General features: G+C 37.6%; 4 protein-coding genes across 5 annotated transcripts in view; 3 read left to right on the forward strand and 1 right to left on the reverse strand.

Annotated features, from left to right (window-relative positions):
* The window catches only part of LOC117416539 (phenylalanine--tRNA ligase beta subunit-like), a 14,916-nt gene extending 713 nt beyond the window's left edge, over window positions 1-14,203 (reverse strand). The window contains exons 1-16 of the mRNA XM_059034349.1: window positions 13,957-14,203; window positions 13,087-13,142; window positions 12,754-12,908; window positions 12,588-12,660; window positions 12,135-12,250; window positions 11,798-11,948; window positions 11,153-11,261; window positions 10,617-10,687; window positions 10,443-10,504; window positions 10,294-10,345; window positions 9,977-10,038; window positions 9,446-9,653; window positions 9,154-9,234; window positions 8,647-8,739; window positions 8,175-8,292; window positions 7,578-7,730 (exon numbers count right to left, since the gene is read on the reverse strand). Coding sequence (XP_058890332.1) covers window positions 7,578-7,730; window positions 8,175-8,292; window positions 8,647-8,739; window positions 9,154-9,234; window positions 9,446-9,653; window positions 9,977-10,038; window positions 10,294-10,345; window positions 10,443-10,504; window positions 10,617-10,687; window positions 11,153-11,261; window positions 11,798-11,948; window positions 12,135-12,250; window positions 12,588-12,660; window positions 12,754-12,908; window positions 13,087-13,142; window positions 13,957-14,014 — 1,618 coding nt within the window. The 5' untranslated portion in view covers window positions 14,015-14,203. The remainder of the gene's footprint in view (window positions 1-7,577; window positions 7,731-8,174; window positions 8,293-8,646; window positions 8,740-9,153; window positions 9,235-9,445; window positions 9,654-9,976; window positions 10,039-10,293; window positions 10,346-10,442; window positions 10,505-10,616; window positions 10,688-11,152; window positions 11,262-11,797; window positions 11,949-12,134; window positions 12,251-12,587; window positions 12,661-12,753; window positions 12,909-13,086; window positions 13,143-13,956) is intronic.
* A 1,063-nt stretch (window positions 14,204-15,266) lies between these two features.
* On the forward strand, window positions 15,267-22,086 carry LOC117416908 (2-acylglycerol O-acyltransferase 1-like). The gene is made up of 6 exons (XM_059034350.1): window positions 15,267-15,978; window positions 17,054-17,232; window positions 17,882-18,086; window positions 19,528-19,699; window positions 19,852-20,051; window positions 21,359-22,086. Exons 1-6 carry the CDS (start codon window positions 15,882-15,884, stop codon window positions 21,511-21,513), a joined length of 1,008 nt encoding a protein of 335 aa, XP_058890333.1. The 5' UTR covers window positions 15,267-15,881; the 3' UTR covers window positions 21,514-22,086.
* A 2,220-nt stretch (window positions 22,087-24,306) lies between these two features.
* LOC117417147 (fatty acid CoA ligase Acsl3-like) lies at window positions 24,307-49,151 on the forward strand. Of its 2 annotated transcripts, none has more exons than XM_059034351.1 (15): window positions 24,307-24,782; window positions 32,789-33,218; window positions 34,033-34,210; window positions 38,360-38,469; window positions 39,088-39,226; window positions 40,583-40,733; window positions 41,560-41,686; window positions 42,013-42,084; window positions 42,886-43,025; window positions 43,186-43,358; window positions 43,604-43,678; window positions 44,407-44,598; window positions 45,336-45,450; window positions 45,849-46,006; window positions 46,560-49,151. In XM_059034351.1, exons 2-15 carry the CDS (start codon window positions 32,868-32,870, stop codon window positions 46,715-46,717), a joined length of 2,139 nt encoding a protein of 712 aa, XP_058890334.1. In that variant the 5' UTR covers window positions 24,307-24,782; window positions 32,789-32,867; the 3' UTR covers window positions 46,718-49,151. The 2 variants fall into 2 exon arrangements, with proteins under 2 accessions (XP_058890334.1, XP_058890335.1); XM_059034352.1 differs by lacking the exon at window positions 24,307-24,782 and adding an exon at window positions 28,987-29,085.
* Window positions 49,152-50,922: 1,771 nt separating this feature from the next.
* Window positions 50,923-52,466, forward strand: LOC117416456 (potassium voltage-gated channel subfamily E member 4-like). The gene is made up of 2 exons (XM_034027527.3): window positions 50,923-51,158; window positions 51,435-52,466. Exon 2 carries the CDS (start codon window positions 51,458-51,460, stop codon window positions 51,977-51,979), a length of 522 nt encoding a protein of 173 aa, XP_033883418.1. The 5' UTR covers window positions 50,923-51,158; window positions 51,435-51,457; the 3' UTR covers window positions 51,980-52,466.
* Window positions 52,467-61,085: the final 8,619 nt, after the last annotated feature.

A 61,085-nucleotide genomic window follows, 5' to 3' on the forward strand; every position in this document is an offset into this window, starting at 1 on the left:
ATCCAAGTGATTGCATCCTATATACAGTCAACCCTCTTTATACCGCCTGGTAAGGGCCATGGGCATAAACGGGCAATAAGCGAGGATGGCGTTATAGTGAGGGGTTAAAAAAAAACAAAAAAAAAAAAACACCCACAACCTTCTATATTTGCAATAAATTCAAACATTTTATTTTTTTTAAGTTATACAATTACACTATCGCCAGGCCATTTTAATAAAACATTAATCTTTTTTTAAAACTACAGTACTAGTTCTTAACACAACAGTAGGTCTACTAGTGACATTTTATCATCTTTTCCCATCTGTATGAAACATACATGGCTACTTTTGAGGAACAGTTTATACTTAAAAAAATATATAAAAATAATAAACTCATTTTGTGTCAAATCACCCAACCAGTAGTTCCATAAAAAGAAAGCGTACTATATAATATATATACATATATATATACATTTTACTGTTGGTCATTTGAACATTTGTGGCACGACTGTACGCCTGCTGAATACTATCCCCCATGGAACGATGCCTTCTATTTATTTTACAAAGCAATTTAAGCTCAACAGCATTGTAAGCAGTTAAAAAAAAACTTGATTATGCACAGGCAAACACTTTTCTTAAGCATAAAGTAATAATAATAATAATAAAAAAAAAACTATCCTGCTGTTTACATAACTGATGCTTCACTTTAAGTCAGCCTTCATTTGTGCAAAACTTGCACGTAAACAAACCTCTTACCGTATTTTTTTTATTTTTTTTGTACTGTGGTTTTTAAAAGTCACTTATTTCAGACTGCGTCAAGCCTTTTTCAGGTTAAACAAATTGACCCGTTCCATTAAGGTAAACCATTTGTTTTTATCCATTACAATGTCTCCAATTGTCCTTCGATTAACAGTGTATGCCTCTTAGGTGAGAAAACATTTGCAATGTCTTGCTGACTTGCTTCCTTATTTTCAGATGCATACATGCAGATTTTTTTCTTTTGCTCTGCTGTTAAATGTAGGGTCGACTCACCATTTTGTGCTTTCTGTTTTGCTTTGGCAGTGGGAGTGTTGATGACATTGGTATGAACGTTCAGTTAACAACGAATTAGGAAAGCGAGTCAAAGGTTAACTGCATAACTTTGTTGTTTTAATCGGCCATGATTATTTCGCTGGCGCTACAATGAGTGAAACTATAATGTTTATATTTACACTTGCTTGGCTTGGGTAGTTGGCGGATGGCGGACAGTGGGGTGGCGATATAACGGGTAAAACACTTTTCTTAAACGAAACAAATGAAGTTCTGAAATACCAGTGTTGGCTCACAAAAATTAGATAATGCCCACAGTATAACATTTTCGGGTTATTTTTACTAATATACTAAAAAGCCCTGTGTGTTTGTGAAATAAGGAGACATGCCAGTTAAAAACAGACCACTACTAAATACAATAAATAAAGCGGTGGTAATTAAGTATCGTACAAAACTCAATTGTGAATAAAATGAGCTGCATGTTCCTAAAACGATTAAAAAAAACAAACAAACAAAAAAAAAAAAAACGCTACAATTCTTTCTTTATGCTTTAAAAGCATTTGTGTAGAATATCAAATTCAACTAATAAATAATATCTGAAAAGAAACAAAAAAACAACCTAACAATGAAGGCAGACAATAAACTGCACTGACACCAGGTCAGAATCAGACTGCTCGGGTCATACTTCTCATTTGCAATAGACTCCAGGGCTTTAAGTAACTTGCAGTTAAATAATACCTTCCAAAGGGCCTTCCCTGAAAAAGTCACTGTGATGAAGCTGGACTGTCTTTGATGACAACGAAGGAGCTCTTTGTTCAGTAATCCACTTCAGTGACCGCTCTTTAACACATTTTCAGCCCAATTGACTGTCAAAGAGCTAATGTGCTGCCTGGACTCCATAATCACATTCCTTCTTTTTAATTGTTCCTTCCAAAAATACACTCCTTTATAAAACAGTACAAAGTACAATAGATGTGCAATTGTGGAACAGTTCAATAGAGAGGCAGAAAGAAAAAGAAGAAGAAAAAAAAACACACCCTTTAAAAACTTTTTTTTCTTATATATCCCTCCTCAACCAGATGCAGTTTTCACTTTTCCAAGAAACTTCTTAAGTTTTAGTAAAGAAACTGAAAACATCATATTCCCTGGAATACAGGAATTGACCCACTAGAGGTAGTAGTCCTGAGACAATTGCGTACACTGCAGGATTGTCTGATTTTATTGAAATCATTACTTGGACTGAATGTGGCACAATGTTTATAGAACGTTACTCTACACTGACTGATTGAAAAGTTCGATCCAAGAGGCTGCACAATGTCCAGTGCAAGGGGTCTCAGATTTTTAGCAAAATCTCAAACAAAGTAAATCTTATTATTAGTATTATTAAATGTATTTCTGTACATAGATTAAACTATTAAATTGATATTAATGTATATAAAGGCTTACACAATCATTTAAGACATAATGAAAGTGATTCTCTTTTTCATGCTTTTTCTTTTTTTTTTTTTTTTAATACATTTCCATTGCCTGTATGTGTATGGCTGCTCTGAAGAGTTTGTTTTGATATAAATTCTTCTGTTCAAAATTACTATTAAGTTTCCACCAGATTCAGTGAATGTGTGTGGGTTAAATGTGTAACTACATATTACAGTAAATAAGCATGTGTCCATACATTTCACACAAAGCATGACATTTCAACACAGGTGGATATGCTTGCATAGACCTGTGTGAATTAAAAGCAACATTCAACTATAGGCAGCAATACCAGAGCAATGTTCCCTACTTTCACACAAAACGGATCAAACAAATGAAATCCACAGGCTAAACTGCCAGCAGTGTTTAATTACAGTGATCAGGTTTTACTCAAAGTTTTAATCTGGGGTTTTAAGACATTCACCTACAGGCATGCTCGTGCCACTGAAAATATCTTTGGCTTGAGGATTATGTTTAAAATGAGATTAATTCTCAGCAGCAGGTAGCGAAGACATCAAAGGAGCCCAAGCACCCGGGCACAGTGGGAGTCCCAGGGTCACAGCACACCTGCACAGGTAAAGGTCCATGAGGGGCTTTCATTTCAACCCACATGCTACTAACATATACCCAATACACTACTACCATTAGTATGAACTCAACCGCAATCTTACACAGAAGCGTATCACGCTCTCCACAGAGGAGCCCAGAATTCAATGTTCAGCTCAGTTCAGGAGTCAAAGGCGATGAACGAAAGGCAAGGTTGAGTGAGCAATGTATGTTGAACAGTTGGCAAGATTTTCAAACCATTCTTTGTACATTTATTTTGCCTAATCAATATGATAATTAATCTATAAAGAAACAACAATGTATGATTTAAAACACAGACCCCTTTATAACCCCCTCACCAAAAATAAAAACTTCACACACATACACACCCATGAATAGTGTAAAACACATATACCCTTAAGAGCGAGATCTCTTCACAATCCTGCATTTATTGGTGTCTTGAACAGATCACTGGGTTTGTTACAAAATTCCAGAATGGGATTGTAACCTGGCAGAGTCCCTTACCCTTCAATTACTCTAGACTTAAATATTTATTTCCAGTACAAAAGCCTGCAAAGCAACACGGGTAATTAAAAGGCACAGGATTACATGAGGTGATAAACATTGTTCTCAAAGAGAATCGCACTGATCAGATGTAGTGGACTCTAATCCTTTCATTGCAAAGGGAACATGACTTCAGCTCTCAACGGTACCAGTGCCCCTCCACCCCAGGGACATCACCGCAGACCTCCAGATAGCATCTAGCTCGCCACGCCTATTATAGAGGCTCCACTTCCACAGTGAACTTTTAAAAGGATTCCCATCGTACATTTCTCTTTCAGATGGCCACCGGCATCGACCGTATTCACTTATTCCAGCACGACAAGATAAAGCTAGGGTCAGTTTACATTAAAAACAACTGTAAAGACTTTGGGGAACATTGCAATTTCACCCATGTTTCCCAGCAGCTGCAATCTCCTACAGGTGTCTGATTATAAGTGCAAGAGGTTAGGACCTTGGGAAGGATCTGCTGGACAAATAAGTTTAAGGGGGGGGTCAAGCATATGGCACAAAAATGGTTCATTACCCCTCAACTTAAAAAAGACAAAGGGTAGAGAAGAAATGACAATTTTTTAGGGTCTGTAGCAGGGCGGTAGAAAAGCTCTTCACACATAAAAGGGGGTAGGACAAAGCCCTGCTGAAAATGTATTTGTTTATCTTTGAGCGGGTGTATTATTATTTTAAAAAAAATGTATTGTTTATGTTTATTTTAGAACCGGGTACCTCCGTCCCTGTGCATAGTTTGTATTATTTTGTATTTGTTTATTTGTTATGATTTGTGTATTTTAAATGACAGTGAAAAGCCAGGTATGTTATTGTTCAGCAGTGCGGATGGGGAAGCCCCATCCAGATGAAAACCTTGTGCAGAAGGTGACCATCTCCTGAGTTAATTTATTGATTAACTGTTGCTAATTGGGAGATGGTCACCTATATAAAAGCCTGCAGCTTTCTGTGCTCTGGGTGGAGTGTTTAGGAGAGAGTTTTGTTCTTCATTGTATTAATACTTGAACTGTGATTCTTGAAATGTATTTTTGTTTAGGACCAAGTCGCCCTGGATAAGGGCGTCTGCTAAGAAATAAATAATAATAATAGAACGAGAGCGAGCAGAGAATCCAAGAAGAACTAAAATGAAAGAAAAAGAAATAAGGATCAGTGAAGGCAACTGCCCAGCCTGACCTTAGGTCTGCTTTATTTTTGTGTTTGAGACTTTGCTTTTGTTTATCTGTTTTATTTGCTCTGTGAGCAGTGTTTCTGTTCAACCTTTTTATTAATTTTTGCGTTTGGAATAAAAATAGGGCCACAGTGTGCATTTGCACCCGACTTCCTACCTGTGTGTGACTTCACTACCACTCAGCCGCCGCTCACAATGATTAAACTATTATGTTAAAAATGTTCTGTTATTATAAATAAAATGAAGTTATAAAATTCAAGAAACCGTTGTTGGCTGCCCCCCAAAATGTTTTTTAAAAAAAATAACTATTGAAGAAAGGTTCATCAAGATATATAAAATGTCAGTGTGATACGTGCAACGCAACGACCAACAGGTTTGTGAACACCTTAAAATCTCCTTAAAAGCCTCCTTTTCTGTAAGAAATACACATCCATGTTGGAAGAGCGCCTCTCAGACTGCACTGAAATGCAGCAGCTGTTCCCAGTCACGCTACCTTCCGATATGCCTCCCACCCTGGAGCTCACATGACACTCCCTGTAGGATCTCTCCTGCTGCCCTCTTGTACCACAAACATCAGGAAGGACGGCAGAAGAGTGGGAATTGGATAGAATACTATAGAATACTAACAACTGAAACAGACTGCAATCAGTGCAACTTAAAAGAAAAAGTATATATATATATATATATATATATATATATATATATATATATATATAGAGAGAGAGAGAGAGAGAGAGAGACTTCTTATTTTAAATAAATAGATCTGTGCTTGTTTAGTATTTTTGTGTATGTGTAACAGATACTACTGGAGAAAGAAATGCTAGCAGTGCTCAGCCAATGCCTTAGCTGATATTTCCCAACCCCCCCCCGTATACAGGAATACGTACAGAATACACTCCTTTCCAATAACTGCATTAGGCATGACTCATAGCTGGTAGTAAGACCGGCATATATTTTAGTGGCCACATAATCAGCTTTCACAAATATCTACCCGTTGCTCAAATGCATTCCCTCAATAATGTGTTACAGCTTGTGTTTCCTGCAAAAAAAACACATAAGACGTTGCAATATCAAATTAAAACTGACATATAATATTAGCAATAAGGTCTAAAGGTATATACATCTAGAAACTAGTTATCAAGGTCTGCTGTCAGAGGTGAAGCAATTCCAAAACACCACAAAGGCTATTGCCTGCAAATGTAACTGGTCCTCTAACAATGACTGCACCCAGACAAGGACTGCAGAAAACACCACCTCTTTAGCAACCCAAGCTATTGATTGTGTTAATGGGCTCTTCAGCGAAATGCCTTCAGAAAGCTGGGGACTGCTCAATTTCCATGCTTTTGTAAAACAATCTTCATTTGTAGTCCTTCAGCTTTAGAAGGGCATTTTCATTCGCCCTAAAAAAAAGTCGAAGTATTCAAGACATCAAACATCATAGCTAAATTAGTAAACACGTTTCAGTTTTCTTTTGTTTGAACAGGAACAGGAGTTTTGTCATGTAGCCTATGTACCTAGATTGGAAAATAAAAATGAATACTGTCTGTCAAAATAAAAGCACATAATAAATAATAATAATAATACAAGTGCATCACTGATTGCTGTGCATCGTGGCCTAAGTTAGTAAGTGCAGCAAGGAGCTCAATTTTGTCCATGACTGAAAATCGTGCTTTAACTTTTTGATAATCACTCGCATACCTATCCTTACAGTACTGCTTATGTTAAATATAACAAAAACATCTCGAGTTGCTATAACGTTTGTTAAACAAACAGGCATATAAATGACACTTACAAAGTTCATGTTAAATGATTTATTTTTAGTTAAAATATCCAATCAACTTATTCCCTGGGCTCCATCTACTAATTCCCCAGACATAGTATTAGTAGGCGTAAACCTTAGACACAATGGAACCTCCCCTTTAAATTCTAGACGGCGATCCACTTTTTCCCTGGTCTACTTATTCCCCAGGGCACCGGAATGGATTTTGAGGGCCAGAGCTGAGAGTCATGACAGTAAGGACTTATATGTAGATGCCGAATTTAAAACAACCTTAGTGATCCATACGATGCAGAACCATGCTGACAGAACCTTCCTGATCAACAAGGTGCAGAGCAAAGTAACATCCACAGGTCTATCAATCCATAAAATGCACTGAATATGAAATGTGGAGATCACCAGACTAGACTACACTGAAGTCAGGTCACACAATAGGAGCAACTGTCCTAATGAATATACTGTTCTAATGAATATGAAGTAAGCAAAGCTGTCAGTTTCCCCCACCCTGCAATAAAAAAAGAGTTAGCTTCTACTATAAAACCTGGACAAAACCTCAAAAATAACGGATTTTCAATCTTTCAGTTAGGATACTCCACGTTCCCCTGAATTATCACACAACGGGAACAACACAGAATCTGTACAAATTCTCAGATGAACTCGTCCTTAAACTGTTGCATCTGGTAAGTAAAGCATTCCAATACAGACCATGTCAGATTGATGCAATGACCTGCTGGCACCTGCAGCTGGCAACATTAATTCGGAGAATTAGTTGAACACACAAAAAAGGTGTTCAAATAATAACTCCCTGAATTTACAAATCAAGAGCAGATGTACATGTCAAAAAATCACACAGCATGTGTTTCCCTCTGGAGCAACATGTCTTGCACATCTGGGAAAGGCGTTAAGAATCAACCCCTGTAAGGTGCTGACATCGTATTGTTAAACACTCATTCCTTCAACATAGTCTGGGAAGACGCCCTGTGATTACAGGCAGAAGACAGATGCGCTCGCATTAGTACTGAATGCACACAGCATACATACCCTCCGCAGCTTGAATGTAGTATCCCTTTTCTCTGCCAGGTTTCACATCCAACAGTTGCATGGTCCTGTCCAGCAGGCCGTGGATGACCTCGAACCCGGGGCTTTTGTTGTAGTAGACTGCACAGAGCCGCCTGTTGTTCCTCGCACCCACATCTGTGTCAAAAGACACAGATAAGTCAGCCAACTGCTTGCCTCCACAATGCTACCCATCTTCTTCATACCACACTGTATGGAGCAATCATTGGACATGACTCCTCACCTTTGTGAACATGTCACGCTCCTTTTATGATTCAGACCATTAGTGTTTAATATGAATTATTAACCCTTTGGAGACAGTAATGCAATCACCCCCGAAGCTGTGAACATTCTGGATAAAACAGCACTCTACTCTTCAAAAAAAAAAAAAAAATCAAACCACGCTGACTAGAAATTTGACTTCTCAGGACCTATCGTCTTCTGTCAGCAGGAACCGTTACACCTATTGACAGCATTCACAAAAAGCTGCAGCCTTAAAGAAAACAAATCTAAAAGGAAATCCTTATCTGTAAAGTTCAATATGTAATCAAATTGGTTATGTCATGAGCTACACAAGCACACCTCTTGTTACGTCCTTCAGCACCACGTCAGAGATTTCAAACAGTTTCAGGGGAAGAGGCATTTTCCGGTTTGCTGCCACTGTCTTCAGGAGGCCAGCGAGGAGGGTCGTGCGCGCCACCTGGTGGAAGAAATGGGAAACGTTGCTTGGGATGCACTTCCTCATCTGCACCACGAAAGAATAAAACCAACGTAGGAAGGCCATCTAGTGGCCCAGTTATGGAATGCACCAATGAATTTACTATCCTGGCTTGAAAATACAAATCCCTATGCAAACTGTGTGAAATTAGGATATTATTTGTATTTGTACATGCCACCCGAGGCATAAAGAACAACCATAAAGGGAGATTGTAAGATTTCAATATTTACTTGTTATCCTATAAAACAACCCTGCTTTTGCACTGTGTAATTGATCCAAGGCTTTGCATACTGTTATTTATATATAGCAATAACACTCTCTTGCTGTTCCTCTGACCTGGAATTCTGCTGTTTTGGGGTTGGCTATGTGTGCTGCTTTCGTGCTGGAGATGTCCTTGTTGAGTTTTTCTGCAATGTCTTCTTGAGAGCACTGTAGGAAGGCAGAGATGTCACTTTCATACAACACGGTATAATACACCTGAACACTATTTATCAAGATACAGAACGGTACAGTACTTTTATATTGTGTTGCATCCGCAAAAGAAAAGTAATCTACATCGGCATGGTTTTAAGAAAAATCTCCTTTTTAAAACAGATTTATAACATAGTTCATTATACACATTTTTTTACCATTAACGCTATATATTATAGTTCATTCCAAATGCATTTTTGGGCTGTTTCTCAATATCAAATTACACTAAACACACAGTCTAGGCCACTGACTAACTGGGAATAGAATAGTGTAAGTTGCAATCTTACAAACCCTATACTGATAGAAAAGAGAAGTGCATGACTCTTTTCATACATAAGAAATGTATTTGGTATTTGTTCATATAATAATTACCAAGGCAAAGGTCAGAGCCTCTGTGAATCCAGCAGCTGCTAGGTCCTGTCTTAACAGCTCCGTTAGTTTGTTCAGAGGAAACTGTAAGAGAGAAAGAGCGTGACATTTACATCATTAATTTCACTGTTTCATAGATCGAACAGGACCTACCTGGACCCATTTACCTTACCAGAAATAATCATAATAAGTGAATGTATTCAGAATGATTTTATATGATTCTAAACAACAAGAGATACTGCTAGCTTTGGGTTTTGTGTTGTCAGTTTCTTGACAGATCTTTAAATCTGCCCACCTGATTGGCTATAGTGTACGTTTGGGGGATGGTCCTCTTGAGGTTGTTAAAACCGTAGGCCATGGCGGCGTCTTCCACTATGTCACAAGCGTGGATGATGTCGGATCTGGTAGGAGGGATTTCAACCTCTATCTCCCCCCCTTCTCCTATCACCTCTGATTTCAAGTACATCCGAGTCAACAGCTTTGCTATGCTTTCAGGGGTCTCACTGAAATAAGACATAAACAAACAATAATCACAACAGTCGAGGTGCAGTAAATCATAAAGCAAGGATTCTATGCGATCTTTGCAAGAGTGTTTGCATGAAAGTCTTCTGGACAGTGGGTAATAAACCAACAACCGTCTAGAACCGTTTCATGAACATCACAGTTTTATTGATAATTTATAAAAACATACTTCTCAGTTAAAGATGTGTGTATCAGGTCAAGGTATATTCACAGTACAGGTTATGAAATGGAAATTCATGTTACAGTAGTCAACATTATACATTATAAATAAATAAACAAATAAAGTTAGAAATCCAAAACTTACTTGAATCCTACTTTTTTGTTGATAAAATCACTAGTTATTGTCTCCTTCCTGTATGGCAATTCCTGATAAGGGTGAAAAATAAATAAATAAAACCGTAAAACACAAATTTTACGTATTTTGTTATATTCCATCTGAGAAGCAAGAGGTAGGGGGGTTTGTAAGTCAGGCCAAATGCCCCAAGCCTAATTTAAACACTACAACTATTCCACATTGCAACCAACTTTTGCCAGAAAAGATTACAAGTAAATATTTCAGCAAGATCCCTCCCCCAAAACCAGACACTAGGGGTTAAGGTGACTTTGATTATAAGTACTTACAGGGTAAATACAGGTCTTCCCATCTGGATAAACAACCTCTGCTGCCTCAACACTGCAGTGACATAAAAGTGGTATTTTATTTACGTTCATAAAAAACAGAGCTTGAAAAATGAATTTTAACAACAGAAGCTCCATCTTCTCTCACTTACGTGAAGGGCTCGTCACAATATTCACTGAACATTGTAACCATCATGTCAAGAACTATTTTAGCCTGAAAGGGGGGGAAAAATGAATAAATGTTACTTCATTACTGTACATACCCCCCCCCCAATGGAACAGCAGTCCATTTGTACAAAGCTGAGACTATTTTGAACATTAATTACCTTTGTAACATCTGTAGCTGTGCACTCAATAAAAACATTCTTTGTATTCAGAGAAATCTTTGAATGGTCCCCTAAAGAGTGAAAAATTGTTATTGATTTTGATAACAGGCCAAGTGTATTAAAAAAATAAAAACATAACAAACACCTGACACTGGTAACCTCATTCTCCACACATTACCATTTACAAGTATAAATGAATCATCAAGAAAAACTGAGGGACCACGAAGCCAATTTGTGGCTTGGTACTTGGTTTCAGGCCACTGCATGGCACACCAGGGGAGACAGCATTTGATTCAGTAAAGGCCTCATACTAAGTCTCCTGGAACCAGGTTTTAAGCCACTGCTCCTGAAAATGTGGCTTTGTGTTCCCTCAGCTTTAAGCAACAAAATCTGATCTGCTAGATCTTTAATTAAAATTGGTTAAACAAAACATCACCTGTTCTATTTCAATTATGCAAATACCGAAGATCTAAATTTTGCCTCAAGTAGCACTGGGAATTTCTAGAGTCCAGCTTCTTTTCATTTATGACACTTACCGTTAATAATCGGTGGCATAGACAGAACTATCCCATTGCTGTCATAAATAACAGGGTAGACTGGCTTGTCTTCTATAATGTGCAGGAAGTGGCGCAAATGGCTATCGGTCTTAAAAAAATAAATAAATAAATAAATAAATAAATAAATAAATAAATAAATAAAAAGAGAAAAGCTTTCTCAAATTATCTGATATTCCTGAGATCATTCAGTTTACACTCTTTAGCTTGAGAATATTACATAGTTACAGGCAAATCAAAGGCAACACATTATTGTAGACAGTTAACTTGGTAGGTTGATAAAGCTAGAAGTAGTCTCTTAAACTTCTACAGAACACATTTTCATTCACCGGCATGCAAAGCGACCTGGTTTTAAACCAGAACGCAATGCTTGCATCACTTGGTTGTTCAAAAGTAAAATCATCACAGCTCTGAAGGCTGGTTGGAGGGAGTGTGCACTTATTCCATTACCCACAACAAGGGGGAGGGAGCTGAGGAGAGATAAGGCATGGAGTACACTTATTATAGGGATCCTAGTTTCCAGATCCAACTAGTTCCACGGGGATCTTAAGCTTGGGACAATTAGGAAAAACTGCACATGATCTGTGTGTAATATAGGTAAGTTCACATAGTCTCTTCTGCTCTTACTTTATAGAGGTTCATGAGTTCAGGAGCGGTATACTCTTTGCTCTGGTTCAGAGGTTTGAACTTAATGTCTGCTGGAGGTTTTGCAGTGAAGGTAAATGGCCCAGAAATGGTATCCAGATCATGAGTGCCAATGGCAACCAGGGTCCTCTTCCTGAAATTTAGAAGTTAAAGAAGAAATGTAAATGCACGGGTTAAGATTATATTTATTTAAAGACAGACACATACAAAATACAAGCTATCTGTCAAATAAGGTATTAAATAAAGTGACCGTTATTCGCTGTCTAACCCGTTTGCATTTGCTTTGGGAGGGAGTAGAGATTCCTGGGTGTAGACTGACCTGCACACATTCTGGTGTAGCTTCTCCTGCAGCTCAATGAAGCTCTCGTATCTGTCCTTGGTGAAAGTGATGTTGCGCAGTACAGCGGCTACAGCATGGGGGCGCACCAGGGCAGTCTGCAAGGTTTGCAATGAACAGCTCTAAAGTTAATCAGCTAGAACAGTAAAGGACCACTTTGATGTCTAGGGATCTTTGATATCTAGGAACGACCCCAGCTAGAGTTGAAAAAAATGTAACTACCAACCTCAGTTGGATCACCAGTCAGTCAAAAGCTAGGGACTAGCAATCACCCTTAGAGATAGTTGCATGATTGAAGTATGAACCAGCCTTTACAACAGCAGCATGTTATTAGGAGGCCCACAGCACTTTTATTGAAATGCAGTGGCTTAAGAGTGTAACAATGGGCTGAGAGAGTGGACAGACAAGATCAAGTACTGTACAACTGCCACACACCTCCTCTGTGATGATCAGTTTCTGAGGTTCCCCATCAGCTGGATTAACTCGCGTGTATCTTGGGGCCTCTGTCCTGCATATAGAATAAGAAATGTACTTTGGCAAAGGCATTCTTTATGGTACTGAGCTGCAGAACCTCTTCTTTAGACCGGGTGGAGTGCATTACCTCTCTTTGAAAACCTGCAGCCCTCGGACCAGCCCCTCCAGACACAGCAGATCATACCGGTTGGCAGGAACGTCAATCTTGTACAGAATGACATCCGAAGCTCCCTCTGCTTTCACATCGCCCTGTTCTTTACTGATGATATCCTTTTCAGAGGTCTGGAAACAGCAGGCAGATGCAGCGGTTTGTTATAGGGGTGTCTTTGTGCATCTTTTGTCAGCAGTGAAATACTGTCTTGCAAAAACAAGTTTGCTGAGCAGGCTAAGCTTTTAAGTGTGTATGTGGGTTTGTGTGCTGAAAAGCCTTGCCTACTGAACAATACAGTTTAGTACTTACTATTTCATCGAGTTCCAGGCCAAACTCAAAGCAGAGTTCATCAAATTCTTCATCAGCTGCAAAACATAAAGACAAATAGTTAGTGCTTTTAAAAGTATGCGGTTGGACTGGTTCCTGTCTAACCTGCTTCCATTCGCTCTGAGAGAGAGGAGAGGAGATAATCATGGGTGTGGACTGACCAATGCTTATACCACTGGACTTGTAGCTACTGTAAAAAGCATACCTAAATGCAAGCAAGGCAAAGCAAGGAGAGCTATTGCATGGCTGTTGTCATTTGGAGTCTCCTACAGGTATATATATATATATATATATATATATATATATATATATATATATATATATATATATATATATATATACACACGTTATTATTTTACTATTACAGCACGGGGTGCTCCAAAAAATGTATGTGTCCAGACAGAACTCCAGAATGCTATGACTTACGGGAAAAGCAGGGTAGCATAATACAGAACACTGTATACACGAAGGCACTGATACTAGAACTGATTACAGACACAGTAGTACTACAGGGAATGATGCAATCGTACTGAAATCAATCCTCCCGTCGCTGCAAAGAACACGTAGTCTTCTTTGACTGTGGTATTAAACAGATTATCAAAATACAATTATACAGTTCAGACACAGATAGCGTTATAAACAGGTCTACCCCTTGACAAGTCGGGTAAATTATTATGAATGTGTCAATCCCCAGTCATTCTCTTACAGGCAGACGTATCTGAGTCGTGTCAGCGAGCTAGTGCCGGCGTTCCTGTACTTGAAGTTTAGTATCCCAGTTATCAGTTTTTGAACACTGTTTAACTTCATTTTTACAATATTGACAATAAAACAATAATTGTTTAAAGGACTCACTGTATTCCCTGCCCAAAGACTGGAACAACAAATCCCTTTTCACACTGACAGTCGGCATGGTCGTTACTCTTCTCGACTTCCTCTACACCGGCTTGGGCTGACTCTGAAAGAACTCCTGAGTCTTTTGTTTTTTTAACGTTTGTTAATACAAGTAAGATTAGCATAATATTTTTTATTATTATTTTACGGTGTGAGGTTAGAAAAAAATCTCTTTCTTATAAAAGGAATTCTGTGCGGTTTGTTATTTTTGTGTCGTTTTAGGCAAACGGAGGGCCATCTTAAATGTAGGACCCAAGTCAATTACGTCATTCGGAAGTGTATACATCGGAATAATTTGCATTAAATATGACACATGGACTGTATTGTTTAAATACGTTTACACACATTGTAGCCGTGGCAGTAAATTGCTGAAAATGCAGTTGTGCTTTTTGTACTTGTTATTAGGATGCGAGATTGTTTTTGTGGGTGTCTCGTTGAAATGGGGATCCCTACCCCCCCCAAGCACACACTAGACGGCGCCATTTAACCAAAAACACCACAGTGTTTTGACGTGCAAGGGCATGCATTTAGGTAGTAAACGAGCAAGTGGATTCTTATTGATATTTTCTTTAATTTATTTATTTTTCGGCATAGGTGTAGAAAAACGAGCCAGATGAGAGAAATCGAATACTGAACTCGAGATTTAAATCAGATTAATAACCCAAGTCGAAAGAATGTATCACTAGTACAGTTCTACATTCCCTTACTGAACGAAAATTGAAGCTGACACCCTGGGATCCATCAAGAAGCTGCTTGATGAGATTCTGGGATCAATAAGCTACTAACAACCAAACGAGCAAGATGGGGCTAATGGCCTCCTCTCGTAAACTTTCTTGTGTTCTTATGAAAATATATTTTAATATATTGAGAAATATAATGTGATATATTGATTAATATATGTCAATATATGGAATATTACAAAACGTATTATAGAATATATGCCAATATATTTTCATTATATTGTACAACATATAAATCATACTAATGTTATTCTTTTGACATGTGAATACTTTTAAAGTAGTTATACAAATAAAAATAAATAAATAAACATTCAAGAATATTAAAAACCTTAAGACTAAAATTACAATATAGTGTATGTCAATATATTTACAAAATATATTTTCCTTCCATAAGGGTTGTCCCGTCTTTTTGAACCACGTAACGAGCGTGGCCCGTCTTTCTGCCCATCTGTTTAATCTTCTCTCTCCTGTGCAGCTGGTGAGTTACCCTGGTCTTGATCTACAGCCTGAAAAACTTAACACATGGATTTTACACCGTTAGGGGAACTTGTTAAATCGTAACCAGAGCTGACATTCTACCGAGGTCAAACTTAGGTTTCAAGCTATACTGGGAGTATTTATATGACTGATTTTACTATTCAACCTCCAAATGTTACACGGCAAACCAATAGAGAAAATGAAGGAGTCTTTTGTACTTCACCAGAATTTTTACATGAGCATCAGCATTGATGATGCAAAAAAAACAACCGAGGAGGACACGATCTCGGTGTCCTCATAGCTAGTTACGGCCATGCATGATATTTCAGAAACAGTGGATTGCAACATTAGTTCAGTTACAAAGAGGAACCAAACAAGTGTTCGTGCTTAGTTACACGTTAATAAGGAGATACACTTTGTAATGCTGCAGTGCCATATGATTAAAGAACTCGACGAAGTCGTGCCAGGGTATTGCAAACTCGCACGACCTGGTGTTCTTGCATGACATTTGTTATTACGATTACGAGGTAGAACAGATGGAGCGCATTCATATTGGGCGGTTCTGCGCCTGAGCTAGGCATATTTTCGTTGTACATCTCAAAAGCTTAGGGCAAACGCACAGCAGGTACTGATTTATTTACTATACTTTTTTTTTTCTTTATACCGGCCATGGTGAAGATTGAGTTCGCTCCGATAAACATTCCTCTCAACAGACGCCTGCAAACAGCTGCTGTACTACAATGGATCTTCTCCTTTCTTTTTCTGGGTAATTACAGTAAATATTTTTTGCATCTGACTGGCCGCTTTTTCTTTGTGTTCATTTTAAGATAAGTATTTTTAAAAGCAAATATTAATTAGTGTTATGCGTTTATGTTATTAATGTGTATGTGTGTTTTTGTCAATTAAGCAAAAGTCTTTAAGCAAACTGAAAAATAACTATTTTAGAAATAATAGGAAATTCCTATGAGAATTGTTCAGAGATGGAAATAAGACTCCCATTGCATAGCAGTTTGATCCATTCCGGGTTTTACTATAGGGTTTAGTAAGACACAGCTTAGCTTGTTACCTACACAGCTAATCAAGCTCGTAGGTAAACCTGGAATGGGTGGAACTGCTATGCAGTAGAATAATTATTTCCATTCCAGTGGTTGACTGTAAAGTTCAATCTCTACTTCCAGTTATGATGTACTGGGAATGAGGCACCAAAAAAAAAAAGGAAAACCCTACTTATCTTGTGAGTATAAAAATGTCACAGGATGAGCGAAGAATGTGTGGGTAATCAAACCCTATGATTTCTGGAGTTCCGGTTGCGACCCTTTCGCTGTGATCATATTATATGCATCTTTGAATATCTCTAAACTAAAAGATGCACAGGCCCGTGTAGTTTTGAAATTATCAGTTGCCTGAGTCCATATCAGCAGTAAAATGTACTCCAAATAATAATAAAAAAAAAAACATTGAAAACAAAGGGACTCTTTTTGTAGATCTTTGGGGGATGTGAACAAGCTGGATTGTCAACACAATTGTATTTATTAAAGAACAATGTTTTAGTTACGTTTGTCAGTCTCTTCTCGGGAGAGGTCCAGGTTAAGGGGTCTGTTGCAGAACTGCGAGGGGAAGCACTCGCTATGCCCGACTGTAGTCCCACATGCCTCGTACCTTCTCTGAGACACTGCTTGGAGAAGTGCTCAGGTTAACTTCAATTCAGTTTGGAAAGTATTTTCCACATCATTTGCTGAGTGATGTTATAGCCACCTCAGTATATAGTATGCATGTCAACAGGGACAGGTAATTGTAGTGAGTGTGTTTAAATAAGCCCCTTTGTTTTTTCCTGCGTGCAGCACAGTGTTGTATGGGGGTGTATGTTCTGGCTGTCCTGAGTGGGTACTGGCACTTTGCTGCTCTCTATGGACTGTGGCTGTACCTGGACTGGGACACACCCCAGACTGGGGGTAGGAGGTGTGCCTGGGTCAGGAAATGGGCAATCTGGAGGCATTTCCGAGATTACTTCCCCATTCATGTAAGTCAGCTATGTTTTCCTAAAGACATACATGAAACCAGTTACAAGCATACTCTAAAAAAAACACATGCAGGTTTTTGTTTGTTTGTTTGTTTGTTGTTTTATAGCTTGTTATAAAGTTTCTATGCTGTGTTAATATGGATCATATGTATGCTATCTAAATATAGATTTTTAATGAATGTATTTAAAATGGAATGCTAATGGAATCATTTGGATTGATTCCATCACATTGATCTGAGGTCAATCTATTTCTCAATTAGATTGCTTCGATGGAAAGCTTTGCCATACATTCCCTGACATGTATTATTCTTTTTCATAAGTTAAACCACTGAATCGTTTATTTGAGAATATCCCTCTACGGGGCACATTTTCAAGGCATGTTTGCTCCAGTTAAAGTAACTCCTGTTTTTCAAAAGGAGAAAAATCAACTGGAATGCTACAAAAACAGAAACTTGAACTTAAATTGCATTGCTTTGTTTAACATTTGAGGTTTTGTAAAAAAAAAAAAAAAAAAAAGAAAAGAAAAGATTTTCTCATTGAAAACAGATAGGAGTTCATTAAAGACACTTTAATAATATGCCCTGACGTGTTTAAATGTTCAGAAACAGGATGCCATGAAACTAACTGGTTTCTTCGTTTTGATGTGAAGCTCATTAAGACTAGTGATCTGGATCCCAAGAACCACTACCTGTTTGGGTTTCACCCCCACGGAGTTCTTGTTGCTGGGGCCTTTGGGAATTTCTGCACGGAATACACAGGATTCCAGGAGCTGTTCCCTGGTCTGACCCCGTATCTTCATGTGCTTCCCTTTTGGTTCCGATTTCCTTTTTTTAGAGAGTACGCCATGAGTGCAGGTAACCCTTTTGACTTGACATTAGATACTGTGCATGACACTATTTATAGAAGTTATAAATACATGCTACTAGCAATAGTCCTGCATCAACTTGCCCTTGTTGACATATTGGTCAGTCACATGGTGCATTTAGTGACAACTCTCAATCTTCTTAAAGTTGACTGAATCATACAAATTTACACACTCATTTTGAAGTTTTAATAGCAGAAATGTTATTAATAAACAGATATCAATCTTGTGCAGAAGAATTTCATACAGTTTTCCTCAGTTCTTACAACGTTTTATTGTATTTTATCTCATGGTCCAACATGACTCTTGTAATCTCATTTTCTACTTTAAGGGTTCTTTAGAACGGATGTAATCAGGTATACACATCCTTTCATTATTGAAAGTGAGCGTTTTGAACCTTTCCAAATGTTCTGCCATCTTCATTGAAGAATGTTACCCAAGCATTGAACATTTGAGGACTTTATGTCAGGATCTTGGACATGACAGAAAATAGAAATTGAACACCATAAAATGACTTTTTAGACATCTGTCAGCAAAGTATGCAGTGATGAATGTGTTAAAGATAAAGGTGTTTGTCATCAGTGTAAAGCTACAGAATTGTTTGCACATTAAATACATAGAAGTACTCAAAAGAAACGGTTTCACAATGCTGCTGAGAAAGACTCCTTGTTGCAATGTTCGTCTTTTACTTGTGTAAACTGGGACAAATGGGTGGTGTACAGATACATGAACCAAATAGAAGGTACCAGTCCACATGCTTGGGTTTAAAGCATGACAACAATATTGTATTCTGTGTAGCTGATTACTTATGTAAAGTGATTTGTTGAACTTACCTGGCAAAGCCACCTTTATTAAACTATCTGAACCATCCAAACTAGGCAGAACAGCTGCTAGTGTTGTCTTACTCCATGTTTTACCTTGGAGTTTGAGGTCAGTTAAATTGACGAGAACAGGTGGAGACTGGAGTAAAGGTTACTGGGGCTTTAATCATAGTGTTAACATGTTTGCTGCTGAACTGGTATTTAAACAACAATACCAGTTAGTAGAACAAAAAAGACACAAGGGTGATTTTCAAATCAAATTTGATCAAAATGGTAAAATACCCTTTAAAAGGTAAAAAAACAAAACACAAACAAAACCCAACCTAATAAATCTACCTAACTATACTTTTTCAAATAAATGAGATGCTCATTTCAAGTGCCTTATCTTTACCAGGGGCTTTTGTCCAAACTTATTTAGTCCGTAACTAATTGTTCTTTTGTTGCCAATGAAAAGGTAAATGTTGGTACATTTCCCTATAAAACAAGGAGAAACAATGAAAAAGTTAATTCTGTATTCAGTACCTCACACCAATGAGCTTCAAAAACCTGCTGTTTTTAAATAGATTTTAACCCTTGTATTTTATTGTGTTACATCTCATTGGTGTACGGCAGGTCTAGTTTCTTGTTCCAAGAAAAGTGTGACCCATGTTCTGAGCCAGGGTGCGGGGATCGTCTCTGTCATTGTGATCGGCGGAGCCGAGGAGTCTTTAGACGCTCGGCCAGGAAGTCTGACTTTACAAACCCTCCACAGGAAAGGCTTCATCAAGCTCGCTCTCAAACACGGGTGAGTAATAGAAACGCTCGCCAACTGCATCATGTGTATCATTTTTGTCTGATTGAGTTGGTATGGTCCTGGCTGCCCATCATGGCCCTATTATTATGGGGCGCCATGTTTATATGAATTGAAGCAGATTGCTACTGTTTTAAATGTTTTAGGGCGCACCTGGTTCCAGTGTTTTCCTTTGGCGAGAATGAACTCTTTAACCAGCTGGAGAATCCCGAGGGTTCCGTCATTCGGAATATCCAGAACAAACTTCGGAAAATAATGGGATTTGCCTTGCCTTTGTTCCATGCTCGAGGGGTATTCCAGTACAGCTTCGGGGTCATGCCTTTCAGAAAGCCCATCTACACCATTGGTAAGATATTGGATTATACAATGCCATGCTATAAAGGTTCGCCATGGTACATTTGATTGTCATTATGCATTTATTTTCATGCTTTTCCCGTGGTGACCAGGTTGAAAGCAATTTACAAATCAGTCCCATTCAGAGTCACTAGATGCTCAAAAGACACTTGATAAACTCCAGCCAAAAGTTTTGGTAGGCGAAGGAAATTAAAAAGCAATACATACAGGAGATCTTTGACCTTAATATCTGATTGCAGAGTGCTGATGCAACAGGTGGCTACAGGTTCATATGATCTTTCACCTAGATCTTTCCAGTTTGACATCACGTAGTTGTGTAAAACTAGTCGGTTAGTCATCATTACACAATAATAGTGGTTAATTTAACATGACTCATCAGCTGCCTTAAAGTGAGAACTGTGTGTGTCAAATGAATATCTCAGATCAATTGCTTAAAATACTTGCCATGTTAACCACAATGGATTTGGTCTGAGTTTGCCCCCAATTATTATTTTCTAAAACAGTTTTACATTATGGAGGAACCACATAGTTGCGGGTAGAAGCAGTAAAATTATGGTTTTAGTTTTACATAACATTAATCATTTTTTGAATCCCTTATAGAAAATAAAAAAGGAGGCAACAAGAAAATGGAAATTCATTTGAAATTGTAACATACTGGTTGTTTTGATTAACAACGAAGAGGTTCTGCTCCAAAATACAGCAGGATTATGAGCCTGATTTTGAAGAGAGAAATGTGTGCAGAAGAGCTGTGTAAAAACTGTCTTAACTTAGTAAAAATTACAATTTTGATGGCCTTTAACTTCTTTTTTCTCATGTGGGGTATGGACAACACAAATATTATTAGTATTATTTTAAATCTTCTTTCAAGGGCTTTTGAACAAAATAATAATAATAATAATAATAATTAAATGAGCGTAAGTCACTGATTTAAGGGTTTGAGCAACCCCCTCAAACCACTTGAGCTGACATGACCCAATAGTGATGTACAGAATATTGCTTTCAATTTAGAAGACTTGAAGGCTAACATGAGCCACAACATGTCAGTTAAACGCAGCGCCTCTTCAGGTACAGGAATGAATTACAGTACAGTGTAACCACACAACTACTTCCATTCTAAGACCACTGATGATAGCAGCCACCAACAGCATATGTTATTTCCACTGGTTACTATTCAAACAGCGCCCGGAACTCCACACATTGCACTATTTAAACCCAGATCATTTCAAATTGAAATTCAATTTTGCAAATATGTGGAAACAATGCTAAATTCTGTCTCATTTCCATGTCTTTCTTTGGCAGTTGGGAAACCCATTGTCGTGGAACAGAATGTAAGTCCAACCAATGAAGAGGTGGATAAACTACACCAGAGGTACCTGGATGAGCTGAATGGGCTGTTTGAGGAGCACAAGGCCCAGTATGGAATACCAGAACAAAGCCATCTTGTCTTTAAATAAGAGCTCATTTGCAAAGTTGACAAAGTACAGGCTACTGATTGATTTTTTTAGGGGTTATTGAACCCCCATTTACTTAACATATTCGTCTCTTGTACCCTTATAAAAGTTTCCCATAGAAAAAGCACAGCAAACTGTAAAAGCGTATTGAAAGCACGTTTAAGCATTGTAAAGCAGAGGTATCGTAAAGCAGATTAAAATGGCAAACCATGAGAAAATTGCACAGTGCCTGTTTAATATTACAATGGTAAAGGTGCTTAGTAGATCTAGCGGAGTTGAAAAACCTGCACACTTTTAGGCAGGAACATAGAAATAAAGAACTATATATCCCAAGTCTCAATGAGTCGTGCAACAGCCCAGGGATTTTATACATTGGAATAGAGAAACTAGAACGCAGCACATACAGAAAATCTGTATACTGTAGATCTATGCATATGTTTGCACTGTTACATTTTAATTATCAATAGTAATTAATTCAGTATTTCAATTCACAAATGCATGCTTTTTTTTTAATTGTCCAGCTATTTCACTGGGTCAGAAAAGCTTTAAAAAATAAAATACTTTGTTTACAGTTAACTTCAGAACTATTGTTTGTGTAAAGTTTCTTTGGGCTACCTATTTCTCACTGCACAACCCCAGACAATTATTTACTTATAATAAAACCCTATGCTGCTACACGCATAGGCCCTAGACATCAATGTAGGCAAATGTGAAGTGACTTCACAATGTAAATAATAGTGGGTGTTTGGGTAACTAGCCTGTCCCTCCACACAATGGCGGCATTGACCACTGTGTCCATCAAGACTGCCTCCTTATTGCTCATGGAGTGGAAACGTTGGCAGAAAAACATCACTGATCCAGATGCAAGTGGATCACTGTGGATCGAGGTTACAAACATGCAACATAGAGTGACATGCGATTGACATGTTATAGGAGCCCAAATCACAGAAACAGAGGAGGCTGTGTGGTCCAGTGGTTAAAGAAAAGGGCTTATAACCAGGAGGTCCCCGGTTCAAATCCCACCTCAGCCACTGACTCATTGTGTGATCCTGAGCAAGTCACTTACCCCCTTTGTGCTCTGTTTTTCGGGTGAGACGTAATTGTAAGTGACTCTGCAGCTGATGCATAGTTCACACACCCTAGTCTCTGTAAGTTGCCTTGGATAAAGGCATCTGCTAAAACAAATAATAATAAAAATGAGACATGTCTGTTTCCACTCCAGAAATGCATTGAGGGCTACTAAGACCGTTCTCTAATTATTTGGCCAGTCTGCAAATATGTGTTTGTTTTTATTCTTTATTATGATAATGTTTACTACAAAGTTGGTTGCAAAGCAGGTTATTGCATGGATAAGATGACAAAATATTTGTTTTAATCTGTTGTATTATTTCTCACAAATGATTTTTATTTTTGGATTACGCAAATGAACACGTGATGAAATTCGCTTTCAATTGAACACAACAGTAAATCACAGCCAGTCAAAAAATCAATCAATCAATCAATCAATCAATCAATAAATAATTGATGCATTGACCCTTGCCAGAAATAAATTTCTCAGCTGTTGCCTAGATTGTTAAAACCTGGACTGGTTAAATCCATGTGCTAACAATCAATCACTTTGAATAGTTTGAATAGCGTGACAGTAACAATGGTTTATTGTTTAATTTTACAATTCAAATAATGGGGCATATTGAGGGTTTTTTGCTTACTTGATAAACATATAGTGCATGTAAATAGTTCAGAACCTGACAACAACATAGGCATTGGAAATCTACATGACCTGACCTTTCTGTTTGTATGCAATGACATTGTGTATCCAAGGTGAACAAAAACATTTTGGAGCACACATAGTGTCAGGTTTATCTTGCAAATGGCTATCTGGAGCTAGAACAGCAATCAAGTATTAAAAATAGAATGCAACAGACAGTAATGTCACAGGACATTCTGGTAAATTATATTGCATGAGATCTTAATCTAATTTGTTAATGTCACATTTGAGTTTTGTATTTGCACTGCTATAGTCTATAGTATGGTAAATACTAGAAAAAAAATGCCTTTTTAAAAATATCTTAAATTATATATTTAAAAAAAAAAAACAATTACAATTCAAATTGCGTATGCATTTGCCCCCACTATAACACTGATATTTCAAACTATAACATTGCTGTTGCTTGTTTTGATAACAAACAGTTTAGTGTACAGTCTGATTCGATTCAAGTCTCTAACTGGATACATGAAGTTTATATTGAGGATTCTGGTATCGATCCCTCTAATTTGCAGCTGAAAAATTCAGGCCATTCCACAAGGTTGAAACCAGTTATTTCACACAGGGTTTGCACAGTAAAACAAAACATTGTGTGAAGATGCAAATTAGGCAGGGCTGTAGGGTTAGAAATGTTCATTGTTTCAAAATCCACCTGTGTTTGCACAGTACGATACAACATACCCCCTCATAAAATATAAATAGATAACTTAATATGGGTGTGGTGTGTAACCTACTACTGTGTTATTTAAAATGTCTGTACCTGCCCAGACTTGCATTGTTAAAATGAAACACTGGCACAGAGCCATGGGGAACATAATTACACAATAAAAAGAAATTGAAAAATCCCATAGAGGAAGCCCCTATCACATGGTTAATTACCATTAACCTCACTGTGTGACATGAACTGAACGGGTGAACCAAGGCCTCAAACACAGCTTTGTATCTACTCATAGTTAATTAACCTTGTGATACGTCATGCAGATTTCGGCTTCAATTACACTAGCAGTGGGCCATTTGTTTTTCTTGCATCATCGAGTTCCCATTGCTTGTTCATACACTTTTCTTCGTGGATAAAAAGTTACACCAACTGCATTTCAAAAGACGACAGTGAATCTACTTTAATGTGACATACTTATTAACTGTGTTCACGCAGCAAAGGAAGGCCCGCGCTGAGGTGTTCTGTTTTGTGAAAGCACAATACCTACACCTTGCAGTGCTCAGCCATCACAGCTTTCCTGAAGGCCGGATGACCGCGAGTAACCCCATACTGCTCCTCGGTGACATCAGAGACCGGCCCCCGAGTACGCACCACCTTCTGCGGACCAATGAGACCGCAGTTTAGCTTGACGACAGTATAGCCACTTCCGGCAAATAGCAGGCCGGTGTCAGGAGACAAATAGTACAATTACATTGGTAAAAAATTAACATATATATAGATACAAATTAGATTTTAAACATGGTAGGGTTATATTAATTAGCGAAACGCCCCGGGTTTAACATCCAGCAGGTGAGTGAGACTATCATTGTGTTTTAGTGTGGCCGTGTACGGTAAGAGGAGTGTCATGCGGCTGTACCACACTGCGATGTTTTGTGTAATCTAGTTATATATATATATATATATATATATATATATGTGAATGGGTGTGTCTAGAATGCGTAGAAAGCTTCTCTCATGTTTAAGTTGGACACACAAGCACTATACTTTCCTGTATTCTAGTACAATAATGTCTCTGCGTTTGTCATTGTGCGTGCATTTGTTTTTTTTTTATAACTAGTAAAATTAACCACATTCAGTATTACAGTGGATTTCACAGGACTAGCAATTGATGGTATGTTGTTAACTAGTTGAACGGGTTACACGGAGATTGACTTTGGTTGAACAGCTGTGTCTTATCAGGCATTTCGAATGCTTTAGCTCGTAAAATAATTATGTTTTGCTTTACTTTATCGTACTTCCATTGATCCAGTGCGTTTCATCGTGTGTACCAGACGTTATCAGTGTACGGAATAACAGTAGGTTTATTTATGGAGCAAGGGTTTTACAACCAAATAAGCCCTTTATAAAGATAATGTAATCCAGCTACAGCAGGTCATTTTTCTGTATATGTAAAAGATCTTTTTAAAATGATTATCTAGTAATTTATGGATAATGGTAAGGTTTTGAACAGAATAGAAGCAAATTACAGATAGTACTTACATTTTTTCAACCAAAGTATTTCTGGGATCTAAAAAAAAATGTACTGCAACAATACAATAGTATCTTTGTTTTCTGCAGCTCGTACCATGTCAATACACGTAGGCCCTGTGAGTGGCAACTAGCTGCTTTAAAATCCCTGTGGTATAGGCCAAATATTAGAGCCACTGTGGCTCCTACATTGAGATTTCATTGCATTGGAAGGTCGTCTACAACACAGCTATAGACAGCATGGGTTGCAGTTTCATTGTCAGCTCTAAATCTAGCTGTACCAAATCCCTTCTCCTTGTGCATCTCCTGTGTTATGAGAGGAGGAAATCAGTCTCGGTATTCTCCTTTCCCATGCATCTTACAAGTGTTTGGTTTGCCATGTTTGTGCAATGTTCCAAAAAGTGTATTACACAGAGCACAGACTTTAGTTTGAACTGTGTATTTACTTGCAATACTGTAATTGACAAAATTGGAAAGAAACAACCACATTTGTATGAAACCCTAGCAGTCCTAATTCCTGAGATAATATTCTCAACCACGATTCAGAAGATACAGAGATTCTTTTTGACGTGATTTTCAAGAGAGTCTGTATTTAAATATTATTAGTTCTTGGAACATGAAAATGTGACAGAGTGACTAATGGTAGTGCGGGTAAAACAGGAGTCCCATGCAACTGTTGCTGTTACACACAGGGTGGTGCACTTATTTATCAATAACAAAAGACAATACAAACCAAAAACTAACCTGCTATGGTGGTTTTTTAACCCCTTATTGTGAGGTGGACTTAAAAAAAAAAAAAAAAAAAAAAAGTTTATTTCTTAGCAGACGCCCTTATCCAGGGCGACTTACAAGATATCACATTATTTTTACATTCAATTACCCATTTATACAGTTGGGTTTTTACTGGAGCAATCTAGGTAAAGTACCTTGCTCAAGGGTACAGCAGCAGTGTCCCCACCGGGGATTGAACCCATGACCCTCCGGTCAAGAGTCCAGAGCCCTAACCACTACTCCACACTGCTGCCCTCACACTGCTGACTTGCATGCATGTTGTACGACATTGGGTGGCCAAAGTTGGCTTTTCCACTCCTGGTCTTTGTTCCAACCCTTTCCTAAAATTGAACCAATTAAACCATCCAGACCCTGAAGTAGTTCATTATCTCAGTTTGCCTGTTAAACCTGGAGTGGAATGCCCTCCAGGACCGTGAAAGGAAAGTATTATTAGTGTGGCCAGTTTTAGTTTAACTGGCTCTGTGCAGTGTACTGTCCAAGTACAACAGGTGAACTCCACTTGTATCAATGTTGGTCTAAACGTATAAGAATCATATCAAAGGCAAATATATTAAAGTAGTATAGAGCTACAAAGGGCAAACCACCAGGTGAAATAGGAGGACAGAGATTGTTCAAAACAATTATAAGCTGTGAAACTTAGCAACTTAAAAAAACAAACAAAACACAGGCTAACACTCATAAGCAGCATGATACAAACGACTAAGTAACATTTCCTTACCATGTATTTTTTATTAACAACTGACTGACACTGTAGATTTATTTTAGGTCTCTCAGTGTCTAAGCCTCATAACTATTTGAAAAAGTGACTTCAAATGTGCGTGATTAAAGCAAACCTGTATGTTAAATAATGTTGCTGCTGTATTGACATAATGTTTACTTCTTTTTTTTCATAAAGTTTCTGCTGTTGAGGTAATACTTATGTCTTAGTGTTTGGTAGCCATCTATATCAATGATTATCCTATTATCAGTGTTGTCTAGTAAAAAAACACTCATTGCGCCACTGTTTTAACACACAGACCATGCTTTTACATAGTGTGTAGTTGATGCGCTGAGCTGTATTTTATGATTCTCTCAATAAAGTTCAGTGGCAGGTGGTGTCCAGTTGAAGCAAACCATTTCTCTGCCACATTGCTTACACCTCTGGACATATCAAATTGATACAGATCTTTTAACCCTTTTCATATTTCTAGTTGATTGTATAATATGTCAAGCTCTTGGTATTTTGCTTTAATCTGAATTAAAAAGGCATACAACACTGACTGGACTGGAATTGTAGCAGCTCCTTTTAAAACTTTGGTGTGTGCGTGTGTGTGTGTAATGTTAACAGATGGTCCAAAAATGTGTTTTAATTGTAGACACAGATCACCTGAGAGAGGTTTGTTTTTTAAATGTTATGACTACATTGCAGTATTTGCTGGAGTAGATTCAGATTCCAGTACTGAGGTTTTTTATTTTATTTTATTTAACATGGGGATGTTCTCCATCTGGTGGGGTTTGTTGGTATTACACCATTAACCATTTGCAAAATACTGTTTCCATACTATGTTAGATGATAGATAGATAGATAGATAGATATATATATATATATATATATATATATATATATATATATATATATATATATATTATACATACAATAGTAAGTCTGGTCTGGAGAGGAGGGTTGTAGTAGAAAGTTATTGCCCTGAGGGAAGGCTATTGTTACCAACAGGGAGCTATAATGCCCGAAGCCGCAGGAGGTAACAATAGTCTTCCCAAGGGGAATTTCATTTTCCACTATGAGCAGAGTCTGCAGTACATATTTAATATATGAATCAAACAAGAAAGTGAGGCAAGGTTGGATAATAAATATGACTCTATATTTTGTTTAAATATAGCTGATCTAGCATAGGTAAATAAATAAATAACATAAATAAATAATGGAACATGTTTTTGAAGTTCATACTGCATAGCTCTCAAAGTCTTTTTGGCGTACAGCTCTCCGTCTGGTTTGCTGACTGCTGTATAATACAGTTTAGATCCCCGCCTTCATATTTCATGACATTGTCGAGTTGAATTTGTCTGAATTTCAGAAAGTCAGAAAACAGTGACAGTGATGTTATAATCACCACTTTGGATCATCTTTCTTTTGTAGTATGTTTTTAATTCATTTTCTGTTAAGTCACAGAATTGCTGTCCAGCAGTTTTTTAATTCAGCCATTTTCTCTTGTTAAGAGTGGAAGTGAAGGGCATTCCTTTGAAAAGGGGCAGACCTGACTAAAATGTGAACCAATCACATGTCAGAGGGAGACTGTTTCCTGGTGGTGTAAGGATTTTAGGGCAATAGTTCAATCTATTTTTGCTCCTATGATGAGGTTTTATCCAATCACAGGCCAGAATTTCCAAGTACTGATTCATATATATCTGTTCTTTGAATTTTTAAAAATATATTTCTGGAACTGAGTGTAAAAATGAGATTGAAGAACTGTTCATTTGTAAATATAATTTGCTTGTTGTTGAACGCATTGTCGGCACTGTTTTGACTGAGGTCTAATGAAGGTGTGCTGCATGATTGACTGAACTATACAATCCTAAGTCGTAGACAGGTTGGATGAAGGTGATGTAACAGGAATGAAGGGCAGCCTTAGTGAGTACGTTGTTATACCAGTCTTTACTGCACTGACTGTGAGTAGGGGATTGGGAGCTAAGCGGGTTGTGATTAAATAGCTCAGACGCTATTGGCTGTTGCCATAGCAGCACTGTAATAGCTTTCCACTGCTTGACTTCCCACGATTTCTACTTGATGTTGAGTTCATTTGTCACACTCCTGAAGAAACTAAACGATTATAAACAGGTATGTTTCTTCTGTGTTTATACTCATTTCAACAGCTTTGCATTATGAACAATGTATGATTTTTAATTCATGTAAATATATAAAATATTGTGAACTGCAGTGTTGAGGATAAAGTGTCAATCACATTTAAAAAATGAAATCATAAAAATGAAGTTAGGTTTTGCGCAATATCCATTCTTTTGAATTACTGAAAACTGAAGAGCAATAGACTTCGTGGTACCAGTGCTGGATGCCTGATACTATTGTGTGAATTCTGATGGACTACTTTGTGTTATGTGTAATGAAATTAAATGATCAATAATAACATACTGTTTAGTTAAGAGGTCAATAACTCAGACTATAATGGAAGATGTATTAATATCCAGCAATAAATCACATCCATTTGTCATTAAAGAACAGTAACTATATAAAGCAGTGATCTTGGTTATGCACTGCATCACAATACATAAACTGTAGCCTTTTGATACTGTATGTACATTTAACACACAAGGAGCACAGTTCATCAGTGCACTATGAAGCGTTGTACCCCTAATTCAAAATAAGCCTAGCGACTCCTGAAAATTGTTATGCATGTACTCTCAGGACTTATTATCGGGTATTAGGATTAATTAGGTGCAAGTTCCAATTTAGAGAGTTTGTATAGCATTTTTTTTTTTTTTTTTTTTTTTTAAAACATCCAGTTTCTAATTCCACCAGTCTAGAACTTACTGTAGTTTCCAAGGACTGCCTGTTCACTTCAAATCAAGGACGTGTTCATTTGTTCTACTTGATATGCAAAGTACTGAATGCATTGAAATACCCAAAAGCAAATCTGCTCATTTCAGACTGTTAGCTGATTATTAAAAGGCAAAATTGTATTTTATTGGGTTGAATTTAATAATTTAAGTGTTGTCTGCTGCCTGAATATTTGAAGAGCATTTGTCAAAGTAATCCAATATATCTAGAGTAGATGTACTGGAGGTCACAGTGTATTTAAAGTTCCAGCAAACCTTGGTCAGTGCTCTTCCAGCATTTCCATGTTGAGTGAACAAGGTCCAATATAATATATATTGTCCATAAAATAAAAAAATAAAAAAAACCTGATCTAATTGTGTTCAACACATTGCACATTCAAATAAACATTTAGCCTTGGAGATCCTTGGCGATTAGCTTAATTAAGCTCCATATCCTTCCAAGTATTAATGATTTTTGTAAAGTTAGATCAGATTAGCTCACAAGCACCTTTTACCTAATTTAAGGATTAGTGTAACTCAAAATCTGCTTTTCCTACTGCCCAAGGTTGCACTATAGTTTATAATCTTGCTGGTTGGAGCTTTGTCAAAGGTAGAATTTAAAAGCACAATGGGAGCTGATTTGTGTCCAGCATTAGTGAGAGCTGCAAACTAATCTCGGTGTAAGAGTTTGCTTGTATGTCATGAACCTGACACACGTTTATAACAACTTTGACTGTTTCTTAGAGACCATTTGATATACAGACTTCATATATTGCATGCAGGGTTACAGTATATAAACTCTCAGGAGGAACCTCTACCTGTGACCTAATTTTGCTGCTGTTTTTGAAGTGAATTTTAGGTTTCTGGATAATGGAGACAACGTGTTATTTGTTGTGTTTTTGTACAGTTTGTTTGTATATTGCTGTTTTTCATAATAATAATAATAATAATAATAAGAAAAAATAGAAAATACATTACAGTATACAGACCCTAGGTTGTGCATTGGGTTTATAAACAACATACAATTTACAGTAACATATAATGCACTTTAGTCTTAAGGTTCATTTTCAAACCTGCTTTGATGCAAGCCTCGTTTAGTTTTTGTATTCTTGTTTGTAATTCTTATGGGCGTGTTGTAAATATGAGGATGTCATCAGCAAATCGTAAGTGATTCAAGTAGGCTCCATTAATCTTCAGCCCCTTATTTTCCCAATCCAGTGTTTTGAAAATGTCTTCTAGGGTGGCCGTGAAGAGCTTTGGGGAAATTGTATCTCCTTGATGAACTCCTTTTTTAATCTTGATTTTGTCACTGTTTTTATGGAGTCTTACTGTGGATGTTGCATTCTTGTATATGGTGCTGATCAAGTCTCTGTACGTTTTCTCAATTCCTTGTTTTTTTCAAAGAGCTTAATACAGATCCTACAATACAGTGCCCCTTCCACTTTGGAAGAGAATGTTACTCAAGCTTTCACAGCATGGTTGAACCTGCCAGAGTCAGGAGACCATGCAGTACTTATAATTAGTTGAATGGAGTCCACCTGTGTGCAATTAAAGTGTCACATGATCTCAGATTAAATACACCTGTTTCTGGAAGGCCCTAGAGTTTGTTAGAGAGCTTATCTAAACAAACAGCATCATGAAGACCAAGGAGGGTTGGGTTTTAAAAAAATATCCCAAACTTTGAACATCTCCTGGAGCACCATTAAATCCGTTATTAAAAAATGGAAAGTATTTGGCACAACCGCAACTCTGCCTAGAGAAGGCCGTCCACCAAAACTCAGTGACCAGGTAAGGAGGGCATTAGTCAGAGAAGCAACCAAGAGGCCAATGGTAACTCTGAAGGAGTTGGAGAGATCCACAGCTGAGATGGGAGAAACCGTCCATGGGACAACTATAACCCGGACTCTCCACAAAGCTGGGCTTTATGGAAGCGTGGCGAGAAGAAAGCCATTGCTGAAAAAAACCCATATCAAATCCCGTTTGGATTTTGCCAAAAGGCATGTGGGAGACACAGCAAACATGTGGAAAAAGGTTCTCTGGTCTGATGAGACCAAAATTGAACTTTTTGGCCTTAGCGCAAAACGCTATGTGTGGCGCAAAGCCAACACTGCTCATCACCCTGAGAACACCATCCCCACGGTAAAGCATGGTGGTGGCAGCATCATGTTATGGGGATGCTTTTCATCAGCAGTGACAGGGAAACTGGACAGGATTGAGGGCAAGATGGATGGATGGAGCCAAATACAGGGAAATTCTAGAGGAAAACCTGTTTCAGTCTGCAAGAGACCTGGGACTGGGGCGGAGGTTCACCTTCCAGCAGGACACACAGCCAAAGCTACACTGGAGTGGTTTAAAAACAAGAACCTGAATGTCTTAGAATGGCCAAGTGAAAGCCCATACCTCAATCCAATTGAGAATCTGTGGCAAGTCTTGAAAATTGCTGTTCACCAACGGTCCCCATCCAACTTGACAGAGCTTGAGCAATTTTGCCAAGAAGAATGGGCAAAAATTGCAGGATCCAGATGTGCAAAGCTGGTAGAGACTTACCCAAAAAGACTCACACCTGTAATTGCTGTCAAAGGTGCTTCTACCAAGTATTGACTCGGGGGGGGGGGGGGGATACTTATGCAACCAACAAATGTCTTTTTTTTTTTTGTTTGTTTAATTAACTTTTGTGTCACAATAAAAAATATTTTGCACCGGCAAAGTGTTAAGTATGTTGTGTAAATCAAATGGTAAAAATCCCAATTAAATCCATTTTAATTCCAGGTTGTAACACTACAAAATGTGGAAAAGTCCAAGGGGAGTGAATACTTATGCAAGGCACTGTGTGTGTGTGTGTGTGTGATATATATATATATATATATATATATATATATATATATATATATATATATAAATATGAAACTCGATTATAAATTCCTAAAGCCTTCTGTCTGTGAAATATATAGCTCATTGCTTATTGTTTCTTTTTTTCTTATTGTTTACAGGTAAACAACACGTTGCTGCATTGCCAATCCATCTGAACGCTGTAGAACCCACTGTGCCTGCTTTTAATCCGTTGCAAGAATGAAGTTAAAGGAAGATCTCAACCCTTTTCTTTTACAAGTCTTGCACTCGATAATATGGGTGTACTCTGCTGTAACTTTTCTACCATGGTACTTTCTGTCTGGAGCAAGTCAGAAACTTTCACGGGCCAAGCGAGTTAAAGCGAGACCTGTGAATAGCACCCCCGGGAGCCCCTACCGCTCTGTGAACAGCGTGCACTGCCTTGCCTCAGTGCTGTACCCGGGCTGCGACACCCTGGACAAAGTCTTTGAATTTGCCAAACACAGATATAAGGAAAGGGACTGTCTGGGAACTCGGGAGCTGATCAGCGAGGAAGATGAGCTCCAGCCAAATGGGAAAGTTTTCAAAAAGGTAAGTACAGGAAGTCTTCAAAGTAAACCTGCCTGTTTGGTTTAAGTCTTCTTGTCAGTGTTGTATGCCACTGTTAATTAATTTGGCTATATGCTTTTTATGGGGGAATGGCACTTTTTATGCTGTTTTAGGTTTGTTTGCTACCTGTAAAGCACAATATTTATGTGCTTCAAAACCATCCTAGAACATCCTAGACCAATAAGCCTGTTATTATATGTAAACTTATGGAAACTATAATAAGATCCAAAATGGAAAATTACCTATATGGTAACAGTATCCTGGGAGAGAGTCCTCGTTTGTGACCTTTCTTATGTTCTTAAAAATCTGGCGTTGGAAGACGCTGACAAACAGTTAATCCTTTTTAATCCATTAGAATCCCTACCATTTTTTTTAAATGTAATTACCTGTTATGAAATTTTGGTGTTTTAGGAATCTGGTTTTATAGTAATTTTGGATTGTTTAGTGCATTCACATGATGTCAAAGTCCTATTGCCCTATATTTTAAAAACCGCCTACATGAGTGTAGTACAATTGAAAATGAGCTAGAGGGCACTCAAGTACTGCAATGAGTTTGAACTAATATCAAAATGATTTGTGAATTGCTAAGAGAGAGAGAGAGAGAGAGCTGCAATTGAAGAGATAGTTTGACCTGCCTACCTCAATAGCGTTATTCACTTACTCATTTTTCCACAGTTCAGGCTTTGCCCGTAACATATACAGTAGTTGTCAAGCTTATGTACAGTAGGTAATATATGTATTATGTGGCTCATTATTCAGTTGTAATTGAAACATCCTATTTGTATTCTCCTTGCAGGTAATCCTTGGCAGGTATAACTGGCTGACGTATGCAGAGACCTACCTTGCTGCTGCCCACTTTGGGAGTGGTCTGGCAGCGCTGGGGCAAAAGCCAAAGTCTAATATTGCCATCTTTTGTGAGACAAGAGCCGAGTGGATAATTACCGCACAGGCCTGTTTCATGTACAACTTCCCTCGTAAGTAAATCAGTCACTTTAAGACTGATTTCGTAAATGCTTTCGAATTTATTATTTATTTTTTTCAAAGTTGTGTTTATTTATTTATTTATTTATTTATTTATTTGTTTATTGTTCTGCTTTCTAAAACAAGGTTTCACAGTTGTTGTTGTTTTTTTTTTTTTTTTCTGGGAGGCTAGTCTACTACATAATGCCTGTTACGTGATTTGCTTTGTGCAAAGCAAAAGAATGTAATTCGAAAAGCCTCCTTTCCTCTGGGATAAAATGGCCAGTTTAGTTTGTATGCTTTTGTTCACTTTTAATGAACTTATTCAACACTTTATCTCTGGGTGATAGCTGGATTAAATATGTACCAATTAAACACCAAATTTGACCTGTGTTCCCTCGCCTTATTTTGAGTTTATGTTAAGGGCAGGATTATTGTTACTTTTGTTGCTGTTTGGTTTTGAATCCCACATTTAATTAAAGTGAGTACAGTTAATGAATTAAAAATGATATTGTGTTGGTCATTCAGAATATATAAAAAAAATCAGATTAGTCAACTCTTCTGGAATGTGAAACATTGTAACAGAGGGGGTTATGTAAGTGTTCTGCTTTCCCTTTTTTCCTGACACAAATTCAATTTTTTTTTTTTTTTTTTTTTTTTTTTTTTTTTTTTATTGAGACGTGCTTGATTCTGCTGTCTGACACAATGTTTAGTGTCCTTAAGCCCTGTGTAAACATACATGAACTTGGCTGACTTGCGAAGAAACAGATTTCTTCTGTCAACATCAGATGTTCACGTAGCCCATCACATGAGACAGGAAACCTTGTTAGAAAAACATGGTCCTTAGCCTGGTTTATTGGCTTTCCCTCCTCTAATTGGACAGACATTGAATCAAACCTCATTTGAATTGTTCTACTTTTGTCAACTTTCAGTTCATTTACCCATGTATTTGTTGAACATAAAATTATGGGCTGGCGGGGGGGGGGAGAAGTAAGAAAGATGAGATCAGCCTAAGTATTTAAATATCTGACATTCTAACACCAGTTGATACTAAAATTTCATCATACAGCTCATATTGTAGCAACAGTTTCTGAGAAATTAAGCTGTTTAAATAGCCAGTTCCAATGACCAGAAATGACTCTGAAGAATGATTTAAAGCAGTGGTTTACGTCCAAGGTGAAAGACTCAAAAACAGCTGTCATTCCACTGTCTGCAGACTTTTAAAACCTATTGCAAGCTCTGCGACGTTTGACAAACTGCCAAACTCAATGACTGCGTCTCCAGCCCCAGCTCGGACAGATATTCCAAACAGACCTGTAATCTTTAAGTGTTCTCTCACAGGAGGCCTGCCATGAGCTCGCACACGTATTTCAGGCAGCCATGCCTGAGAAAGTGTTAGGTGTCAGGGCTGGTTGTTAAGGGTTTGCAGCTGCCTCCACACGCTGCTCTCCCTGCTCTCTCCATGACGTCAATGTATTGACTTGAAAACTGCAGTACTACTGTACTCTCTGGGCAAAGCTGAAGGGAATTGAATTTCTTTAGCATCTTTATCCTTTAGCTCTCCTATAGCCTCAGGGTTTTTTTTTTTTTTGCATGCCAAAGTGACGTGTAGTGTTCATATTCTATAGTTTTTGATAAAGAGTAAGTAGTGGGGTTCCAGAATATATAGCGTTATACATCCCCATGTGTTGCTACAACTGTTTAAATAACATACCTGTATCATTTATCTTTTCATTGTTAACATCCTGACAAGTTTTTACAGTTATAACGTTATACTCTGTTTCAAAGCTCTTTTCAAAATGGCAGCTCTGGTGCACTGGGGTTTGAGATCTGTCTTCTAAATCACTGCAGGAAGAGCAATTAAAATAAATAAATAAATAAAAACATATTAACAAGTGCTCTAGCTTTTCTGTTTCGTACCACATGGATCGTTATTGCTGTGTTACCTGTTTGACAATGTGGTCAATAATCGTACACTCATCAGTGCACTAGAGGGGCTATTTTGAAGAGCTTTGAAACAGAATATAAAGTTATAAGTGTAAAAAGTTGTCGGATGTTAACAATTAAAAGAAAAATTACATGTACTGTATGTTATTTAAACAGTTGTAGCAACACGTGGGGATGCATAACGCTGTATTTTTCAGAACCCCGCTATTTACTCTTTAGTGTTTAGAAAGAAAAGAAAGGAAATAATTAACCAACTTAATAAATATTGAATATAAAACATGTTTCCGAAGAACACATTTTATCCTGTTTATTGCAAGGATCTGCGGTGCCCACATAAAGAGAATATAGATGGAAGTTTTTTGGAACTGTTAATTCCTTTTTTTTAAACCGGTGTGTTTTGGATAAAAAAAATGTCTAGGCTATAAAGTACCATTTTCCTGGTGAACCACAGAATGCTGTGAGATCTTAATGAATAGGTATTGAATTACTGCATCTAGCAATGAAAAATAGCAGGCGCTGGATAATAAACTGACATCATGAGACCTGAAAAGAGATAATCCTAGTAAAAGTAAATGCTCAGCACACACTTTGCAGAATGAAGAAAAATAAAACATTCCCATATAGTAAAGAAAAAAAATCTACATTTTTCATGGGTACATCATACATGTGTGTCAGTTGAGTGTTTCATTGTGAAAACAAAAAGGGGAAACAGGAAATGCAAATGAATCCATGATTCAAGTGCCGGTTGCTTAAGGGGAAACACAGTTTTTGAAATATTGTTTATGATACAGGGGTCATTGGACTGAGCTGGGAGAGCTCGTGGGAACTAGTGCAGACTCCTTCCCTCTACTCGGCTCCCACCAAATGAAAAGCAGCAATGTGCTAGGCCATGTGCACCAAAACAATGTGACACTGAGGCACACTGAGTTTTATGGCTAGTACTGAAATATTGTGCATTATAAATGAAACGTGCTGGATTAACTGAAGACCTATATTTATCCACATTATATTAACAAATGCATTTGTTTCCCTGTAAATATTTGCCAGTACCTAAGGCGATAAAGTATACATATAATGTACAGCTCAGGCAACATGAATATACATTTTATTGCTCAGTATTCTTTGTAAGGCACCAGGTTTAGGTATTTGGTTTACATTTCTCCATAGAGGAATGTAGATTGGCTGCAGTGTGTGAAGCACAAGAAAGACAAATAAAGCAGCCATCTGTTTTTATTATAATGCCTCAATACTGTAGTCACAAGTTACGAGCCCTGGAGATCCGTGCACAAGACGAGTAAGCCACTAAGGATTTGGTTGTAGAACACAGAGTCCTTTAGTTTTAATACAGTGCATTTTACTACTTTTATTATGGAAGTTTTTTTTCAACACAAGCACATTTCATTCTTTAAAAAACAAAACAAAAAAACAATCCAATTCAATTAAGACATTCATATAGTTTGACAAATACACAGTTCCCAAACTAATCAGACAGCATGCCGCAACGGTTACTACTGTAAATGCATCTAAAGACTTATTACCACTCTTTCCCTTGAACCTAGAACCCGGCACCAGTGTGCTGTTTCCTATAACTTGAATTGCAGGACTGCAGATGTCTTGTGGGTCTCCCCAGCAGAGCAGTTTGTTGCTGTGCTGTTATCTGCCGGCTGTGATGTGTCGTGGACTGCATGACGTACCCAGCTTTGCTCTGAGACAGTCCCGCAGAGTGCAGCTGAAATGTGGGATTTCTAGTTACGTGCAACACGAAATGAGCTATTAATTATGCCAAATGCATGATCATCAGAAAACTTCTAGAAATCTTCATCTTGCTATCAGCAATTGAAAGTGTGACAAGTTCAGAGTTTTAAACATGTGCTAAGCCAAATTAAACGTAAGCATGTGTCACTTAATAATGGGATTGTTTTATGAAAACCTTGAATAAGTTTAAAATGAAGAATGTTTGTTAGGGCATGACAGTTAGTTAGACGATTAATGAGGCCTCCCTTAAGTTCCTGTTTGTTGATCCATTTTAAACGAGGCTGAGGTGTTATTACCCTGGTGCTGTTTGCTGTGCAGTGTTGAATTGTTTGGTTGGCTTGAGTAGTATGCAATAGAACATCTTTCTGTACACTTTACTGTATTCTAGCAAGATAACAGAAAACGATCTTCAATGACTGTTGGGTTTTGATTCATTTGCACCTTTTGTTTTCGATTACTAGTTGTTACCCTGTATTCAACCCTGGGAGGACCAGCTATTGCACATGGATTAAATGAAACTGAGGTCACCCACATAATCACCAGCAAAGATCTCCTTCAAAGCAGACTGAAGGTAAACAAAGTCACTAGTCAGAAAGTAAATACAATTTAATTTCATTGTATGAAATTATTCTAATGGAAACTGTGCACAAATTTAGAAACTTGTGGTTTTTGTAATAGATTCACTAAAGAAGTATGTGAAATGGTCTCTCTGAGACTTAGCCAAGTCCTGGTAAGTAAGGCTTATGTAAAGCCAGAACTGCACTGTGCCTCAGCCCAGCTGTGTAACCTAATCTCAAAGCACATTCCTTTACAGACTTCTACTTGAAAAGTTCAAGTAAATTGTGTACTCTTTACATAGGGGACAGAAAGTAAAATGTTAATAGAGAATTCCCACACAAATATCATGCAAGTCTAAGTCTTGTATCCCAAGGATTGTGCTGTTTTCTTATGGTCTGCTTAGGGCTTTTACTAGTGAGCTATTGCATGTTTTTGATTGGACTATCCTCAAGAGTATTAGAAACTTTACTGATTTACTGTATATATTATATTGTTGCAGAACAGTAAGCTAATTCCTGTTAAGAGGTCCAATCAAGACTCCTCCTATTAATTTTCAATTTTTTAAATGTATTTAGTACATTTAACAAATAGGAAGAATCTTTTTTTTTTTTAACTGCTGATTTATTTCTAGGCAATCCTGCTCCAGGTTCCAAGGTTACAGCACATCATAATTGTTGACGATAAGCCAACTGCATGGACAGACTTTCCAAGAGGCATAATGGTTCACAATATGGCAATGGTACAAGCACTCGGGGCCAAAACACAAAACAGTAAGGACAGTTTTTGGCTGTATCATCTTACAAGGTCCTCCATGCAAAAAACAAAGCAAGAAAACTATCCATTGTTTTGTATATCCACACACATTCAGATTTTCTTATTTTCAATACAAAGAAAAAGCATTCGCAAACTACGTAGTTTTAAAATGATGGTTGAACCAGGGGTTCTATTTCTGCATGCTTTCATTAATCCTACTGGATTTCTTTGTTTGAATTTCCTTGGGCTGTTCGTTTTGGCAATCTGTAGGTCATGTGAATGATCAGGAGGCGTGAGGAGCCCCAGCACATCTGTGGAGTATTACAAGTGAAAGGGAAGAGCTAAACAGCACTTTTCCAGCTGATTTAGCTTGGCACTGCTGTTTACAAAGGGAGAGGTTATTGGGCGCTTGAGTGGGTGGTATGAAAGATGTTTACAAGTATTGCAGTAAAACCTGTGGGTGGTGGGGAGGGAGGGCATGGCGGAAGAATTTGAATATTCTTTTGTTACAGTTTGATATATTATGTATATCAAATTTTTATTTGAGAAATGAGATTTAAAAGAAAAAAAAATATTGCAGTAAAGATTCATACGACTTGTGCCCCCGTAGTGCTTTAAAGTTAGTTTGAAACTGGTTTGCTTATTCGTGACATGAGCTAGCATCCCTTTTTCTTTCGGAGGTAGAAATGATCAGTGAAGTCAAGTATACCTGGTAGCTTTTAAAGGTAATCTATGCTGTGTTTTGTTTTTTTTTCTTTTGTCTTTTTTTAAAAATTTTCTAGTCTCCAAGAACAGAGAATTGCTGGCATTTCTATAATTCCAGGTTCATCTGGTGACCACTATTGATACAGTATATATATTTAGTCAATTTTACTTCACGGAGGCAGTACATGTTATAATTATTGTGTTATACAGCCAGGAGCTCCACATACTGACCTCCTTGGTGAACGTGTACTTGACTTCTGTACACCTCAGGTCTATCTAACTGTTACAGTATAACCCACAAGACTAGCTCCAGATGCTGACCTCCTTTGTGAATGTGTACTTGACTTCTGTACACCTCTAGGTCTATCTGTCTGTTGCAGTATAATCCACATTCATTGTTGCATCTGATTTGGGTTTTCCTGGATGCTGTCAACACTTATACAATATGACTACCCCAGGGGTGGTGATGTCCAGTTAGGGGCTGCCTCATGGTTTTGTCTTAGATGTGTATGTGCACCAAATATCGGTGCAATTTTAGTATATGTGCATATATGTGTTATCATAGTCACTTGTACAGTAACTGAAAATAGCATGTACATGTCCAAGAGCATAACTTAGAATATAAGGAATGCAGTCTTTTTCCAAGTTCTGTTTTTCTTTTTGATTAGTGTCCAAGCCTCCCAACCAGCCTGTACCTTCGGATATTGCAGTCATCATGTACACTAGTGGATCCACAGGGATACCAAAGGGAGTGATGATTTCTCACAGCAATCTCATTGCTGGCATAACCGGGATGGCTGAAAGGATTCCTAACCTTGGGTATGGATTACTGTGGTTATATCCTCTCTGCATGAACAGTGTTTTGTTTACTCTGGGATTTAATGAAAGTCAATAAAAACTGAGTACTTCTAGGAAAGTAGAGGGGGGATATACAGTATGTTCCCTTGCATACAGTATAACAAAACCAAAACTTTTAAATATATTTGTATAACACAGCCCAGCCAAATGAAACACAACTCCATTACAGTCATCACGAGAGTATTTTTATTTTTTTTATCAAAGTAATATAGCTGTATTATTATTATTATTTGTATATTTAGCAGACGCCTTTATCCAAGGCGACTTACAGAGACTAGGGCGAGTGAACTATGCATCAGCTGCAGAGTCACTTACAATTACGTCTCACCCGAAAGACTGAGCAGAAGGAGGTTAAGTGAGTTGCTCAGGGTCACACAATGAGTCAGTGGCTGAGGTAGGATTTGAACCGGGGACCTCCTGGTTACAAGCCCTTTTCTTTAACCACTGGACCACACAGCCTCCTATAGCTGTAAGCTAATGCAAACCAGCATTTGAGTAAATGAAGCCTAGCCTTAGCAGGGAAGAACATCAAAGTTTTGTTTCTAGCTAGTGGCCTGTTCAAATAACCAAGCAAAACACTAACTGAGTGCTGCTGTATTTTACTTTCAAAGCATGTCATTGGCCTTTCCTCCTGTATTCAAATTATATGTCCAGAATTTGCATCTACTGGAAAGTGCAGAAGTTTTTGTTTTTTTCTTGATCGACCATTCTAAGCGGTTTGCTTGGTGTGAAGCAATTTGAAGTTGCCTTACTGCCCTGTATAACAGTTTCTTTTGTGTTTTAATAGCAGGGAGCATGACACTTACATTGGATACCTGCCACTGGCCCACGTGCTAGAGCTGAGTGCTGAGCTGGTCTGTGTATCTCATGGATGCCGTATTGGATATTCATCACCACAGACTTTAGCAGATCAGGTTTGTTAGACATGTAAAAACTTAACATTATAGAATGCTGCCTTTTTATCTTGCATTTCCAGGTGCCTGCCACAAAAACCTTGACTGGTTTATCAAGAAGTTATTTAAATAAAATATGTTGAACCAAAGCCCATACTACTTTCTTTTATGTAGTACAGAATCTTGCTCAGACATTTGGGTGATGTTGCAATGCTAGGAACACACATTATGTTTTATCTGATCTAATATAAAAAAAAAAATGAGCTACAGTAATTTGCTTGCTTATTTTATTTAAGAAAAAGTTACAGATTTCTTAAATTACTATTGAATTGTTTCCTGATTTTTAGTCAACCAAAATCAAGAAAGGAAGCAAAGGAGATACAAGCATGTTGAAGCCCACCCTGATGGCAGCTGTTCCAGTAAGTATGCTTTTTTTTTGCCCCCTCAAGACTCAATGTGAATTGTAATTGTTATATTGTGTAATATCATATGTAGTTATTGTTTTACAGTCAATTATTTCATGAGTCGCCTTCCTCATAGTGGGAATACAAATATAGTATTCTCACAAATCTTTCAAATCCCTAATGTCCATTTTCTCCAGATTTTTGTAATTGGTTAGCAGATCACAGATGTCATTTTTACATGAGAAGGATGGCTGTGGCTTTGCAAATACTTGCTTGTTGCATGCTATCTAACCAAGATAATCATGTCCCTCGGTTTGATGTTTCGTTTATGTACTGTAAATAAGTTGTAATTGTAGGTTTTGGAATTTTACAAGGGAATCTAAAAAGGAGCAGTGGTTGCTTTTGTTTTGTTTTGTTTTGTTTTGTTTTGTTTTAGTTTTTTTTTTTTTTGTTACAATGAACATATGTTCCCTTAAGAGTATTTAATGAGTTAGAAAGAGTCATTGCATGGGAAAATTTCCTGTAGCATTGTTATCGAATTTAAAACAACAGCTACACATGGCAGCTATATTAGCCATGCTGGAATATGAGTTAAAATCCAATACAAGGAAATGAACTGACACCACTGCTGGCATTCTGTGGCCCCAGAGTTGCACAGCATAGATACAAGAAGAGTAAAAGCAAGAAATAAGTAATTGTAGTGGATTTCCTTCTTATGCATCATAATAAATAGCAAGATGGTCAGCTAAAATCTCAGGAACATTATGGTATAATGTGAACACATACAACAAATAGTAATTCCATTTTGTCACCTAGGAAATTATGGATCGCATCTACAAGAATGTTATGACAAAAGTGGAAGAGATGAACAGGGTACAGAGAACCCTCTTTGTTCTAGCTTACAATTACAAAATGGAGCAGATTTCCAAAGGCTACAGTACCCCACTGTGTGACAGGTATGCAGAATATCTCGCCAATATTTTTTTTTACAGTAGATGAATTGTGCTTCAAAACAAAGCCAACAGTATCCTAAAAAAGAAGTGAATCTAAAGCAAAACTGTAAAAGAAAAAAAAATACACTAACAAAATCTATCCATCTGTATTTTTTGTTTCAAGTTTTGTTTTCCGAAAGGTGAGATCTTTACTTGGTGGAAAGACCCGCGTGCTTTTGTCTGGTGGGGCCCCTCTGTCAGCAGCTACCCAGCGATTCATGAATATCTGCTTTTGCTGCCCGGTAGGGCAAGGATATGGGCTCACAGAGACTTGTGGAGCAGGAACAATTAGTGAAAGTGAGTCTTTTATGTTCCATTAAGGACACTCATTACTCAGCCTAAGAGATGATATGTTCTTTATTGTTTTTATGTTGTTAATGAAGCACAATCAGTAAGTGCTAATGTTCTGAAGGTCCTAACATAAAGCAGAAGTAATTTTGGCATTGAGAACAAATATTGAATATTATAAAGTTTGAAAGATGTCTAGTGCAATGTACAACTAACCATTCAGTTTATTTATTTATTTTTTCTATTGATTTCAGTGTCAGACTACAGTACCGGCCGTGTAGGAGCTCCCTTGGTGTGCTGTGAGATCAAATTGAAGAACTGGGAAGAAGGTAAGAACACACCTGCAGCAGATTTCGGTAGTCTGCAGGGATCCCTGTTTGTTAAAGTGCAGTATTCCCATAAGCAAAACTGGCCCTTTAGTAAATCAAGAAAGGTGCATGTGACACGTGGATGAGCTTTTTAAATACATGGCTCCTCCTTTTCTAGGTGAAACCAATAAAATGTTTTTTGGTGGCAAGACAGTTGTGTTATTAGCAAGGTCGTGTAAAGTTTCCACTGTAAGGAAATGTAATTGCTTTGACAAAACCTATAATATATATATGATTTTAAAATCATGAAATGCACTATTTAAAAGTACAAGGACAAGATAAATCTAATAACCGTTTTGTAATCATAACTATAAAGGCAGGACTACTTCTGTTCATAGTATTGGCTTTAAGACTACATAGACGAATCACGTGCTTCTAAAAGGTACAGTATGTATTTTTATTCAGTTTTTTATGAACCATTTGAAATGAGGTAAACTAGTGATTTTAAAGAAGCACTGACACCTCCACCCTCTGTAAATAAAGCTGGATAAAGCATTCTTGATAAATGCACTGTAAAATACATGGTTCTATAGTAGCCGTTTCAGTTAATCCTTTTTTTCCTATCTAATTTAATGTAATATGAAAATGAGTGTTAATTTGTCACTTAATAAAGTAAAATATGGTTCACATCAAGGAAGTCAAGCAAGTAGCATTAAGATTATTAAAAAAAAAAAAAATTATACTTCTAGGTGGTTATTACTGCACAAACAAACCTAACCCCAGGGGGGAGATTCTAATTGGTGGTCCAAATGTCGCGATGGGATACTACAAAAACGAAGTGAGAAACAAAGAAGATTTCTTTGTGGATGAAAATGGCCAAAGATGGTTTTGCACAGGGGACATTGGAGAGTTTCACCCAGATGGATGCCTTAAAATTGTCGGTGAGTACAAGACTTTAAGAATGAGTCTAACATGTTTTACTGATAATTACTGGCATTGCACACAGTCTTTGGAAAATAATGCACATGGGCAGAAGCCAAGTAATTGTGCCAAACTGTTTGTGTCACTGTCCAATAATCTTAATTGTTACATATGTATTTGTCAGTAAAGATACTAAATTATTAATGTATTGCTCCTCTTCTGCAGGTTGCTAAGCATTACATGCTATTTTGTTTGACAACCAAGACTTTGGGTCAGTTATTGCAAGTTACTAACTTGAGTATTGCTTTATTAGAATCTGTAGTAAATGCTTTCTCCTCCAGTGATTGGTGGCCTGCAGTGCAAAAACTCTTGCCCTTATATCTTGTTATGATTTGTTAATGGAAGAGAATGAAGCAGTCTTCTTAAATGTATGTGTTGAAACACCTCTATTCTTGTTAAGATTTCCTTTACTGAGACACACTCCGCAAAGCCCAGTGATGGGGGCATTTAGGAATGTAACCTGCACTAGTATATGTGTTTTTCCAGTGACTGTAGAGTGGTACAGTAAATATACACATTCTGTTTTGTTTCTTATGAAAAAGGTTGTTTTATACCAACCAGATCCCTACTTCACATTTCAGTGAAAGCGAGTCAAAGGAGGGGGTAGGCTTGGTTAGAAACTGAACTTAGTTCATTGTTCCTTGAATGTGTGTTCATTTCTCTATCTTTCTTCCTATTTTTTTACTTTTATATATAGACCGTAAGAAGGATCTGGTCAAACTTCAAGTTGGAGAATATGTGTCTCTAGGAAAGGTTGAAGCTGTTTTGAAAAACTGTTCATTAATAGACAACATCTGCGCATACGCAAACAGGTAGGCAACCAGGAAATATCAGCACAAATTTAGTTCAACAGACCAACACGCACATTTCAAATGTGCATCTCTCTAGCTTAGAAACACAAAGAATTATGTTGGAATTATTGGCAGTACATTCTTTTTTTATTTTTTAATAATAATTAGCCATTTAGCAGATATTTTTATCCAAAGCGACTTACAGACTAGAAGGTGAACTATGCAGCAACTGCTGCAGAGTCACTTACAATAGGATAATTTGAACCACTTCCTACATTGTAAGTGTAAACAGGTGTCTTGATATACAGATTTTTTTTTTTTTTTTTTCACTCCAGCAAATCTTTATGAACTCGACAAAACTACACATCTTGTCATTTTGATGCATTGCTGAATAAAGCGCCTTTTGTGTTGTGTTGCAGCGATCAGTCCTATGTGATTGGCTTCATTGTACCCAATCAGAAGCAACTTCTGGCCCTTGCGGAACTCAAGAAGATCCGTGGAACCTGGGAGGAGATCTGCAACAACTCTGAGATGGAGAAGGAGGTGATAAGGGTGATTGCAGAAGCTGCTTTTGGAGGTAAATAATCATGTGTATCATCTAATCTCAAACACTGGGGGTTCTATTTTGAAATTAGCAAAATCATTCCAGACTAGTAAGGCACATCTGGGTTGCAGTAAGGAGCAGTTGAAAGTAGTTTTGTTGATCTAGAAAAAAAAAATTGCTGCGGTAACTTCTTTCTACATGTTGACCCCCCTTTCTGGGAATGATTTATTTCTTGTAAAAACTCCAGTATCAGTAATGATATATGGAAAAGAAAGCAAAGTCCATTTGATTCCATTGACCCAGGTCAGTTTCACACGCCACTTTAAACTACAGATGCCGCCCACCAATGCTTCCTGACAGTGGGGGGGTCTTTTAAACGTTTTGAATTGCATGAAACCCGGGAAGCTGTAATTGACTGACTAATTATGAATTTGTTTTTGGGAAATATGTTTGTGTGTCTGCAGATTTTGACATGCAGTAGAAGCTTTTGGGATATATCTTTCCCACCCCACCTGGGCCATTATATATATGCATTCAATAAATAAGACAAGCGGTGATAATTCTAATATACCTGTATGTTTTACAGGCAAATTGGAGAAGTTTGAAATTCCAGTGAAAGTCCGTCTGAGTGCAGAGCCTTGGACCCCAGAGACCGGTCTGGTCACAGACGCTTTCAAGCTGAAAAGGAAGGCACTCAAGACTCACTACCAGGAAGACATTGAGAGAATGTATGGAGGAAAATAAACCGCTCTGCGACACAGTCACACCCTGCTATGACAAGCTCCAGTCCAACAGGAAATACTTGAATCGCATTCTACACTTGAGACCAAAAAAAAGGGGGCAGTGGTTATCCCTTACCTTTGTAACGGTGTGTGGATGTATTCGCAATCTTATGTTGGTTGGGCAGGTTCAAGGCAAAGTTTTATGAAAAGCAAAATTAAATTATCATGATTTGTTAGAAGATTTAAAAAAAAAAAAAAAAAAACAGTTTTCTGAAAACTCACCCAAATGATTTCCTCCTGAGCCTTCGAGTCTGACGTAACACAAAATGTGAAATTGGATTATATGTAAAGCACAGTGCAATTTGTAGTCTTTGGGTTATGATATGTGCAGGGATAAATTATAAATTAGGTGAGTTAGGTTATTTTGAGCCCTCTGTAAAGTATGTTAGATGTGTGGGAAGATCAGTGTTTAAGCCATGAGAGATCATTGAATGCAAATGTTTAGAATTTTAGAAATGACTAAATGTTTGTAGCTTTGTGATGAGATTATTGTGTTTGTCAGTTACTTTTACGTTTGTGGAAGACAATATTTTAAACCCTTATTCACAATGTATTAGGTGCCTGTCGCAGAATGTTACCTTGTGTTTTTTATCTACAAAAATAGGTTTTAGCTGGATTGGGTTTTGTTCTGTTTTGGTTTGAAAAGTAAGAATGCATGAATAAACATTGCAAAATCTAATTCTTACCATAAAATATACTGTATTTATGATTTTCTTCAGTGAATAGGTCAGTAATGGAATTACATTTACCAGTGTCTAATAACCAGACAGAGAAGTGTCCTGTTTTAAATGGCTTTATTTCAATATGCAGTTAAAGATATAGTGGTTCAACAGTTGGATTGATCGAAGGTGCGTTGCTTTTCACCGGCATATGCATGCATTTTTGAGCCACCCACTATAATTGCATAAAGTGACATAATCTAGTCTGGATAATAGAATAAATGTGCCTGCAGGTCAGGAATTATTTAGAAAAGCCCTCGTAAATAACCGATATATTAAAGTTAGCTGACTTTTTAAACTCTTTACTTTTAGATTATTGCTACCATTATTAGCCCAATTTCTTGACATACGTTTTGAATTTGTATTTTATTTTATGTTTATTACAGATTTGTTGTATTAAATAGGAATTCATCCCAAATCGCTCTTGATGACCTTGTAACATAAAGGAATGAAGGAACCAAGTATAGATCAGAAGTGTTAGTTACTCAAACCGTTTTTGCAAATGTTATTTCCAGATTTTCTTTGCAGTACGACAGCTTTTACTTACAAAAGTAAGTTTGTGCTTATATTAACTTTAATTTACCCTATACACGAGACCTAACAAACCATGTAAGTTGAGCGTGTAATACACACCATTTCTTATTTCAATGCTGAAATGGATACACAGGTTTTCCCACAGTGCACAAATGTTTACTGGGCACGTTTTTGGAAAATGTGCAAAATGACACACTAGGCACTTGCAGTTTTTAAACATTATTTATTGCAATTATTTACATGCATTATTATTATTTGTTTATTTAGCAGACGCCTTTATCCAAGGCGACTTAGAGACTAGGGTGTGTGAACTATGCATCAGCTGCAGAGTCACTTACAACTACGTCTCACCCGAAAGAGCACAAGGAGGTTAAGTGACTTGCTCAGGGTCACACAATGAGTCAGTGGCTAAGGTGGCATTGTAATAAAAAAAATATTGTACTGTGTAATTTGGTGACGGATGAAACTGAGTTCCTTGTTTTGTTTTTCTTTTTTTTTTTTTTTTGTTTCGTGGGGTTTGAACAAATGTTCTGTGGTCTGACTGAGGTTGTTATTGTTCCACAAAACTAAATTATTTCAACCAAGTTTATCTTGTTTCTCGTCGCAGTTTTTGTTTGGCTTGAAACAGTCTTGACAACTCAACGAAACCAATCGCACTGTAGTAATTTCCAGAAAGTAATCCCTCCATCTTCCCAAAAGAAAACGCTATGCAATGTGTTTGTATTACTGCAGAATGCTAATTGCTCTTTTGGTTGCCTGTTTAAATGGTTCATTGGATAACAAAGTGTGTATTAAAGAATTTGTAAGTAGGCTGGTGAAATGAAAGTAAGTGTTGTGTAAACATTTCCATGTAGTACTGTGCATACTGGTTCTTTGTAGGGAAAATGTACAGCTTACACATCATGAAATGTTAAAGGCCCCCCTTTCTCTTACTGTAAATATGTGGGTCTGTTACCAAACTTCACTGGACTGGCCAGTTGTATAATAACTATTTTAATTATATTTAAGCTTCGTTAGGATGACCAGTCAGGTGTTCCCCTCTGGAAAAACTTTTCTGTAATATGTGATTGCAAATATATTCGACTTATTTATTTGTAATAGGCCTTGGGACAAGCAATGATATAATAAAACTGTCAGGCTTTGGTCTGTGGTGTATCTCTGCATCAATCGCTGTATGTCCAACTGTTAAGTGCTTTGTTTTGGTGAGATAGTTTTTGTGGTAATCAGGATTTGGGATTTTAATTGGACAATTCAACATGAATCCCAATTTTCGTAGGCTGCTTCGTGTGGCTTTTTAGCTTGTATTACTGTGATTCTATTTGACTCCATTCACAAAGCTTTTACTTGTGGGTTATTAGATTAAGTCTGTTTTAAAGCTTTTCTGTTAACATTAACATCCACATTTAATCCATCAAAAAATGTTGTTAGCTTTAGCATCATAATCACTGGTCCCCTTCTCATTGTGTTATAATGTACTATGTTTTGGATGTATTGGTCCCCCCCCCCCCCCCCAGCAACACACCAGCAAAATAAATTCTACATAATGTCTTTCTGATCTGATATTGCTTTCTGTGTTAAAGGTCCATTTCCGTGGTCTGGTCAAAGGTGGGTTTCTCTAGTAGAATGGTCAGACAGGAAGTCAAAGTGTTCCAGTAAGGACATTTTGTTAATTTGTTTTGATTTTTTTTTTGTGTGCTTTGACTTGTTTTGTTTTAGTCCATTAAATGTTCAAAGCCCCCAAGATGCACATGACGTTGAAGATTTAATAGGAATTTTGATGCTCTGGCTACATGCCCATTGTCATTTTACCCTCTTCAGTCTTGCGTAGTTCATTACTAGAGTGCTTATATTTCAGCCACTTGATGTTTTCATTGTGACATCCATACAAGGATTTACAGATATTCAATTATTATTATATGTGTGGAGATCATGTCCAGGCATTATTGTGGCTAATCATACTTGTCTATGAATAACGTCTCTAAAATAATCTATGCATTTAGTTCTTGTGAAATGAACATTGGCTAATGCAGTAAAGGGCTGGCATTTGATCAAGGTTTTTGAAAGACTAGTAATACAATATGGATGTTGTTTATACACCAGACCTGTTTGGTGCGCACTTTCTACAATAACAGTGCAACTCACATTTTCCATTTACGGAGATACAGCACTATTACAATTTATATTGGTCATGTGACACAAACATTTTACAGACATGGCACTGGTAAGTGCAAGGCACCATTCCTTAGCAATAGTAAAATACAGTACATCATAAAGGCCAAAATATTTTGACATGAGAGTAAAGCTTGCAAATTAGTGCAATATTCATCTTGTACTTTATCTCATTTAACCTGTATTTAATGCAATGTAACACAAATAAGTTGTGACTGCCTGGCTTGCATAACATCACCTGTTGGCATTTTCTGAGAAGGACATTGCGTCTTTGGTTTCTGATGATTTTAATTGAGCATCTTCGTTCAGGCTTATGTTTTAATAAACCAGGCGCAATACTTTCAACAACCCATGTCTCTGAAACTATTGGACATACAAACTCTGTATTTACAGATGTTTATTTGGCTCCAACCAAATATGACTACTGTACTTCTGAATGATAGGATGGATGTACAATAGGAAGCACATCTTTAGAGCCCAAATCACTCACACTTGTTACAGGGTGTTGATCTAGTTTCTAATGTGCATCCCTCTGACACCAGGCTGAGCTATTGACGGCTATATCTTGGGTAACACTCATACATAATAACATATAACAGATCACTTTTAGCAATGCTGCTTTCCGTTTCTAAAATTAAAAACGTCCGTGGTACTAGTTTTATGAACAGTAGTTCCTTTAAACATTCGGCACATAGAGTGTAAATAAAGCAAAACAGAAAAGAAAAAAGAATAATCGTGCCGTGTCATGGTTTCACTTGACCGTAACCTCGCTATGAAACGCACGCAGCTGAAAAGTGTTCCTGCACGCCTGAAGAGGGTCACACGTGACTTCGTACATACCACAGTAACAGACTATTTAAACCGAAGTCAACTGTACAGCAGCGAGCAGATCACTACATGTTCACAGTGAGACCAAGGCAGGACCACAGTGATAAACTTAAGAAAGGAGTTACCACAAGCCATTCTCTACAGTTCCTTGAAGTAAGTGTTGTTTTTTTTTTCTTGCGACCAACAAAAGAAGACGTTTTAATTAATTAATTTAATGCCAGATTCTAATAAGACAATACAAAGTTTGGTTTGTATTGTTTATTATAAAAAAAAATTGAAATAAGCAAGTTTACTTAATTACTTATTTTTTCATTGTTATCGGTGCTGTTGTATACACGTATTTATTACATTTCTGTAAAGCATGTTCAATTATAAAGTAAAATTCAGAGTATATATTTTTCTTCCTAATGCAAAGTTACCATTTTGCAGGTGGTTCTATCTAAGCAAGCTCAATGCTGACAATGGAAGGAGCTAATGTCACAGAACCTATTCCTACGAAAACCCCTGAACCACACGGCGCGGTCAACGTCAAGGAAGGGGGCAACGAGTACCTGTACATACTTATCGTGATGTCCTTCTACGGGATCTTCCTACTGGGTATCATGCTGGGCTACGTGAGGTCTAAGAAGAGGGAGAAGAAATCCAACGTATTCTTATTGTACGAAGAGGAGGAGAGGGAATGGGGAGGCGTGGTGAAGAAGCACAGTCTGCCTTACATTTCAGGTCTCAGAGCTGTCCAGGTGTCGCTGCCCTTCAGTGCCCTGTCGGAGAGCAGGGTCCCCGCGGCGTTCGCCTGCGCTCTATGTTCCATGGAAGAAATTAGCGTGAGTTCGGTGTGCTCGTCCGCGGATATCCCCTTAGCCATCGAGGAAGAATCTGACAGCGAGAACAGAGAAGGCTCCGGCGCGCTTCTTAAAGAGAACTCTGAAAACAGCGAAGGTTCATCACAAGTCATCAATGAAACGGCCAGCTAGCACAGCACCTATACATTAGCATCATCATCATCATCATCATCATCATCATCATCATCATAATAATACATTGAGAAAAAAAAGTCAAAATATTACTTGGTTTCCATTTCTACCTGTGAGTTTGAAACATTCATGGCTTCTTTTTGGTGGAAATATATAATTAAACTCTTGCACAGATCAGTGATTCAAGCAAAGTTATAGAGACTACATTTATTTCGTTATTTGTATTGCTAGAGTTGTTGCAATTAGCCTGGAATGACTTGAAAAAAACAATCTAAAACTTCAAACAGTTTGTTGCCATTTCTATGCTGTAGTAATATTCATTAATCTCATGTTGTAGATTTATTGGTTCCTGTTATATTGTGTAAATACTGTAAAATGATGATCTGTATATAATTATTCAGACTTTTGTATTTAAATGTTGTGTTGTGTTCACTTTTTTAATAAGTGAAATAAAAGTCTTAAAAAAACGTATACAGGATATAATGTTTGCTTGTATTACATAGACATCAGGGTAATAGTAGCTATAATAGCTATGAAAGACAGACTATATCCGTTATAAGGGTTTATAAACAATACCAAAAAAAAAAACCGCATTAAAATAATCTTATTATTTCTGATCATATTCAAAAATTGTTAATAGCATCATTAATAACATGTTTATAGACGGGTTACCGACATCAGTGCGAGAGGTATAGAGTATAGTATCAATCTGAATCTCGTGTGTGCACAGCTGTCCTAAATTGTTTATTTTTGCCATAAGGGGGCAGGATTAGACTACAACACGGCAACAACAGCAGGAGATGCACTGAAACAATGTATACTGAGCATCAAAAGAAATTTATCACTTATATTTGGATAAAAATTCACTAAATGTGATCGAAAAATGACAAACTCTGTTTTAGAGCAGGTGCAATGACTTTTTATTGTGTTGATTAACAATTTACATTTTACTGTCTGAAGTTATGGGGCGACGGACTACTAGAAACTAACGCAGTGGAAATTAATAAAATGAGTTCGGCGATTAGAGCCGCAACGAAATGCAGGTTCAAATAGAATCAGGTGAGATCAATGCACGTTGTTTGTTAACGCAATCAAGATATGAGGGTAAAAAGAAACTTCCTTTGGTAATTAGGGTTTGATTAAGAAAGTGAATCGTCTCAAAATATGTTTAAAGGGATATCACGTGATCAAAAATAAAACCCGAAAACTATAGAAGCCCTAACTATAATGAAAATGTAGAAGATTGTTTTCACTTTGCTCTCTGACTGCCTGTGAAGACATGACGGTGACAGCGTATTGCAGAACACGGGCTTGTGGAGAGAATAAGCATGACGTCAGATCTCCTCAGACATGACGTTATTGTGCACTGCATGTCATTGTCTCGAGTGTTAGTCACCTGCTTGTCATGTGGAATGCAACGCACTCTTTCAAACTGAAAACGTGTGACTTTTCTAAGGAATGTATCGATGGTCCTTTATTTAGTCCTCTTTATTGGTTAAAATTAGAAAAGGAGAAACATTTCAATTTATATCCTTTTTTTTTCTATTTCCCAAATCGTTGGAGTACATAAATCAATTCAACTAATTTATTTTAACTGCATAAGGGAAGACATTTATATTTTGAAATGTGTATAAAACTGCAGCTGTATCAGTACATGGTGTCTAATAATATCCCCTTAATGAACACTAGGGGGGGTTCATAAACATATTAAGTACTTATGATGCAGAGTGGCATCTTCAGGGAGATATTTATCTGCCATATGAATATGCTTTGAGATTCACAGTGAAATCAGTGGAGATTTAACAGCCACTTCCACTGGCATATTTACAGTGGTTGCCTAGAAACCCTAGAATTGTAACATGAGGTGCAGAGCATTGCTGTCAGGTCTTATCTTTTGTATAAAACAGAACTTAATGCAGATACAATCTTCTCTTTAATACAATACTGCCACTCAAACCTATGGGCTGGAATCGAGGGCTAGGTCTTATCCACGAGTGTGTTTAAAACAATGAACTCTCAGTAGGTTACAGTAATTATACACATTAGAGAGCTCCTGTCCGCAAACACTGTCATTCTTCGCTGTGTGTTTATATCACGTTTTTTGGTTATTGTATTACCTTTCCTAATCACCTTGCCCTTTCTCGCTCACAGACCTGACCTAATGGTCAAAACGCTGGTCACATCCTGCAGTTAAAAGCTCTGCAGGGATGAGTCACTCTGATTGTGTCACCCGCTTTGCTTCAAACAGCGTTGTGTTTACTGCTGCTTTTCACTGCTCGTCATCCTCACCCTAAAAAGCAGAAAAGCAGAAGACAGTTTATTCTTCGTTCCTGTTCAAGCCGAGGTCTTCATCGTTGCCAGTGCAGTCTCTTGGTTTTGCACTTGGTATTTATCTCTCAACCATGTGTTCTCGCTTAAACCGACTGTCAGCGGCTGCCTCCCTTTGCAAGGACTGCTGGCCAGTTTGTAGATATGATATAGTAACTTAGTGCTTTATTGATTGTCCACACCATGGCATTTTGATGATGAGAATGTAGAATAGTAGGTACATATTTTCAATAGCTTTATGAATAGGGCCTGATGTTACAAAGCTAGTTGAGAAAAGGTTCATTTAAATACGCTTGTAAGAAAACAGAAATGTGTCGGCCATCCATGATATGTCTATATAACGTAGGTTTTATGTTTTGAATAGTTTTTCAAACTTTTTCTAGGTTTTAAACGCCATATTTATGCAAACTCCCGATTAAGATTACCAAGTTAAATATAACTTAATTCTTGGAAAACAGGATTCTGGGATGTATCCATTGGCCTCTTCTTCTTGGTAGCATATTTTCCATCTTGGACAGGAAATAACCTAATCAGTCAATTAATCCATCTTTAGCTGTATGCATGGGAGGACATGAAGCAGTGACTGCCACTGCTTGACAGATATATAGCAGCCTCTTATGGACTAGGTAGTTAGTGGTATTGCATCTGGTCCTGAATTACATCCCTGGGACTTCTCAGAACTGCTTGTGTTTACATTAAGTGCACTTTAAAAACAAATCTGTGCTGTCAAAGTGCAAATACTATTAAAACAGTTCAGCCTTGCTTCCATCTAACTGATTGCATGGGAGATGTCCCAGTTATTGCCCTAATAAATCTGAGAAAGCGTTCTTCCAGTTTCATTGCAATTAATACAGCAGAGGCTCGGAACATACATGGTTAGCAAGCTGAAGTTGTGTGACTGTGTAACAGAAGCATACTTCACAATGAAAGCTCATGGAAGCTATCACAGCACAGACTGTTGCAGAAAGCCCTATTGGGACATCATTGTAATGTATGTTTATTATAAGTAAGTCCAAGCAGAACCATTAGCAGATCCCAGCACGTCCAGCAGCAATTACACAAGCTTCCAGATATAGAAGCACACTGTGACTGATGTTGATACCTCGGTACTGAAGTGGATTAGCAGAAAATGTTTTCTCTGTGTGAGTAAATTTTAATCACCTAAACATCAGCAGATCTTAATAACAACGCCCTTTTTCGCGGGTTATAGACCTATATATATAAGCAGTACCATTAGTAGCTAAGCCAAATTTCACAGCTCAAGGAAAGTGTGGCTTCCTCATATTTTCACAGATAACTGGACTTCACCTTCGCACCAGGTAAACAGGTAGGATCAAATGTATTTCCCCCATTTACAATAAAGAGATACATTGAAATAAAAATAAATACATAAACAAACAAATAAATAAATACATTACCCTCTCTGTCCAGCAGAGGGCACTCACGGCAGATTAATTTGAAGACGAGAGACAAAGCCTCCCAGCTACGTCAGCTCTTTCTTGGCTGCCTCCTGGATAAAGACTGCACTGACTGTTGCAGTAATCTTCACAGCTCACGTTTAATGTCCCCGTTGATTTAGAATCCATGATGTGTGAATAAATTTAAAAAAAGTCGGCATTATGTTTAAAAATATAACACTGTGATATGGACGACACAAGAGCAAATGCAACGTAAGGTGTTCCTTGTAAACTTGCACGGTGTTCTCTAACGCTTTAAGCTCTCAAAGGGACTCGTGAGAATTCAGTTCTCCAGTGAGGCTGACACAGGGGACACCTACTCTTTTGGCTAGATTTGGTATCGCTAAGACAATAGCGTTCATTTATCAATATTAATTAATTTGCCTGCTTAATTACTAAATGCTGAGATAGGAAGCTCTGCTTAATTAACAATTAGGCTGTAAAACTAATTTTAGGGACTTTGTAGACTTTAGATGAAAGCTTTTGGATTAGAATAGAAAACTAATAAAAACCAGAAAGCTCAATTACAGTTGACTGATTGATAGCTGATGACTAATTCCATTTTTTTAAGTATCCAGTGGATGGAAAGGAGAAAAAATACAATCTAAAATTCTACTTTAATTAGTGTGCCTGTCAACTTTCGAACAGAAGACCTCCCTCGAATCTATTAAAATGTAATCGAATCCAGGGAGAACTTTAAACACAAAAGATTTCCACTTTTCTTTTGTTGGCTATTAAACTATTCTCTATCAAATCCTTGGGGCCGGATATCAGATCTTATGAATAATTCAGACCACACCACTCCATTAGTGTTGTATTGCAAATTACCGCCAGCCCTGTTTCTCTTGAATGAGATTTCAGAGGGCTGTCTTTTTTTTTTTTTTAAATGTAGCGTCTTCTGTACCGTGTGTATGATTCTGATAAGGAATTGTCTTTTTTTACTTTTATTTTTCTGATAGTCAAATCAACTAATTCCCTGCAGTGAATGTAGACAGCAGCACCTACAGTACAGGCACTTCGTGTTCATGTGTACTGTACATGAACACTGTGCTTTTAGTGGAACAATGGCCATCCATGTAAAGTGACCAAAGCCAACTCATTGGTGGTGTTCTGGATTAGGGAATCACCCTATAGTTACCTGAAGAACCGCTGCTTTGGACAGCACCTCAAACCAATTCCTGTGGAAATCTTTACAAGGACGGTCCTCTGACAGTCTCTGATTAGTCCCAAAAGAGAATGGAGCTCTTGTTTTGTCATTATTTATTTCACACATACAGTACAGCAAGCATGTTGCACCTTCTATGCGCAGATACTCACGTGTGTAATTGGAATGCAATGGCACAGCAGGCTATTCAACTCTATTCTAATTCATTTGTCACCAAACAGATGTGGATAATTGCTGTTGTTCATAATTGGATAAGTGCAATCACACCAAATTGCTTCCCTCTCAAATATCTAAAGACTGGTTTATTGCTGTGGAACCCTTTGGATTGTGGGCAGTGGTAAAGTAAAGTTAACCTTACCTGTTCCATTAGCACCTTTTTTAATCTTGAAAATGTAAAATAATAATTTGATTCAATAAATGCTGATAACCGATGCTGTGACCTTGGAAGAATACACGTCACTAGCTGCGTGACACAAACAACATTAAAACACAGGAGAAACCATCAGACTATACGTTCACAAATGCATTCCCTATTTTTCAGGCATTCTCCCTGGTCATCCATGTCATTTTGCAATGGGTTATGTCGTGTTAAGCACTCCAGTGAAATAAGGACCCTTCTCAACAGTTGCTAACCTGGTTGCTAAGCTGTACATCACTGAATACATTGCCAAGAACACACTCACAGAAACACACAGCTGAACGGCTGAGGTGTAACCCTTGTTCAGCTGTAGCATTATGGTGTAGTAAAAAACAAAAACGAAAAAAAATCCTGTAGTAATAATTAATAAAAAGGAAGTGTGTGTTTGTGTGTGTGCGTGCGCGTGTGTCCGTGTGTGCATGCATGCGTGTCTGTGTCTGTTTGTTTGTGTGTGTGTGCATGTCCGTGTGTGTGTGTGTTTGTGTGTGTGTGTGTGTGAGGGAGTCTTTGCGTCTGTTTGTGTGTGAGTGAGTGTTTGTGTGTGTCTCCATGTGTGCGCGCACATGTGTGTGTGTGTGTGTGTGTGCATGTGTGTTAGTGGGCAACTGGCTAAATTAACCATACACATTCATTAATACTTTGTAAACAAGCCAATATATGGTGTTATATAAAAAGCAAATAAACTGGATATGCAACAGCATAAATCCATTTAAATATGCGTAAATTGACTTCTTTTTTTATCTTTATTTCTCACAAACCAAGGGCCAAATTGAATCAGTTAAATGTCATTTAATGGAATGAAGATGTTAATGGAATCTAGCACACTCATCCAACATCTATCTAGAAGCTTCATTCAGCTGAGCCTCATGGTGTTAGTAGTCTTTCAGAGCCAGTTCATCTTGATTGGGGCCCAAGGTCTTGGGAATGGGCCTGGTAGAGGGGGATCCCACAGTCTGCCAGAGCCCAAGGGGAGGATGTGGTTCATTTCCAAAGAGGAGGAGGACAACTTTGGGAACTTGGCAGAGTAAATGTCAAGCCATGGGAAATGGGAAAATTACATGAAAAAACTCAGGCAAAGTCTCATAACCCTGGCCTGTGGAAAATGGAAAAGTCTTGATTTGTATTTCTGATTTTTGGGTTTTTTTTAAGCAATCCTAGCTCCAGCCTGATTCTTGTGCATGCCTGGTAAACACAACAGGATGCTTGCAAGACAGTGATGTGCCTCTTCACTGCAGTAATATATTGGGAGATTTCCATGGCAACAGTAAGAGCACAGTAGGTCATGACTGATGTCTAGTCCAAAGAAAATAGCTTAAACCTGGCTTCTGAATGTAATCAGAGAAGACACAACAATTCCACTAACCTCTGGTGCTCCTCATTAAAATCCTGCTCTTCCTAAAGCTTTTTTGGCTAATGAAGACTGACAGAATTAATTAAGGTGCTGTGTTGATAAAAAGACGTATACTATTCTAACTTGTAGCCGAAGCTACTTGTTGCAGTGTATGGTCATGTGTCTTTAGCATGCAATAGCACTGAGTCTGAAACCTTTCAACACAATGTGTTGATTAGAAGGATTTGGATGGATTTCTGTTATTAAATGTTCGATTTGACCTTTGGTTTTACCTCCATATCTGATTAATATGAGATGTGAGAATGTGGTCTGTTATTTGAATCCTTTATTTTTGCCCATGGACCTATAGTTCCAAACATATTAAGAAATTCTGATAAGAAAACTTGCAATGTTTAAGTCATGAATTTGTGAGTAAAGAAGTTAAAGTTGTTGTGTCAGTTGAGCAGCTTGTGTAACAGGGCAGAGGCTAAGACTGAACCGGAGACCTCGCACATCGCAAGCAAGTCAGGCTCATCTGCAGTAGTCATTATGGAGCTTTTAATCACATCTTACCAACAAGGGTCAGAATCCATAACAGAAGCACATCACCACAATCAAAAGTCAACTCATAAACATGTACTTTTTGACCCAATATGGCGTGTTACTTGCCTATTACTGTGCAGCACATAAGATTGCTAATGAAGCACTTGAAAGCTCTGTTTTTCTCAGCCCTTCTCTGTGTTTTTGTGCTGCAGTGATAATATAAAGACAACTGCCATGCCGATGACACATCGTTCTCGCTGCTGATAATCATACAGACGATGTTTGTGATGTTTCTCATTAACATTTGAAAGCGTGCCTGGGTTCCTTGACGATTAATTATTGAAGAGCGAGACGGACATGTACGTGACTAAATTGAGTCTCTGTGAGGTTGCAGTGACTTTAAATGTATCGCAGAAATCATTGCATTCCCCATGCAGTAAAGCACTAGGTGCAAATATGCAAGTACAGTACTTCCTAACATGATTTGTAAAGAAAGGTTAGCTGCCACAAATTGTTTCTCGGAATTCAGTTTTCTACAATGGGCTTTTGCAAAGCAAGCTTCCAGTACTACAATTTAATGCATATTAATAGCATGTACAGTATATGAATCTCTATTTCTATATGCATTTGAGTTTTAATGTTCTGTTGGGTTTACACAATGAGGCGCTATGGGATTTCTGCTGTTCCATTTCCAGTAAATTCTCGACAATGCTGAGAAACCTTTTTGTTTGCTAAAGGATTGTTTCTATGGCGATGGCAGAGTACCTCTTTGTTTCTTTGCTACTGGTGAGGTTTCTGTTGGGGGAAACCAAGAACGAGAATGTTCAAAAAGGGGTCATGAACTCTCCAATGTCTGCTACTTTGTGATAAGCAGCAACAACTCAGCATAGCATCTAATTATGGTCTGTTCTTCATTAGTAAAGCTTGAGTTCTTCCTCATTCAGTTCTATAGAAACGATGTTGAGCTCCCTTGCATAAACAGCAAGGCCCTCAAATTAAACAGAGCAACTGTTAAAAATCAAATACTTGATATAGCTGTATTGCATCAATATATTATAGCAGCATAGCAGATGGAAGTGAGTACTCTTCACTGCTGTTCACTGTTGCTAACTTATTAGAGTTCAATAGCTTGTCTGTGATTTTTCAACCATTTATGAATCGATTCCAAAACACATGGCTAGCAGTGTGACGGATATAATCAGAAAACAAATCGCTAAGTAAGCAGCGTTCATACCGTTCATTTTCAAACAGATCAATGTTCCCTATAGTGGAGATAGTCAACTGAGCTAAGTAACTGTTTAACACATTGGGATTTTCCCAAAGTGATTCCAAAGTTATTCCATTTGAGTTTGTTACTTAAAACATGGCTAAAAGGGGATCCTTCATATCAAGTGTTACTGTTAGAAGACCCTCACCAGAAGATATATTGTAACAATCATTACCCAGTCTGGGTGAGATCTTATTTTCACAGCTCATGAGGTCAGTCTCATCCAATCATTTCTGAGCTGCTAAAGAATGGGTTCCTCTGAATACTGATACTCTCTAGCTCCATATTAATCAATGAAGCAACAGATACTGTATGCAAGACATCAGTGCACACAGTGTTAATCTCCAACAGTCTGTCCTGTTTCTGCTGATGAAATTAGGAATCTGTAATAAACATATTGAGGTTCATTAACCACTCGTACCCTCCAGGATGTCAAAGCAAGAGATTCTAACAGATGTCTTCCTCATGTGCTATGTCATTGTCTTGTTAAATAATCTGCATCCTGGTATCATGGCATGCTGTACCATTCATTCTGAGAACATGTGTCTAAACTCACTGCATAAACCACTGATACTCTAGGAAATAAAGAGCAAACCTT

This window comes from Acipenser ruthenus, chromosome 12 (genome assembly GCF_902713425.1).
Source record: "Acipenser ruthenus chromosome 12, fAciRut3.2 maternal haplotype, whole genome shotgun sequence".
NCBI classification, from domain to species: domain Eukaryota; kingdom Metazoa; phylum Chordata; class Actinopteri; order Acipenseriformes; family Acipenseridae; genus Acipenser; species Acipenser ruthenus.

Bases quoted from the DNA above. Each gene is read 5' to 3' on its own strand.
- LOC117416908 (XM_059034350.1), top strand. From the start codon at position 15,882: ATGGTGAAGATTGAGTTCGCTCCGATAAACATTCCTCTCAACAGACGC. The intron at 15,979-17,053 runs GTAATTACAGTA...TCCTGCGTGCAG, and splicing joins CTTCTCCTTTCTTTTTCTGG to CACAGTGTTGTATGGGGGTG. The intron at 18,087-19,527 runs GTAACCCTTTTG...GGTGTACGGCAG, and splicing joins AGAGTACGCCATGAGTGCAG to GTCTAGTTTCTTGTTCCAAG.
- LOC117417147 (XM_059034351.1), top strand. From the start codon at position 32,868: ATGAAGTTAAAGGAAGATCTCAACCCTTTTCTTTTACAAGTCTTGCAC. The intron at 43,679-44,406 runs GTAAGAACACAC...TTATACTTCTAG, and splicing joins ATTGAAGAACTGGGAAGAAG to GTGGTTATTACTGCACAAAC. The intron at 45,451-45,848 runs GTAGGCAACCAG...GTTGTGTTGCAG, and splicing joins ATCTGCGCATACGCAAACAG to CGATCAGTCCTATGTGATTG.
- LOC117416456 (XM_034027527.3), top strand. From the start codon at position 51,458: ATGCTGACAATGGAAGGAGCTAATGTCACAGAACCTATTCCTACGAAA.